Here is a 72,089-nt window from a genome sequence, read left to right as displayed (position 1 = left end):
CCCTTCTGTCACTGGGTGAGGTAACCGCACGGTATGAACCCAAAACCAAGCACTTCTCCCATTACAAGAATCATAGATCTAGTTCGCCAAACAAAACCCACAACTCGAAGAGAATTACAAGGATATGAAATCATGCATAAGAGAGATCAGAAGAAACTCAAATAAGATTCATAGATAATCTGATCATAAATCCACAATTCATCGGATCTCGACAAACACACCGCAAAAGAAGATTACATCAGATAGATCTCCACGAAGATCATGGAGAACTTTGTATTGAAGATCCAAGAGAGAGAAGAAGCCATCTAGTTACTAGCTATGGACCCGTAGGTCTATGGTGAACTACTCACGCATCATCGGAGAGGTCATGGTGTTGATTAAGAAGCCCTCTGTATCCGAATCCCCCTCCGACATGGCACCAGAACGTGCCCTAGATGGGATCTTGCGGAGACAGAAGCTTGCGGCGGCGGAAAAGTACTTTCGGTGATCTCCTGATTTCTTTGGGAATTTATAGGCGCAACCCCTAGGTCATGGGACGCTCAGGGGGCCCACAAGCCTGGATGGTGCGGCCTCCCCCCTGGCCGCGGGGTGGGGGCTTGTGGGGCCCCTGGGGCTCCCCTGCCTTGGCTCCCAAGCTCTACGATCTTCTTCCGTTCCAGAAAAAATCTTTTCGGGCATTTTCTTCCGTTTGGACTCTGTTTCAAAATCTCCTCCGAGGGGTCAAAAACATGGAAAAAACAGGAACTGGCACTTGGCAGTGAGTTAATAAGTTAGTCTCAAAAAATATATAAAAGGCATACAAAACATCCAAAGTTTGACAAGATAATAGCACGAAACCATCAAAAAATATAGATACGTTGGAGACGTATGAGTGCCCATGCCATCAGCCTACACCAATAGGCATTCTGACTGGGAAGCGTCCTAGTTCATAGGGCCGTCTCCGATGACGTATTCTTCTCCAAACTCTGGTCCTTCCATGTCTGGTCAATAATATAACTAGTGGCAAGCGAGTGAGTAATTTGACTGTACTCGCAAACAACCCATGATATGGATAGTGCAATTGATATGATAACAAGTAATATGCAGTACTGGAGGATAGCAGCTTAATTGTAAATAAACATGATCATGGATGTGCAACATAAGCTAGATGGTATCTATATCAACAGGTCAGAGATATCAATATATCTATTAAGGCCTGAACACTTCGGGTTCACCCGATATGCCAAGTCACCAAAGTTGGTCATATCAACTCTTTCTCAGATAACACCATTAAACACACACGCACTTGGTTTATGAGGAAATGACTGGACGTAGTTTAAGCAGGATTACCGTATTGTCCTTGACCATGGACACAGCTATTCGAATAGTGTTACACTCTTCAGAGGTTGTACGCTGTACCCACGAGATCCGGGAAACTTTCGTGTCATCCACGACTCGCGGTATATAACATACCTGAGGTAAGTACCCGATCAATGCCTTTCCCCTAACGATACTAGACAAAGAGATCCACTCGATCGGTACTCAGCCAACATGATGTATGTCTTACGGGCACTGACTCTGGACAGTATCATCCATGCGGGGACCAACGGTGTGCCCGGAACACGTAAAACGGCATAGTCGTCCTACCTGGCACGACCGCGTCACGAGAGTGACCACACATCACTCCCGCCACTAGTAGTGTGGCTCTTGGCTAGCACCGACTAGAGTAATCAACAAAGCCCCATCCCCTAAAGGGGTAACATGGTCGCACATTTTAGGTTGGGATGGTCGAAACATCATAAATCTAATACCATTTCCGAAACCACTCACACCAAAATACACCCGGTGCACCACTTCTCCACAAGTGGTCACCTAACTCATCATCACCATCGAGTATTAGTGCCACCCGATGGGGTTTTCATAAAAACCTTTACCATCATCATGCTCATGCTTCTACTATGCTTAGCTCTACTTGTCAACATGATATTAGCGTGACCCTCATAGGTGGTAGGACCATGCTCAAATGCAAGTGCTCCGGAGGAGCCATCGGTAACATCATATTGATGATTTACCGAATGTTCATGATCATATGCAACAGGAATAATTGCTCTACTAGCATGCAATATAATATTTTCTCAAACATGGTCAAAGGGCTGTTTGCCTTGATCAGCTAAGTATCCAAGGTCTTCGGGGTCTTCAAGTCCAACTCCTTCGTCAAACGTGGTTTCTATCGTCGTAATAAATAAAGAAGCAATAAGTAGTTCACTCCAAAACATATCACAAACTCACTTTAAAAATGTTGCTTTATTCTCATAAATCCATATTGTTATTTTAAAAATATTGGTCTCTGGTTTTAGTGAAAGGATTATTTTTAAATCACTTTAACAGAAGCAAAACTATTCCAAATAGCCTTTTTAATTATTATAAAATAGAAAGGTTGTCTCAAAAATTTGTACAAAGGCTCGGTTAAATACTACTCATTTTTAGAAGAATTATGGTGGAAGAATAATAATAAAAGATTGGATAACCATTTTTATAAAAATCCTTTAAAACTAGAATAAACAGAAAAAGAAAAAGAGGCTCGGGCTCAGGCCTGGCTTGGCCCGTGGCTTGGGCCGGCCCAGCTAGCCAGCCAGCCAGCCCAAGCATGCGCGTGGCCAGGTTCAAACCTGACGAGCAGGCCCCTGCAGTCAGCGGCAGAGAGGAGAGGGGGAGAGAGAAGAGCCACCGACAAGGGAGCCCCGCCTATCGCGGTCGCCTTCCACCTCGGGACAGAGAGGAGGTGAGGCACGCGGCGACGCTACCGATGTCCTCGAGCCCAACGAAGGCAGAAATGGAACGAGGTCAAGGGTCGCCTACCTGCTGGTGGTCAAGGGTCGACGGGGAGGCCCTGGTTCATCGGCGACGAGGTGGCTGCAGCGGAGCTATTTCAGAAAGCTAATGAACTATGTGCTACGGGTGTGGATTAGCTCGGTGAGGTGATGGGGAAGCTCCCTGAGACTGCTAGGATCATGGAGAAGGTGACAGGAGCGTCGGAGCTGGCCCGTAGCCCGAGATCGACGGAGCTCCGAAGCGGCGGGGCCTCGGTCGATCTCGAGCACAAGAGCTCGCTGTGCTCAAATGGAGTGGCTAGGGGAGGAATTAAGCACTAGAGAGGTGGGATGGGGCTTCAGGAGCGAGGGGGAGGCCTATTTATAGGCCCGTGACGGTGCACTGAGCCGGTGGCGCCGGTCGTTTCACCGTAGCTCGTAGGAGGGGAAGTGAGTGCTCGGGGATGAAACCACAGTATGCGGACGTGGTTTGTGACCTGCGTGACCCATTGAGAGGGAGAGAGAGCAAGGAGGAGCATGCACGCGTGGTCGTAGTCTTCTGCTTGGATCTGGCGCTCGTGGGCACGTGTCGCTCTGGTCAACAAAGCAAGGGAGGAGGGGCCCCGGGGCTTCCCTGATACAGAGGGGTGGTCGGGTACTCGAATGGGCATCAGGGGGAGGCTCGAACCGGCCGTGGCTGGCCACCATTGCTTCGTGTGCACCCAACAACGTGCCCAGAGCGCAGTTTTGGCATGCCACGGCATGTTGGCGCGCTCTAGGGCACTTTGTCCATGTCTAGGGTGTCCAGGGGCTTGGCCTGAAGATGCCTAGCCGTTTGGGAGCCGAGGGACTCTTTGTTGGCCATGGGGTGAGAGGAAAGAAGAGATGCCAGCTTTTAACCAGAACTTAGAATGGGGTTTTGGGGGTCTTCTGCTTGGATTGAAGGAGGGGCCACTCTCCTACAGTTGGGGAGTGGTGCTGGCTTCTTCGTCAAAGGGTTTGGAGGGAAGAGCTTAGGTGGAGTGGTGTAGGAGCTGATTTGCTAATATGACAAAAGGTGTTCCACAGGTGTTTGGGATAGTAACACGTCACCACTGGTGGTGAGAGTTAACAGGATTAAGTTTGATGCAAAAATAATATAGTCCACCAAATTTGAGCTGCATTGGACAAGTTTGGCAATGCAAACTTGAAATCACCCTCAAATGGGCACATATGTCCCTTCCAAAGGGAATGTGCGTAGATTACCTCCTAAAAACCCCACCTTTGGCAGAGACTCCTCATTTGGGGTGTTGAACACTCCTGTAAAGTTTCAAAGCATTTGGATAAACTTTGCAATGCAGAGAAGTTTCAACTTGGTTCTGGACAAAGAGGGTTTTGGGATTATTTAGTGAACCAAATCACCTTGGAATAAGGTGAAACTTGGTGTAGCCACCAAATTTAGCTTGGGAAGGTTGCTGGAATTTTCTAGGATTTTATTGGAAAGATTTCCTATCGAAATATTCCAAAAGATCAAAACAAACAGAATAGGTTTTCAAGGATTTGCTCAAATATTTTGAATATAAATAGGGGTTGAAAATCTTGTGTATGGAAAATATATGTCCTATGAGTATCTCCAAATTTCCTCAGATATTTCTAAGGCAGAAAAGTAATTTTCCATATAGGATTATCATTTGTGACCTCAAAAATTGACATGCATATAAAATAGGAAAATATTTTATAAAATAATTATTTTATGGTTTTGGAGAGTTAAAATAGTTTTAGAACCAGATCACCAGCTTTGGGTAAGGGCACTCGCTTGATATCAAGGACTTGTAGTGCAACCCAACGTAGGGTTTTGAAATAGTCAAAAATAAGAAAAAATAATTATGGGAATAATTATGTTATGAAAAATATGGTTTTGGTTACTACTCAATCAAACATACAAGCATACAATGACAACCATGTCACTCACATCATTGGTTTTTTTGAAAAAAAAAATAAGCTCAGATTTTGAAACTACAGTGAAAGTGAGGTGAAAACAGGGTGTGACAGACCTATCCCCCTTACAAGAATCTCGTCCCCGAGATTCCTAAGCTAGGTGCTAAAAAGGTACGGAAATTCGGATCGGAGATAGTCTTCACACTCCCATGTTGCTTTTGCTTCGGTGTGATTGCTCCACTGAACCTTGAAGTACTTGATGGTGCGGCTCCTGGTGCAGCGCTCTGCTTAATGCAAGATGCGGATCGGCGTCTCTCGATAAGTGAGATCTGGCTGGAGGTCGATGGCTTGATGGTCAATGTCCTTATAAAGATCTGGACGGTTTGGCGCTTGCAGACACTTCCGAAGTTGCGACACGTGGAAGACGTTGTGCACACCCGAAAGTTCCGGAGGTAGCTCCAATTGGTAGGCAACTTCTCCACACCTTGTCATGATCTCAAAAAGTCCAATGAACCTTGGAGCAAGTTTCCCCTTGACGTGGAAATGCTTGGTTCCCTTGACAGGTGTGACGCGGAGGTACACCTGGTCTCCGAGAATGAACTCCACTTCTCTGTGGTGAGAGTCTGCATAGCTCTTTTGTCGAGACTTGGCTGCTTTCAGGTTTTCCCGAACAAGTTGCACCTTGTCTTCTGCCTCTTGTAGAACTTTCGGCCCAAAAATTAATCCTTCGCCGGTTTCAGACCAGTTGAGTGGGGTGTGGCACTTCCATCCGTATAGCACTTCAAATGGGGTCATCTGGATACTGGACTAATAGTTTTTGTTGTATGAGAACTCAACAAACGGCAGACAGTCTTCCCATTTTGTCCCATGTGCCAAGACACATGCGCGGAGCATATCTTCGAGTATCTAATTCACTCTCTCCGTCTGTCCACCCATCTGTGGGTGGAAGGCGGTGCTGAAAGAGAGCTTGGTTCCGAGGGCTTCTTGGAACTTCTTCTAGAATCTTGAGGTGAACTGCGTGCCTCTGTCAGATATGATCTCCCTTGGAACTCCACGAAGGCTTACACTACGCTCAATATAGAGGCTAGCTAGCTTGTCGCCCCCATAGGTGGTACCGACCGGAATGAAGTGAGACACCTTGGTCAGATGGTCGACGATGACCCATATAGAGTCATGGCCTCTGTTGGACCTGGGTAATCCAATGATGAAGTCCATACCGACTCAGTCCCACTTCATTTGGGTACTTGGAGAGGTTGTAGCAATCCAGCAGGTCGTTGGTGTTCAGCCTTGACCCTTTGGCATACGTCGCACTTGGCGATGTAAGATGCTATTTCCCTCTTCATGCCGTGCCACGAGAATCTTTCTCGGAGGTCCTGATACATCTTGGTGTCATCGGGGTGAATAGAGTAGGGTGTGTCATGGGCTTCCTCCAGGATCAAGTCCTTGAGTTCTGCCTTGTTGCGTACGCATAAACTTTTCCCAAACCACACTACTCCTTGCTCATCAACCGAGAATTCTGGGGCCTTGCCTTCCTGGATCTTCTTCTTGATGCCTTCGATGCTCTTGTGCCCCTTCTGGGCCTCCTTGATGTCACCTGCCAGCGTGGGTTTGACTTCGAGGTTAGCTAGGAATTCTGGTTCAACCAGCTCCAACCCGAAGCTTTCCATCTCTTCATACAAGGCGGGTAGCCTTTCCTTGAGCATGCCATTCAAGGTGCTGGCCTTCCGGCTTAAGGCATCGGCCACCACATTGGCCTTACCGGGTTGATATTGAATGCTGAGGTCGTAGTCTTTGATTAACTTCAACCATCTTCGCTGCCTCATATTCAATTCCCTTTGAGTAAAGATATACTTCAGACTCTTGTGGTCGGTGTATATTTCACATCGCTTCCCCGGAAGGTAATGTCGCCATGTCTTCAGGGCATGCACTACTGCTGCCAACTCGAGATCATGGGTGGCGTAGTTTTCCTCATGCGGGCGCAGTTGCCGTGACATGTATGCCACGACCCTGCCGTCTTGCATTAGGACTCCACCGAGCCCGATTCTGGAGGTGTCACAATATATCACAAACTCCTTGTTGATATGTGGAGTAGCCAATACCGGGGCGGTAGTCAATCTCTTCTTCAACTCCTGGAAGTTTGCTTCACACTCCAGCGAACATTTGAACTTCTTACCTTTCTTCAAGAGCTGAGTCATTGGTCGAGTGATGCGATAGAATCCTTCTACGAACTTGCGGTAGTATCCCGTGAATCCGAGGAAGCTTCTAACTTCATTCACATCGATTGGCGACTCCCAGTTGGTTACCATGGTAATCTTGGAAGGATCGACCGCCAATCCGTTTGCCGTCATGGTATGACCCAAGAATCCAACTTCATGCAGCCAGAATTAGCATTTGCTAAACTTGGCATAAAGTTGGTGCTCTCGAAGCTTTTCCAACACTAACCTCAAGTGTTTCTCATGCTCTTCTTTGGATTTGGAGAAGATTAATATGTCATCGATGAATACGACGACAAACTTATCCAGGTATTCCATGAAGACCTTGTTCATGAGGTACACGAAGTGTACTGGGCCATTTGTCAACCCAAATGACATGATAGTGCACTCGTATAGACCGTACCGGTCACGAATGCAGTCTTTGGTATGTCTTCAGGTCGGATCGTCAGTTGGTAATATTCAGATCGGAGATCAATCTTGGAAAATACATTGGCTCCATTTAGCTGGTCAAATAGGTCTTCAATCTTGGGGAGTGGGTACTTGTTCTTGATCGTGACTTCATTGAGGGACCAGTAATCAACATAGAGTTTAATAGTCCCATCCTTCTTAGACACGAACAGAATAGGTGATCCCCAAGGTGATGCACTTGGATGAATGAATCCTTTCGTGACTTGCTCATCCAACTGCTTCTTCAACTCTGCTATCTGTTCAGATCCCATCCTATAAGGCTTCTTATACATAGGCCTTGACCCGGGCATGAGCTCAATGATGAAGTCGATGTCTCGGTCAGGAGGCATCCCTGGCAGCTCATCAGGAAGACGTCGGGGTATTCATAGCCTATCGGCACTCGATCCAGCTCTTCTACCGATAGGAAATTTACCTGTGGGACAGGAGTGGATGTTAGCTCAGGGACATACTGACTTTGACCCCTTGGTCGCTTGTCATGGTAATAGTCCTGTTGGCATAGTCCAAGATGCTCTGGTGCTTGGCCAACCAATCCATCCCAAGGATCACTTCTAAGCCTTGCGACTTAATGATGATAAGATCCGCTGAGAAGCTTATCCCATTTATATTGATCTCGACTCCTCTACCTCCTAGGTTGGTCCTTAGCACTACTCCCGGGGTATGTACTGCCATTTTCCCGTTAAGTAGGGTAGGCTTCAAACCACATTTTTCGCAAACTTCTGAGTAACAAAATAATGCGAAGCACCACAATCAAACAATAATGTTGCTGGGGTGGAGTTGACGAGGAACGTACCCAGAATGCAGTCCGGGTCTTCCTGTGCCTCTTTTGCGGAAATGTGATTAATATGTCCCCTCTGTGGTACTGCTAATTGCGGGGAGCTTGGTTCCTACCTGGCGCTCCTTGACCTTGCCCCTGATTTGGCGCATTGGGGCATGGTGCATCGGGCTTCTTGCTGGGGCACTGCATGGAATAGTGCCCAGCTTGTCCACATCCAAATTACGTAACATGTCCCTGGATGTTGGCCTTGACTCCACTGTTATTCAGAGGGTTGATTGCTGGCTTGGTGTTGACTTGTTGTTGGGGCTGGTAGTTCTGGTGGAAGTTGGTGCCTTGTACTGTTGTTGCTGATAACTGGGTCTTGCTGGGGCTGACTGCCATGGACGTGGTTTTGGGTTACTGGGTCCTCCACTACCCATCAGCTTGCGCTTACGGGTGTCGTCCATTGCACGACGCTTATCCTCCAACATGAGGGACTTGTTAACCAGATCGCAGAAGGTCCAGCATTCACAAACAACCAGTTCATACTGGAGTGACTGCTGGAGTCCTTCCATAAAGCGTTCCACCTTTGCAGCCTGAGTGTTGATGTCCTGTGGTGCATATCTTGACAGGAGGTTAAACTTTTGCAGATACTCCTTGACGATTCCACTACCTTTCCTTAAAGCTCTGAATTCCCGCTTCTTAATGGTCATCATTCCAGGAGGAATGTGAGCAGCACGGAATCCTTCCTTGAATACTGCCCAAGTGATAGCTTTCCCTTCTCGCATGATCTGGAACTCGTCCCACCAACCTCTGGCCATGCCTCCGAGACAGTGAGAAGCATAAAGGACTTTCTCGCGATCATTCGTGCACTTGACCAGCGCGAGGAGGTCTCCGATAGTGCGGATCCAGTCATCTACATCCAATGGTTCAGTTGTCTCCGTGAATATAGGAGGCGTAGTCCGCATAAAATCAGACAGAGTAGAGCGACTATTGCCATTTCCATTTTGCGGCGGATTGTTCACCAAGATTTGAGCCAGCTATTGGATGGCAGAATTGTTGGCTTGATGTTCATCTCGGAGAGCTTGGAGGAACTGATCTACAGTCAGGCTCTCGGGAGGAGGCAGTGGTGGGGGATCTCCAGCTTGAGCGTTTCCATCGGTTCCCCGCTGCTGGCCAGAGGTGGCAGAGCCAGGGTTGCCGAAGGTGCTGGTGCGGGTTGAAATCACCATCCTATCAGGGGAGTAGACAGGTCAACATGCCGAATTGGCCGGGAATCATAAGGGATGATGCTCTAAATAAGGGGGTTTGGTACTGTGCTAGTGTGAGAGTTTTAAACAAAGGTGTTTGGGAAATCTAATGCATTGAATTAAAACAAGTGATGTAGTCGCTTACAAGCTTCCTAAGGCAGAAATGTGGCTTGCATCATACATGTTCACACAACACTCATGGTTCACATGAACCGATACACGGACTCAACTACGCTTGGGAAAGACTCCTAATTGCCTAAGTCATACTTCTAAGCAGCGGACTACTCGATCTCGTAGGCAAGCTCTGCAGGGTCTTCGTCTTCGTCCTCATCGGTACCTTCCTCCTTTAGAGGTGTGGGAGAGGGAGGTGGTCCATCACGGTGTTTCTTAGTCGCTGAAGCGGTGAGGAGCTCAGTGTATTCTTCCACGGTCAGACGGCGACTCTGAATAGGAGTGGGCCTAGAGCGGGGGTATTCCTCCTCGGAAGGCAATGGCTGACTGCCCTCCAGGTGCTCCTTCCTTCTTGACCTTGCGGGTCTTCATCTTTTCCAGGCGAAGTAGGTCCTTGACTTGGTGTAGCTCTTGGAAAGCGTCACTGACTCCTTGATCAGAAGGTGAGTCAAGGTGTGAGCGGAGAGGCTGAAGTAGGTCTGAAACCTTAGTGGCGTTCCGTCCTCCGAAGATGGGTTAAGCGTCCAACTCCCGTCAAATCCATCCTTAATAAAAGGCAGGTGACGAGTAGCCGGCTCATTAGCCATATCGGGAAGGAGGTCATGGAGATGCACGAGCGCCTCTCGTGCGGCTGTCTCCACTCCCAACATCAGATTCTCCATATGTGGTCCTTCAAAGAACCAACTAGTTGGGGAGTCGTTAGCCTTCACTACCACGTCCACGTGATATTCCTTTGTATCGGCGTTGACCCAGTTCTCGTGTTAGAGAAAACTAAGTGTGCGGCGTACTTGACACTTCTCGAGGCTATCTCCCAAAAGTAGGGGAAAGCCCGTCTCCAAAAGCATCTCAGGTACGGCGGCCATCTACAAGGTTGTAGGAGAGGGATAGAAATTTTTGGTGGGTGCAGAAAATCTCGAGTGTAAGGGCTGAGTGCACTACTCGTCTCGGCTATCGTCCATGCTACCTAAGGCTTCCTACAGTCAGGATGGCTCTGATACCAGCTCTGTGGGGATCCTGACTTACGAGTCGAGATCGCCGAATGTACGTGCTCAGTTATCCCAGAGATCAATGCTCACCGAACGCAGAGATGTTGAATAATAAGTGTCTTACATCTAACATGCCGAAATAATACAACACATGACCAATAAGGTCAAGTTCACATAGGTAGGTCCTATAAGGACAAAACACACTCATACAACTAGTAGTGGAAATATTGGGGCTAAGCGGGTGCCCATGCCATGAGCCTACAGCAACACGCATTCTGACTAGGAAGCGTCCTAGTTCGTAGGACCGTCTCCGATGACGTATTCTTCTCCAAACTCCGGTCCTTCCATGTCTGGTCAACATTATGAGTACATTGACTGTACTTGAAAACAGCCCATGATATGGATAGTGCAATTGATATGATAACAAATAATATGCAGTACTGCAGGATAGCAGCTTAGCTGTAAAGAAACATGATCATGGATGTGCAACATAAGCTAGATGGTGTCTAGATGAATAGGTCACATATATCAATATATCTGTTAAGGGCTGACACTTCGGGTTCACCTGATATGCCAAGTCACCAAACTTGATCATATCAACTCTTTCTCAGATAACACCATTAGACACACACACACACACACACACACGGTTTATGCGGAAACGACTAGACGTAGTTTAAGCAGGATTACCCAACTGTCCTTGACCGCGGACACGGCTATTCGAATAGTTTTACACTCTATAGAGGATGTACGTTGTACCCACGAGATCCGGGAAACTTTCGTGTCATCCATGACTCGTGGTATATAACATACCCGAGGTAAGTACCCAATCAATGCCTTTCCCCTAACGATACTAGACAAAGAGATCCACTCGATCGGTACCCAGCCCACATGATGTGCGTCTTACGAGCACGGACTCTGGACAGTATCATCCATGCAGGGACCAACAGTGTGTGCGGAACACGTAAAAACAGCATAGTCGTCCTATCTGGCATGACCCCGTCACGAGAGAGACCACACATCACTCCCCCCACTAGTAATGCGGCTCTTTCCTAGCACCGACCACAGTAATCAACAAAGCCCCGTCCCATAAAGGGGTAACATGGTCGCACATGTAAGGTTGGGATGGTCGACACATCACAAATCTAATCCCATTTCCGAAACCACTCACACCAAAATACACCCGGTGCACCACTTCTCCGCAAGTGGTCACCTAAATCATCATCACCCTCGGGCATTAGTGGCACCCGACGGGGTTTTCATAAAAACCTTTACCATCATCATACTCATGCTTCTACTATGCTTAGCTCTACTTGTCAACATGATATTAGCATGACCCTCATAGGTGGTAGGATCATGCTCAAATGCAAGTGCTCCGGAGGAGCCATCGGTAACATCATATCGATGATTTACCGAATGTTCATGATCATATGCAATGGGAATAATTGCTCTACTAGCATGCAATATAATATTTTCTCAAACATGGTCAAAGGGTTGCTTGCCTTGATCAGCTAAGTATCCGAGGTCTTCGGGGTCTTCAAGTCCAACTCCTTCGTCAAACTTGGTTTCTATTGTCGTAATAAATAAAGAACAATAAGTAGTTCACTCAAAAACAGATCACAAACTCACTTTAAAAATGTTGCTTTATTCTGATAAATCCATATTGTTATTTTAAAAATATTTGTCTCTGGTTTTAGTGAAAGGATTATTTTTTTAAATCACTTTAACACAAGCAAAACTATTCCAAATAGCCTTTTTAATTATTATAAAACAGAAAGCTTGTCTCAAAATTTTGTACAAAGGCTTAAAAAACTACTCATTTTTTAGAAGAATTATGGTGGAAGAATAATAAAAATATATTGGCTAACCATTTTTATAAAAATCCTTTAAAACTAGAATAAACAGGAAAAGAAAACGAGGCTCGGGCTCAGGCTTGGCTTGGCCCGTGGCTTGGGCCGGCCCACATAGCCAGCCAGGCCAGGGGCGCACGCGGCCACGTTCAAACCTAACGCACGGGTCCATGCGGTCAGCGGCAGAGAGGAGAGAGGGGGAGAGAGAAGAGCCATCGACAGTTGAGCCCCACCTGTCGGGGTCGTCTTCCACCTCGGGACGGAGAGGAGGGGAGGCATGCCGGCGACGCTACCGACATCCTCGAGCCCAACCGAAGGGAGAAATAGAACCAGCTCACCGTCACCTACGTGCTGGTAGTCAAGGGGTCGACGGGGAGCCCTGGTTGACCAGCGACGAGCTAGCTGCGGCGGAGCTGTTTCGGGAGGCTGATGAACTAGGTGCTACGGGGTGGATTGGCTTGGGGAGGTGATGGGGAAGCTCCCTAAGGTTGCTAGGATCACGGAGAAGGTGAGAGGAGCATCAGAGCTGGCCTGTAGCCCGAGATCGACGGAGGTCCGAAGCGGCGGGGCCTCGGGTGATCTCGAGCACAGGAGCTCGTTGTGCTCAAATGGAGTGGCTAGGGGTGGAATTTAGGCACTGGAGAGGTGGCATGGGGGTGCTGGAGCGAGGGGGAAGGCCTATTTATAGGCCCCCGACGGTGCACCGAGCCGGTGGCACCGGTGGTTTCACCGCATCTCGCATCAGGGGCAGTGAGTGCTCGGGGTCGAAACCACGGTATGCGGACATGGTTTAGGACCTGCGTGACCCACTGAGAGGGAGAGAGAGTGATGAGGAGTGTGCACGCGTGGCCGTGGTCTTCTGGTTGGATCTGGCACGCGTGGGCACGCATCGCTCCGGTCAACAGAGCGAGGGAGGAGGGGCCCTGGGGCTACCCTGATACAGAGGGATGGTCGGGGACTCGAATGGGCATCAGGGGGAGGCTCAAACCGGCGGGGGCTGGCCACCTTTGCTTCGGGTGCGCCCAGCAGCATGCCAAGCACGCAGTTTTGGCATGCCACGGCATGCTAGCGCGCTCTGGGGAGCTTTGGCCATGTTTGGGATGTCCTGGGGCTTGGCCTGTAGATGCCTAGCCGTTTGGGAGCCGAGGGAATCTTTGTTGGGCATGGGGTGATAGGAAAGAAGAGATGCCAGCTTTGAACCAGAACTTAGAATGGGGTTTTTGGGGTCTTCTGCTTGGATTCAAGGAGAGGCTACTCTCCTGCAGTTGGGGAGTGGTGCTGGTTGCTTGGTCAAAGGGTTTGGAGGGAAGAGCTTAGGTGTGGAGTGGGGTAGGAGCTGATTTGCTAATATGACAGAAGGTGTTCAACAGTTGTTTGGATAGCAACACCTCACCACCGGTGGTGAGAGGTAACAGGATTAAGTTTGATGCAAAATAAGATACTCCACCAAATTTGAGCTCCATTGGACAAGTTTGGCAATGCAAACTTGAAATCTCCCACAAATGGGCAGATCTGTCCCTTCCAAAGGGAATGTGGGTATATTACCTCCTGCAAATCCCATCTTTGGCAGAGACTCCTCATTTGGGGTGCTGAACACTCCTGCAAAGTTTCAACCCATTTGGATAAACTTTGCAATGTAGAGGTGTTTCAACTTGGTTCTGGACATAGAGGGTTTTGGGATTATTTAGTGAACCAAATCACCTTGGAATGAGGTAAAACTTGGTGTAGCCACCAAATATAGCTTGGGAAGGTTGCTGGAATTTTCTAGAATTTTATTGCAAATATTCCAAAAAATAAAAACAGACATAATAGGTTTTCAAGGATTTGCTCAAATATTTTGAATATAAATAGGGGTTGAAAATCTTATGTATGGAAAATATATGTCCTGTGAGTATCTCATAATTTTCTCAGACTTCTCTAAGGCAAAAAAGTAATTTTCCATATAGGATTATCATTTCTGGCCTCAGAAATTGACATGCATATAAATAGGAAAACAATTTATAGAATAATTATTTTATGGTTTTGGAGAGTTAAAATAGTTTTAGAACCAAAGCACCATCTTTGGGTAAGAGCACCTCCTTGCTATCAAGGACTTGTAGTGCAACCCAAAACAGGGTTTTGAAATTGTCAAAAATAAGAAAAAGAATTTTGGGAATAATTATGTTATGAAAAATATGGTTTTTGATACTACTCAATCAAGCATACAAGCATACAATCACAACCATGGCACTCACATCATTGGTTTTTGATTTTATTTTAATAAGCTCCAATTTTGAAACTACAGTGAAACTGAGGTGAAAACAGGGTGTGACTAAGGTACGGTTTAGATAATGAAAATAGTTGTGATGTGAAGCCCTTTTCTGTGGTTTTGATAGTTGACACTATCTTATGTCCACATTAATACGTCATAGAACTTGATAGGATCACAAGTGATGCTTAACCGTGTAAGAAGATCTCACTACCCAAGAGTAATAAGCATAGGAAAGTCACTCGAGGAGGACTCCTTGAGGCTTTTTTGGCAGGAGAGGTTTTCAAGCCCCCAACACTAAAACAGTTCTGTGATGATACACCTCTGTCATAGTAGGTCACATTTTCTGTCACGCATGTACATCCATGATGATTTTATGACATAATCAACATAGTCATACATGTGTCGTCGAGGAAGTGTTCCATGACAATAATCCATTTATCATCATGGAAGTGTTCACTTCCGTGCTGATAAATGGTGCATCATGGAATTGTTTTCATCAAGGATAACCCACACGTGGCATCCTGTGTAACGGTTATCGTTAAGCTATGGGGTGCTGGTTTTGGTAATAGGCCCGACCAATGATGATTTTCTGCGTGTCAAATTCTAATTCGCCAATGGAAAGCGTTAGCTCTATGTTGCAATAGGTGTCATCCGTATAATGAATGAAACGTGCCTATGAAATATCGACAAATGGCACAACCCAACAGTGGCCTATTTAGGTTAAAAAGGCCGCCCCACTTGACATGGTCAAAAGTTAGTGGGCATGTCCATTGAAAGCTTGTCAATGGCCTATTTGCATATAGCCCATTTCCGACCCGGGTACACATGACCCGTCATGGCCTAAACGAATTCTGCCGAATAGGTTCACATGGGTCGTCCAATATAGTTCCAACACCTTGATGCTTTGGGCCCAAGTGTGGTCCATGACGTTTTTTGACCCATATTAGGTATTTATTATCTCTTGGCCCTTTAATGGCCCGTGGTGATTGTGGCCCATAAAAAGTTAACGACCCATGATCTGGTTGGACCTTTTCCAACCCATGTAATCTTTCGGCCTGTTAAGGGCCCATAACTACTTGGGCTCATTTCCTGGTGATAGGACGTATGTCGCCTAGAGGGGGGGTGAATAGGCGCTTTAAAAATATTATGGTTTAGGCTTGAACAAATGTGGAATAAAACTAATGTTTAATTAGTCAAGCACAAAACCTAAAACAAATAGGCTCACCTATATGCACCAATAACTTATGCTAAGCAAGATAAACAACTAAGTGATAGCAAGATATATAACAAGAAACAATATGGCTATCACAAAGTAGTGCATAAGTAAAGGGCTCGGGTAAGAGATAACCAAGGCACACGTAGACGACGATGTATCCCGGAGTTCACACCCTTGCGGATGCTAATCTCCGTTCGGAGCGGTGTGGAGGCACAATGGTCCCCAAGAAGCCACTAGGGCCACCATAATCTTCTGACGCCCTCGCATAATGCAAGATGCCGTGATTCCACTAAGGGACCCTTGTGGGTGGCCACCGAACCCAAATGGCAACCCTTGGGGGCGGTCATCGATACCCGTACAAATTTCTTGGTGCGATCTCCACAACCTAATTGGAGACCCCCACACTTTCCCGGAGCTTTACACCATAGTGATTGAGCTCCAAGGCACCACCAAGCTTCTAGGACGCCAAATCACCCAAGAAGAACAAGCTCTAAGGTACCAAGCACCCAAGAGTAATAAGCTTCTCAACCTTCACTTCCACGTATCACCATGGAGAACTCAAATCTATGCACCAAATGCAATGGCAAGGGCACACGGAGTGCCCAAATACTTCTCTCTCAAATACCACCACAAAAACTAATGCCATGGAAGAAAATGAGAGGATGAACAAAGAAGAACACGAAGAACTCCAAGATCTAGATCCAAGTGGTTCCCCTCACATAGAGGAGAAAGTGATTGGTGGAAATGTGGATCTAGATCTCCTCTCTCTTTTCCCTCAAGAACTAGCAAGAATCATTGGATGGATTGAGAGTTAGCAAGTTCGAAGAAGGTCAACAATGGGGGGCAAACACAAGCTCAAAGGATGGGGTTCAGTGGGGAAGAAGAACCCCTTTTATAGGAAGGGAAAAATCCAACCGTTACCCCCTCAGCCCACACATGAGCGGTACACGCTCAAGGGAGTGGTACTACCGCCCATTAGAGGTAGTACCGCTCCTAGGAGAGGTACTACCGCTGCGCCTGTGAGTAGCAGACCAAGAGGGAAGACGGTAGGGGGTAATACCACCGGAGTGGTACTACCACCCATAAGAGGTAGTACCGCCACCTACATCCCCTCTAGATCCATTCACATACAAACCAAAAAAACTGGGCGAAACTGGCCCGTTAGAAATAAGCGGTATACCGCCCAGAAGTACAGCTCCAGAAACCGCTTAGTCCGACATGAAAAGTATCAAGACCCCATGCGGCGACACTGCTAAGGGTACTACCGCCCAAGAGAGGCACTACTGTTGACCTGGGAGGTACTACCTAGGATAAAAGGTAGTACCGCTCGTGGGAGCGGTACTACCGCTTGGATCTTTTCACGCACAACACACGCAACACATGAAAATCATGAATACCAGAACTACCATATCTTTCGCATACGAGCTCCGAATTGAGAAAAGTCAAGCTTGTTGGATTCACGACGACAAGAGCTATCTGATACGTCTCAAATGTATCTATTATTTTTGATGGTTTCACGCTGTTATCTTGTCTTCTTTGTATGTTTTATGTACCTTTTTATATCTTTTTGGGGACTAACTTATTGATTCAGTGCCAAGTTTCAGTTCCTGTTTTTCCGTGTTCTTGACTCTTTTCAGATCTGACTTTGGAACGGAGTCCAAACGGAATAAAATCCCCGAAATGATTTTTTCACGAACGAAAGAAGACCAAGGAGCCTTTGGGCCAAGCCAGGTGGGCCCCAGGGAGCCCACAACCTTGCACCACGCCACCAGGGGGGAGGCAGCGGTGGGCAAGCTTGTTGCTTCCCTGGCCGCCTCCTGACCTAGGATTTGCGCCTATATATTCCCAAATATTCCGCAAAAAATCAGGGGATCCTCGAAAATACTTTTCCGCGGCCGCAAGCTTCCGTTTCCGTGAGATCTCATATGGAGACCCTTCCCGGCGCCCTGCCGGAGGGGACTTTGGAGGTGGAGGGCTTCTTCATCATCATCATCGCCCCTCCAATGACTCGTGAGTAGTTCACTTCAGACCTACGGATCCGTAGTTAGTAGCTAGATGGCTTCTTCTCTCTCTTGGATCTTCAATACAAAGTTCTCCATGATCTTCATGGAGATCTATCCGATGTAATCTTCTTTGGCGGTGTGTTTGTTGAGATCCGATGAATTGTGGACTTTTGATCAGATTATCTATGATATATATTTGAGTCTTTGCTGATTTGTTATATGCATGATTTGATATCCTTGTAAGTCTCTCCGAGTCTTGTGTTTTGTTTGGCCAACTAGATCTATGATTCTTGCAATGGGAGAAGTGCTTGGTTTTGGGTTCTGCCATGTGGTGACCTTTCCCAGTGACAGTAGGGGCAGCAAGGCACACATAAAGAAGTTTCCATCAAGGGTAAAAAGATGGGGTTTTTATCATTGGTTTGAGATTATCCCTCTACATCATGTCATCTTGCTTAAGGCGTTACTCTGTTCTTATGGACTTAATACACTAGATGCATGCTGGATAGCGGTCGACGTGTGGAGGAATAGTAGTAGATGCAGACAGTATCGGTCTACTTGTTTCGGACGTGATGCCTATAGAAATAATCATTGCATACATATCGTCACGACTCGGCACAGTTCTATCTATTGCTCGACAGTAATTTGTTCACCCTCCATCTACTTGATTTCATGAGAGAAGCCACTAGTAAACACTACGGCCCCCAGGTCTATTCACATCCATCGTTTACACCTCCGCTTTTAGTTTGCTTTGTTACTTTGTTGCTTTCAGTTCTCACTTGGCAAACAATCTATAAGGGATTGACAACCCCTTCATAGCGTTGGGTGCAAGCTTTTGTGTTTGTGCAGGATCTTGAGATACTCTTCCGTCGGATTGATACCTTGGTTCTCAAACTGAGGGAAATACTTACCACCGCTACGCTACATCACCCTTTCCGCTTCGAGGGAACACCAACGCAAGGCTCCAAGGCCACGGGGGAAATCCTTTGCATACTTTCCTAGGAAGTCCCTTAAGGCGTAGCCGCAGCTGAAGGATTCCTGGTGCCGTTGCTGAGGAGTATCAAGCAACACTCCTATTTCTGGCGCCGTTGGAAGGTCTTTTGTTGCAGTAGCACTATCCAACAATGATATAGAGATATGAAACCTCTATGAGTGAAGAGCCAGCAAAAACTCAAACATTGAAAACATCATAGAAGATGTGTATGGACTCCGTTTTCGATGAACTCGATCTTGTCATAAATAGGACCATAAGCTCTAAAACTCACAAAGATAAACACCAAACAAAAACCAAGAAAGATGATGCAAGGATGGAAATGGTTTGAGATCTCAACAAACGATATGATCAATCTACTCACTTGAGAGCCCCCTTGACAGTACGTCAATCTATCCTATAACCCAGTCTCCCAACAATCACCGGGAGACCGATAAAATAGAAACCTATTAAGGGAAAACCTATACATTGCACATTGTCCACTTGAGCTAGATGATGCTGATCTTGACTTCCTCAAGATGGACGACATTTCTAGATTGTGTTCGCTCGATGAAGACTAGTTGATTGCTCCCCCATACTCACTATGGGGAGCCACTCTTCAACACATCTTCACAAGTCCATTGCCACCACAATGGACGGCAAGCTTCAAGCGTGATATATTCGTGATGATCCACTTGAAGTTACACACCGTAATATTGATGACGGTCACCACTTGATGTCATCCTCCTTAGGTTGTATGAGATCTTCCTCTTGATGCAATCCCATGGAAACATACCTAACTCCACATAGAATTCTCACGAAGACCATGGGTTAGTACACAAAGCGTAATGGACAATGCTTACCATACCATGGTATCACTTGATCCCTCTCGGTACATTTTGCGTGCTTTGTGTGTTGATCAACTTGTTTCACTCTTGGACTTAGTCTTGATCAACCTTGTGTCTTTATGCCCAATCTTTCGATAAAACCTTGAATACCACCTTGGTCATCATAAAAGCTCCTTGAAACCAACATATGGACTTCAATAAGTGCATATGGACAAATCCTTCAAATATAACTCAAGGCAACCATAAGTCCATAGGGATTGTCATCAATTACCAAAACCACATATGGAGAAATATGCTCTAACACCTGGCCTAACTTACTTTCGGTCAGTTACCGACCTGTTATTCTAATGAGCCAAACACAATCGTGGTTACATTCGGCCCATTAGTGCTCCGTTAATAAATTGGACTATTTCTTGCTCGTCCAATATTTCATCCCTTTTACAACTTGTTATGCCTAGTGATAATAATGTGACTGTGATGTATTTCGGCCTTTTAATGTCCCGTTATGTTCTGGGTCATGAACAACATGTTCTGTTTCACCCCAATTATGGCCCAGACCTCATCGTGGACCGCACCACGTTGATCTCATAGAGTCCGCGGGACCTGGTGCTCCCGCACCCAGGCCCAGCCCTGAGGGGGGCGGAGGGGCGGCCACCCCGGGCCCCCGGAACCTGAGGGGCCCTCAACTAAGGTACGTGTGAGCACCCAAGCCCCAATCTATCAAAGATGCCATTAGAGTAGTTAGAGAGTACTAGCTGCGGTATTGCTCATGGAAGCACAAAGCTGAAACGGTATTTCCTTTAGCTACTTGGGCTTTGGGCCTTTGTTTCCTTTTGCTAAATCGTGGGGTTAAGTGGTGGTGGGCTTTCCCTGAAAGAAGTAATGGTGGGTTATGTGTAAGAAAAAGTGATGGCAGGCCACACCAAGCTAGAGGAGGGAGACGAGCACATCAGTACAGAACTTATAAATTAAAAGAAAGAAGAAGATTGGTGATCAATTGACATGCTTGCGTGTTTACTGGCATTACATCCCTGATAAACTAATATGTCTTTCTTTTTTATTGTAAAATAAATCTATTTTTTATTTTGCAAGCGTAGCAAACAAATACTGTATCTCGATAAGAAAAATAAACATATCAAATTTAGTATATGTGCGGTGTCCATAAATAAAAGTATCATAGCAGAGAGCCAAAAGGAGCACGCACGATGACGACAGACTGACGACATGGATGTGCACTATGGTCATTCCGTATTATGATTTGAGAGTTGACTGTTCTACTTTGGTGTTAATATTCATATGTGTGATTCTAATTGTCATTTTTCTTCTATAAGTTTCGTATATATGAAAAAAGTTTTTCACCCATTCAGTTTCTTCATACATAAAATTTAGTGTGTGCTCCATTACCACGTTTCCGTGTAATTTGCATGCAAATGGATAAATGTAATTTAGATGATCTTCTGTACTCTAGTGCCTCGGTGTGGCAACAAACTCTTGATATCATGTGTGTCCTCGTCAAAACTGACCCATCACCGCCCTCAACGAGCCTTACCAAGATGCATCTACATCATGCACATTAGCCCCCGCATTGACGTGATCTCATAGAAGATATGCGTCTAATTCTATTTTCATAGATATCATCGGTAAAGACCTTGTGTGCAATATTACTAGAATCTTCTTGGGGAGCTTCTTTTCTATCTCGCCCCGGGCCACCGAAATCACAGGACCAGCCCTGCCCGCACCCGTCCATTATGTGCTTCCTCATGCACTACAACTGGAACTCGATGGTTGCGTGCGCTTGTTGGTCGTCTTGGTATCCCTCGCATGATGTCGTTTGACGCTAACATTGTTCGATGTGATGGCGTAGAGGGGGGATAGTAGAGTTAAAGAAGAGCGGGTGGTCGAGCACTGCCTGCATGATGAGTGGGTCAATGGCTTAGGACTTGAGCACGTCGGCACGGTGTTCGATGAAATGCCGAAAGTGGACATCATCACTAATGGGGGTAGCCGTTGGATGCACGTGTCCACCCGTCCTTTTGGTGACAAACAAAGACATACTAGTGGTTGGGGCTTGCCATTGCGGGCCTCCTAAGAGGAAGTTGGGGCGAGTGCTATCTAGGTAGCATCCATTTGGCTAGCCTTTTTTGGTTACGGTGTGAGCTTTTCATAATTAAGTAGATGAGATCCGTTACATGTGGCAGTGTTAGAGTAGCACTCAGCTTAAGAGTCGGCTAGATGATAAATAACATTATGTCAGCTACTTCAGTACACAGAGAAGGCAATTTTAATCACACCATACATGACAGAAGAGCATCTTGATGGAGAAACTTTGCTAGGTGGGCTTATATATATGCTATTTGTGCTAGTCCTCTCAATCGTTAATGGGTTCACACTGTCCTGGCTCCTCAACTGCACGTACTTCTTATAATATATCCAAACATGCTCCATTTCCCGCAGTTTCTATCTTTGGATGCAAACGTGTTCCACTTTACTTTATCTCATCCACTTATCTTTTTTCGGACAATGGCATTACTTTTATTAGCATCAACAAAAATAGAACTGAATCGTCCTAGTAGCACTACTGGAATTCAACAATTTGCCGTCAGCCAGCTCTTTGCCGTCGGCTAGCAGACGGCAAAGAAAGTCGATGCCGTCAGTTGTGCAAGATCGGATGACAAAGGGAAGGCTAACGACAAAGACTTTGTTTGCCATCTATGAGGGTTTTTCCGTCAGCCAGCTGACGGCAAAGAGTCCTAAGGAAGAAGACAAAGAACCCACCTCGGGCCCATAGGGATTTGCCGTCAGCCAACGGATGGCAAAGAGCCCGAAGGCAGAAGGCAAAGACCCCACCTGGTCCCCACAGGTCATGTGGGGGGTGGCAGGCCATATATAGGCTCTTTGTCGTCTTCCTGGGGCTCTTTGACGTCCGCCAGCACACGACAAAGCTACTGATATGTCCAAAATGCATCACTATTTTGTCATAATTTCTCTCTATTCATTGATATATTTCACAATATGATGTTGTTCTTATAGTGCTTTGGCTTATTTTACATAATTTACAACTTTCCGGTGCCGAAACAGCAAACGCAGGATTCAGCGGACAAAAGAGCATGAAGAGTTGCCATATCAGAACATCTCCAACTGTGAAAAATAAGACAAAACACTATGATGTTGTTCTTATAGTGTTTTGGCTTATTTTACAAAGTTTACAACTTTCAGCTGCCGAAACAGGAGACGCAAGATTCAGCGGAGAAAAGAGCATGAAGAGTTGCCATATCAGAACATCTCCAACTGAGCTGAAATTTACAGGGAAGAAGTTTCCGAACAAATCACGAAGAAGGGACGAACGGACGAAGGGGGGCCACCAGACACCCAGGCGCCCTGGTGGCGCGGGTCCCCCTAGGCCGCGCCATGTGGCCGCCTGGGCGGTGAGTCCCACCTCCGGTGCCCCCCTTTGGCCTATATGATCATCGTGACCTACAAATCCCGACGAGAGAAGAGTTTGCACAGTTCCGCCGCCGCTCCGCGGCGAAAACCTACAGAGAACAAAAGACCTTTTCGCCGGACAGATTCTGCCGGGGAGAACTCCTCTCGGAAGGGGAGATCATCTTCATCGTCATCACCATTGTCACGGGCATCATCGAGATCATCATCACCATCATCATCATCACCATCACCATCTCTATCTTCACCGCATCTCACTTTACCATTGCAATCAGAGTTGCACCTTGCACTATTCATCCCCTTTACTCTACCGGTGTTGATTACTCTTTTGTGTTTAATGCTATTGAGTTTTCTTGGAGAATTATTGTTATGACCAGATTGTTCATCATATTTTCATCCCCTCTGATCATGATATCTTTTATGTCTTGGAGTATTTCCTTTAGTTCTTGAGGACATGGGAGAAGTCTATTTGGTAGTAGTCATATGATGTTGAAGTAATATGTGTTGATTAATATTTAAGTTGTGGTGTTATTCTTCTAGTTGTGTTATGTGAATGTCAAGTACATAACACTTCGCCTTTTTAAGGACCTAGGGGAATGCATCGTGTATAAAGAATGCTTATGGTGGGTTGCCGGAGTGGCCAAAACCTGAACCCCAGTTCGCATGCTTTTGCACGAGGTAGTGTTGGATCATAAAGTTTATTGCTATGGTTAGGCTTTGCCTTAATTTCTCTCTTGTATTTGCGGATTCTTGCAAGGGTTTCAACCATAAGAGTGTACTTGTCTTAGCCTAGATGGTGCACTAGCAAAGATCCATCCACATAACACTTATCAATACAAAACATAGTACTAGACGGAATATGGCGAAAGCACATGACTATCTTTCTCGTATGTCCTCGGGAATGCCTTAGTCTTTATAAGTTTAGTCCCACGGATTATCCTTTGTGTTCAAGAGGATTGGGCCACTTTCTGCACCACGGCACCATTTACTTTCCCTGCATTTAATTCCTTGTTGCTTATACCAGAAAACCCATAAAAAGTTACCTTTCAATGCTTGCAGTTATTCCTTGCTCAAGATCGCTTGTCAGTACCTTCTGCTCCTAGTTGGGTTCGACACTCTTACTTAACAAAAAGGCTACGATAGATCCCCTACACGTGTGGGTCATCAAGACCGTTTTATGGCGCCGTTGCCGGGGAGTGTAGCTCTATTGGTAAGTGAAATTGGTAAGGAAACCTTTACGCTATACGTGCTGTTTTTATTTTGCTGTTTTCTCTTTTTGTCCCTATGGACAACTCTACTCTTGGTTTGTTGCTTGTGGGGAACCGTCCCACTTCTATTGTGGTGGAGAAGCCTGCCCCACCTATAGAAATTGTGCCCATTAAAATACCAACTGGTATTATTGATCGTGTCTTGGCTAGTCGATATGCAGGAGATAGACATCTAGGCGAACACTTGCTTTATATTTCACAACTATGCTCCTTATTTAAACTTGCAGGTATATTGATAGATTTTGTTATGAGAAAGCTATTCTCTCTATCAATAAAAGATAAGGCTTTGGATTGGTATGGGCTTCTTGATAACTCTCATTTGCTAAATTGGCAAGATCTTATGCCTCTCTTTTATGCAAAGTTTCATCTTCTTCATGAAATACATCGAGACAGGAACTATATTTATAAATTTTGGTCTCGTGACGAAGAAAGCATCACTCAAGCTTGGGGAGACTGAAGTCCCTAATGCTCAAATGTCCCAATCATGAGCTCCCCAAGGAAACCATTCTTACAAATTTTTATGCAAGGCTTTCTTGTCAAGATAAAGAGATGCTTGACGCCTCCTCTAGTGGGGCATTCTCCAACAAAAGCATTGAAGCTAGGTGGGATCTTATTGAAAGGATCAAGAAGAAACTTGAAGATTGGGAGATTGATAAAGGTATTGAACCCGTTATAAATTATGAGCATGATTACATTGAGAGCTATGTGAAAACTGATTACTTGAATACCTTTTGTGCTAAGATTGGTCTTTATTCCCAGCTTCTAATTGATTTTTGCAAAGACTTTGCCTCTCATATTGATTCCTCTAAGAAGAAGGAGGATCAGGACCATAAACCTTTTAAGGAATTACCTATTGATATCAATATTGCTGACCCTAACTTTTATATGAAAAGTCCCCTTTTCCCACAAGGATGAGGGAGCATTCTTTTGTCACGGGCATACTGAATAAAAGTGAAAGAACCATTGATGAGCATGAGGACCTGATTAAGGTCAATCCTCAAGTTGCATTAGTCAAGGATCTTGTTACTAGTAATATTGAGGATTCCAATATAATTTTTTGTGTTGTTTCTACTAACCTTGTTACAGCCAAGAATAAAGGCCCAATTTCAGGTACTCCAGTTGTATCCGTTAAAATAGGAGATCATAATTATTACGGGCTATGTGATTTGGGATCGAGTGCTAGTGTTATTCCTTTTTCACTTTATCAAAGAGATCATGAATGAGATTCTATCATGTGAAATTGAAGACATTGATGTTACTATTCATCTTGCAAACAAAGAAACTATCTCTCCTATTGGAATTGTGCGAGATGTTGAAGTCCTATGTGGAAAGGTAAAGTATCCTACCGACTTTCTAGTACTCGGTTCAGTGCAAGATAGGTTTTGCCCTATTATCTTTGGAAGGCCTTTTTCTCAAAACTTGTGGAGCTATTATATATTGCAGGAAAGGAAAAGCATATATTGAATTTAATGGTGAGCCATATGAATTTAACTTTTCTAAATTCTCGAAGCAAACTCGTGGTACTGATTTGCCTTGTAATGATAAAATTATTGAAGAAATTGCTTCTATTGCTATTCCTCCTAACAATCCTTTGCACCAATTTTGGAAGACCACGAGAATGATATGCATATGCAGGAAAGGAATGAGCTAGATGACATATTCCTGAGACAACCTGCTATCCTGAAGCACAACCTTCCGGTTGAGCCTCTAGGAATTCTATCGAAACCAAAAGAAGACCCGGTGTTTGATCTTAAACCTCTTCCCGATGTGCTCAAGTATGCTTATTTAGATGAAAAGAAAGTATATCCTGTTATTATCAATGCTAGCCTTTCAGGATATGAAGAAGAGCGATTATTGGAAGTCCTTCTTAAACACCGAGGCGCTATTGGCTATACCCTTGATGATCTTAAGGGGATTAATCCATCTATTTGTCAGCATACTATCAATCTTGAGCCCGATGCTAAACCGGTTGTTGATCATCAACGACGGTTGAACCCGAAGATGAAGGATGTTGTGAGGACCGAAATCCTCAAGCTTCTAGCCACAGGTATTATGTACCCTATAGCTGATAGTAAGTGGGTAAGTCTGGTACATTGTGTTCCCAAGAAAGGAGGTACGATTGTTGTTCCTAATGATAAGAATGAACTAATACCTCAAAGAATTATTATTGGATATAGAATGTGTATTGATTACAGGTAGCTGAACAAAGCAACTAGGAAGGACCACTACCCACTATCGTTCATCGACCAAATGCTTGAAAGGTTATCCAAAAACACTCACTTTTGTTATCTTGATGGGTATTCTGGCATCTCTCAAATTCATGTTAACACTGCCGGTCAAGAGAAGACCACTTTTACTTGTCCCTTTGGTACTTATGCTTATAGACGTATGCCTTTTGGTTTATGCAATGCTCCTGCTACTTTTCAAAGGTGTATATCTGCTATCTTTCATGTTTTTTGTGAGGAAATTGTGGAGGTTTTCATGGACGATTTCTCCGTCTATGGAATCTCTTTTGACCATTATCCCCACAACCTTAATAAAGTTTTGCAGAGATGTGAGGAGATGAACTTGGTACTCAACTGGGAGAAGTGCCACTTCATGGTCAATGAGGGAAAATCTCTTGGCCACAAGATTTCTAAAAAGGGAATCGAGGTGGACATGGCAAAGGTCGAAGCAATCGAGAGGATGCCTTATCCAAAGGACATCAGAGGTATTTGTAGTTTCCTCGGTCATGTTGGTTTCTATAGAAGATTTATTAAAGACTTCTATAAGACTTCAAAACCCCTCACTAATATTCTCCAGAAGGATATTCCTTTTGTGTTTGATGAAGATTGTAAGGAAGCCTTCGAAGTTCTTAAGAAAGCTTTGACAACCGCCCCTATAGTCCAACCACCTGATTGGAATTTGCCTTTTGAAATCATGTGTGATGCTAGTGATTTTGATGTTGGAGTTGTATTAGGACAAAGGGTTGATAAGAAATTGAATGTTATACATTATGCTAGCAAAACCCTTGATAGTACTCAAAAGAATTAGGCTACTACTGAGAAAGAGTTTTTAGCGGTAGTGTTTGCTTGTGATAAGTTTAGGCCTTCATTGTTGATTATCAGATGGGTCCTTCTTCTTCAAGAGTTACTACTGAGAAAGAAGGATGCCAAACCAAGGCTTATCAGATGGGTCCTTCTTCTTCAAGAGTTAGATTTGCAGATTGTTGATAGGAAAGGAGCAGACAACCCTGTAGCAGACAACCTTTCTAGGATGGAGGACATACCACATGATCCTATTTCGGTCAATGATAGTTTTCCTGATGAACAGTTAGCTGTTTTGAGGGTACAATCTAACTTTATTGTTGCAAAGTTTTTGCCTCCAGGTTTAACATTCCAGCAAAGGAAGAAATTCTTCCACGACTTGAGGTATTACTTTTGGGATGACCCACATCTTTTTAGAGAAGGTGCAGATGGGATCGTGAGGAGATGCATACCAGAGCATGAGCAGAAGGATATCTTGAGACAATGTCATAACAGTCCTTATGGAGGACATCATGCCGGTGAGAGGACCGCACACACCGTTCTCCAGTTAGGTTTTTATTGGCCTACTCTCTTTAAAGACGCTAGAAATTATTCTTTATCTTGTGATAAGTGTCAGAGAGTTGGTAATATTAGTAGGATAAATGAGATGCCTATGAATTATTCTCTAATCATTGAGCCTTTTGATTGCTGGGGTTTGATACGTCTCCAACGTATCTATAATTTTTGATGGTTCCATGCAATTATCTTGTCATCTTTGGATGTTTTCTATGCATGAATATGCTATTTTATATCTTTTTTGGGACTAACCTATTAACTCAGTGCCAAGTGCCAGTTCCTGTTTTTCCGTGTTTTTGACCTTTTTCAGATGAGAATATTAAACGGAGTCCAAACGGAATAAAACCTGCGGAATGATTTTTTCCATAACAGAAGACACGCAGGAGACTTGAGAACCAAGGCAGGGGACCTTGGAGGAGGTCACAAGCCACCCACGCCCGGCCTAGGGGGCGGGCCTAGCAGTCTTGTGGGCCCCTGTGGCTCCCCTGCCCTAGTTCTTCCACCTATAAATTCCCTAAAAATCTGAAACCACGGAAAGGAGCCACGAAAATACTTTTCCGCCGCCGCAAGCGTCTGTCTCCGCAAGATCCCATATGGGGCACGTTCTGGTGCCCTGCCGAAGGGGGGATTCGGACATGGAGGGCTTCTTCATCAACACCATTGCCTCTCCGATGATGCGTGAGTAGTTCATCATAGACCTTCGGGTCCATAGCTAGTAGCTAGATGGCTTCTTCTCTCTCTTGGATCTTCAATACAAAGTTCTCCATGATCTTCACGGAGATCTATCCGATGTAATCTTCTTTTGCGGTGTGTTTGTCGAGATCCGATGAATTGTGGATTTATGATCAGATTATCTATGAATGTTATTTGAGTCTCCACTGATGTCTTATATACATGATTTCGTACCCTTGTAATTCTCTTCGAGTTGTGGGTTTCGTTTGGCCTACTTGATCTATAATTCTTGCAATGGGAGAAGTGCTTGGTTTTGGGTTCATACCATGTGGTGACCTCACCCAGTGACAGAAGGGGTAGTGAGGCACGTATCGTGTTGTTGCCATCATGGGTAAAAATATGGGGTTGATATCTATTGCATGAATTTATCCCTCTACATCATGTCATCTTGCTTAAGGCGTTACTCCGTCTGCCATGAACTTAATACACTAGTTGCATGCTGGATAGCGGTCAATGTGTGGAGTAATCGTAGTAGATGCAGAAAGTATCGGTCTACTTGTCTTGGTCGTGATGCCTATATGTATGATCATTGCCTTAGAGTATCATCATGACTTTGTGCGGTTCTATCAATTGCTCGACAGTAATTCGTTCACCCACCATAATATTTGATATCATGAGAGAAGCCTCTAGTGAACACTATGGCCCCCGGGTCTACTTCACATCATATTTTCAGCCTTACACTTTTACTTTGTTGCACTTTCTACCTTCAGATCTCACCTTGCAGTTAACCGTGAAGGGATTGACAACCCCTTTGTAGCGTTGGGTGCAAGTTTGTTGTTTTTGCGCATGTACTTTGGAGACTTGTCTTGATACTCCTACTGGATTGATACCTTGGTTCTTAAACTGAGGGAAATACTTACTGCTACTGTGATGCATCACCCTTTCCTCTTCAAGGTAAAAACCAACGCAAGCTCAAGAGGTAGCAAGAAGGATTTCTGGCGCCGTTGCCGGGGAGCATCAAGTCAAGAATAGTCTTCCTCCAACGTGTCAATTTCTAGCACCGGGGACTGTTCTAAGTGAAGCTTATCCAAGTAACTATCGCAAACTCATCTCTTGCATTTAATTTTTTGCCTCTCGTTTTCCTCTCCCCCACTTCTGAAAAACAAAAATTACAATTTTTTTGCCTTTTTCGTTTTCCCTTTTCTTTTGCTTGCTTTCTCTTGCTTGTGTGGGATAGTCTACCTGTCCTCATGGCTAGACCTATCGCTTCGAACGATACTCCCGAGAGCGAAGTTCTCAATTTCAGACAAAATGAGGGAGAAAACTAAAAGGATGCTTGGTATAGGATTTGCAATGCTCAGAGTAGATCTACTCGTAAGCAATCTACTATCGTCCTACTTCACAGCTTTTATGTGGGTATTTCCCCTTGGAATAGGTATGTTCTTGACACCATCATAGGCAGAAATTTCTTGGGTAGCCATACCGTTGATTCTTATGGTGCTTTAATAAATTTGGTAGGCTCACCCCCACTCATGGTTAATGGAACTACCTTAACTTTGGAACATGTGATGCGTAGGCTGGATATCATTGAAAATAAAGTTGCTACGATTGAACTCATTGAAAATTTGGATAAAAAGATCCACAATCAAATCACTCAGTACGGATCCAAGGTGGGAATGACGTTGAAAATTTTAAAGGAGAGGGTACCCACCGTCAATGAAAAACTACGTCATGATTCCGCTAGGATTGGCAAACTAGAGGATGTAATAACCAACTTGGGTTCCGCTTTTGCCGCTGTGCAGAATACTCCAAATTTTCCCACATTAATGCCACCAAGTCTGTTTTAGTTCCTAAAAATACTGGTGAATCATCTAGTAAGAGAGATGAAGATCTTAAGATGATGAGTGTTCACCCTACTTATGGTTTGAGCACCAAAGACAACGATACGTGATTCTATGGCCTTATGCCTAGCTAAGGGCGTTAAACAATAGCGCTTGTTGGGAGGCAACCCAATGAATTTATCTTTGCTTTTTGCTTTTTGTTTTGCTGCGTCCACACCATCACAATTCTGTTATGATTGTGTTTTTTGTGTTTCTTTTTGTGTTTGTGCCAAGCAAAACCTTTATGATCAGTTTTGGTGTTGGTTGTTTGATCTTGCTAAAAAGGACAGAAACTTTGCGCTCACGAAATTATTTCTCATTTTTATCCAGAAAGAGCTTTTGAGTTGATTATTTTTGCTTCTGGTTTATATGCCAATTGCCCAAATTGTCGTAATGTGTCAGAATTTTTGAGATAACAGAGGTATACGAAGTATACAGATTGCTACAGGCTGGTCTGTTTTTGACAGATTGTGTTTTTGTTGTGTTGATGGCTTATTTTGACAAAACTGTGGATAGTATCGGGGGGTACTAGCCATGGAAAAGTGAGAATACAGTAATCTAACACCAATATAAATATAAATCAATATTGCTACAGTACCTAAAGAGTTGGTAGTTTGTTTTCTTATGCTAATGATATCACGAGTATCTGTTTAAGTTTTGTGTTGTGAAGTTTTCAAGTTTTGGGTGATGTTCTCATGGACAATGGAATAAAGAGTGGAAAGAGCTCAATCTTGGGGATGCCCAAGGCATCCCAAGCCAAATTCAAGGGCACCAAAAAGCCTAAGCTTGGGGATGCCCCGGGAAGGTATCCCCTCTTTCGTCCTCAATCCATCGGTAACGTTACTTTGAGCTATATTTTTATTCACCACATGATATGTGTTTTGCTTGGAGCGTCGTGTATTGTAGGAGTATTTTCTTTTTGTTGTGTCACAATCATCCTTGATGCACACCTTTTTGAGAGAGACATGCACTCATTGTGATTTTGCTAGAATACTCTTTGAGCTTCGAGTATATCTTTTGAGTTAGGCAATTTAGCTCGCATGTGCTTCACCTATATCTTTTGAGCTAGATAACTTTGCTCTAGTGCTTCACTTAGATCTTTTTAGAGCACGGCGGTTTCATATTTTGGAGAAATAAGAACTCTCGATCTTCACTTATATCTTTTTGGGAGTGCTCTCTCTGAGTAACTTGGTAATTCTTTGTGCTATGAAGGTAGTCCAAAAGATGATAGGCATCCAAAGAGGATATACTAAAAACTTCCATATTCGTGTGCATTAATTATAAAGAAAAGTTTGATTCCTCTCTATTAGTTTTGAGACATGGATTTGGTAATATTACAGTTATGTTAGTAAGGTGTCGTGAATCTAGAAATACTTGTGTTGAAGTTAGTGATTCCCGTAGCATGCACGTATGGTGAACCGCTATGTTAGGAAGTCGGAGCATAATTGAGTTATTGATTGTCATCCTTTGTGTGGCGGTCGAGATCGCGCGATGGTTAACACCTACCAACCCTTCCCCTAGGAGTATGCGTTTAGCACTTAGTTTCAATTACTAAAAAAAACTTCCGCAATAAGTATATGAGTTCTTCATTACTAACGTGAGTTTATGGTATAGATGCACTTTCACCTTCCACCATTGCTAGCCTCTCTAGTGCCGTGCAATTTTCGTTGGTGCACAAACCCGCCATGTACCTTCCTCAAAACATCCACCATACCTACCTATTATGGCATTCTCATAGCCATTCCGAGATATATTGCCATGCAACTCCCACCATTCCGTCTCATGACATGTGCCGTCACTTTCATTTTGCCATTGCATGGTCGTAAGATAGCTAGCGAGATGTTTCAGCGTCATACGCTAAGCTAGATTGTTGCACATCCCGGTACACTGCCGGAGGCATTTCCTATAAAGCCATCATTGTTCTAAGTATTGAGTTGTGAGTAAATAAAAGTGTGATGATCATCATTATTAGAGCATTGTCCCATGTGAGGAAATAAAAAAAAGAGGCCAAAGATGCCCACCAAAAAAATGAGAAGTAAAAAAGAGGCCAAAGAGCCCAAACAAAAAATGAGAGAAAAAGAGAGAAGGGACAATGCTACTATCTTTTTTCCACACTTGTGCTTCAAAAATAGCACCTTGTTCTTCATGATAGAGAGTCTCTTGGTTTGACACTACCATATACTAGTGGGAATTTTTGATATATAACTTGGCTTGTATGTTCCAATGATAGGCTTCCTCAAAATTTCCCTAGGTCTTCATGAGCAAGCAAGTTGGATGCACACCCACTAGTTCTTCTTTTGAGCTTTCAGACACTTATAGATCCCGTGCATCCGTTGCATGGTAATCCCTACTTATTCACATTGATATCTACTGATAGGCATCTCCATAGCTCATTAATACGTCGATTCAATGTCACCATCTCCTCCTTTTTGCCTCACAACCTCCACCACACTCTATTCCACCTATAGTGCTATATCCATGGCTCACGCTCATGTATTGCGTGAGAGTTGAAAAAGTTTGAGAAAGTAAGAGTGCAAAAACAATTACTTGGCCAATACGGGGGTTGTGCATGATTTAAATTCATTGTGTGGGGATTATGGAGGATAGCCAGACTATATGATTTTGTAGGGACAACTTTCTTTGGCCTTGTTATTTCGAAAGTTCATGATTACCTTGCTAGTTTGCTCGAAGTATTACTATTTTCATGTCAATAGCAAACTATTGTTTTGAATCTTACGGATCTGAACATTCATGCCACAAGAAAGAAGTTACAAAGGACAAATATGTTAGGTAGCATTCAACATCAAAAACTCAGTCTTTATCACTTCCCTACTCGAGGACGAACAGGAGTTAAGCTTGGGGATGCTTGATACGTCTCCAACGTATCTATAATTTTTGATGGTTCCATGCTATTATCTTGTCATCTTTGGATGTTTTGTATGCATGAATATGCTATTTTATATCTTTTTTGGGACTAACCTATTAACTCAGTGCCAAGTGACAGTTCCTGTTTTTTCCGTGTTTTTGACCTTTTTCAGAGGAGATTATTAAACGGAGTCCAAATGGAATAAAACCTGCGGAATGATTTTTTCCATAACAGAAGACACGCAGGAGACATGAGAACCAAGGCAGGGGACCTCAGAGGAGGTCACAAGCCACCCAGACCCGGCCTAGGGGGCGGGCCTAGCAGGCTTGTGGGACCCCTGTGGCTCCCCTGCCCTAGTTCTTGTGCCTATAAATTCCCTAAAAATCTGAAACCACAGAAAGGAGCCACGAAAATACTTTCCGCCGCCGCAAACTTCTGTCTCCACACGATCCCATCGGGGGCACGTTCTGGTGCCCTGCCGAAGGGGGGATTCGGACACGGAGGGATTCTTCATCAACACCATTGCCTCTCCGATGATGCGTGAGTAGTTCATCATAGACCTTCGGGTCCATACCTAGTAGCTAGATGGCTTCTTCTCTCTCTTGGATCTTCAATACAAAGTTCTCCATGATCTTCATGGAGATCTATCCGATGTAATCTTCTTTTGTGGTGTGTTTGTCGAGATCCGATGAATTGTGGATTTATGATCAGATTATCTATGAATGTTATTTGAGTCTCCTCTGATCTCTTATATGCATGATTTCATATGCCTGTAATTCTCTTCGAGTTGTGGGTTTTGCTTGGCCAACTTGATCTATAATTCTTGCAATAGGAGAAGTGCTTGGTTTTGGGTTCATGTCGTGCGGTGACCTCACCAAGTGACAGAAGGGGTAGCGAGGCACGTATCGTGTTGTTGCCATCAAGGGTAAAAAGATGGGGTTTATATCTATTGCATGAATTTATCCCTCTACATCATGTCATCTTGCTTAAGGCATTACTCCATTTGTCATGAACTTAATACACTAGATGCATGCTGGATAGCGGTCGATGTGTGGAGTAATGGTAGTAGATGCAGAAAGTATCGGTCTACTTGTCCCGGACGTGATGCCGATATGTATGATCATTGCCTTAGATATCATCATGACTTTGCGCGGTTATATCAATTGCTCGACAGTAATTCGTTCACCCACCGTAATATTTGCTATCATGAGAGAAGCCTCTAGTGAACACTATGGCCCCCGGGTCTACTTCACATCATATTTTCAGCCTTACACTTTTACTTTGTTGCACTTTCTGCCTTCAGATCTCACCTTGTAGTTAACCGTGAAGGGATTGACAACCCCTTTGTAGCGTTGGGTGCAAGTTTGCTGTTTTTGCGCAGGTACTTTGGAGACTTCGCTTGATACTTGCTACTGCAACAAAAGACCTTCCAACGGCGCCAGAAATAGGAGTGTTGATTGATACTCCTTAGCAACGGCACCAGGAATCATGCAGCTACGGCTATGCCTTAAGGGACTTCCTAGGCAAGTATGCAAAGGATTTCCCCATGGCCTTGGTGCCTTGCGTTGGTGTTCCCTCGAAGCAGAAAGGGTGATGTAGCATAGCGGTGGTAAGTATTTCCCTCAGTTTCAGAACCAAGGTATCAATCCGGTGGAAGAGTATCTCAAGATCCTGCACAAACACAAAAGCTTGCACCAACGCTATGAAGGGGTTGTCAATCCCTTATAGATTGTTTGCCAAGTGAGAACTGAAAGCAAAAAGGTAACAAAGCAAAGTAAAAGCGGAGGTGTAAACGATGGATGTGAATAGACCCGGGGCCGTAGTGTTTACTAGTGGCTTCTCTCATGAAAGAAAGTAGACGGTGGCTGAACAAATTACTGTCGAGAAATTGATAGAACTGTGCAGAGTCGTGACGATATCTATGCAATGATTATTTCTATAGGCATCACGTCCAAAACAAGTAGACCGATACTGTTTGCATCTACTACTATTACTCCACACGTCGACCCCTATCCAGCATGCATCTAGTGTATTAAGTCCATAAGAACAGAGTAACGCCTTAAGCAAGATGACATGATGTAGAGGGATAATCTCAAACCAATGATAAAAACCCCATCTTTTTACCCTTGATGGCAACTGCTTGATGTGTGCCTTGCTGCCCCTACTGTCACTGGGAAAGGTCACCACATGGCAGAACCCAAAACCAAGCACTTCTCCTATTGCAAGAATCATAGATCTAGTTGGCCAAACAAAACCCAAGACTCGGAGAGACTTACAAGAATATCAAATCATGCATATAAGAAATCAGCAAAGACTCAAATATATATCATAGATAATCTGATCACAAGTCCACAATTCATCGGATAGATCTCCGTGAAGATCATGGAGAACTTTGTATTGAATATCCAAGAGAGAGAAGAAGCCATCTAGCTACTAACTACGGACCCGTATGTGTGAAGTGAACTACACACGAGTCATTGGAGGGGCGATGATGATGATGAAGAAGCCCTCCACCTCCAAAGTCCCCTCCCGCAGGGTGCCGGGAAGGGTCTCCAGATGAGATCTCGCGGAAACGGAAGCTTGCGGCAGCGGAAAAGTATTTTTGAGGCTCCCCTGATTTTTTCCAAAATATTTGGGAATATATAGGCGCAAGACCTAGGTCAGGAGGCGTCCAGGGAAGCCACAAGCTTGCCCACCGCCGCTTCCCCCTGGTGGCGTGGTGCAAGCTTGTGGGCTCCCTGGGGCCCACCTAGCTTGGCCCAAAGGCTCCCTTGTCTTCTTTCGTTCGGGAAAAAATCATTTCGAGGATTTTATTCCGTTTGGACTCCGTTCCAAAATCAGATATGAAAGATTCAAAAACACGGAAAAACAGGAACTGTCACTTGGCACTGTATCAATAAGTTAGTCCCCAAAAAGATATAAAAAAGGTACATAAAACATACAAAGAAGACAAGATAACAGCGTGAAACCATCAAAAATTATAGATACGTTTGAGACGTATCAATACTCCTACTGGATTAATACCTTGGTTCTCAAACTGAGGGAAATACTTACTGCTACTGTGCCGCATCACCCTTTCCTCTTCAAGGGAAAAACCAACGCAAGCTCAAGAGGTAGCAGGGTTTTGATTTTATGGGTCCTTTTCCTCCTTCACACAAGTACACTCGCATCTTAGTGGCTAATGATTATGTGACCAAGTGGGTTGAAGCAATCCCCACTGAAGGTGCTAATCACAAGACATCTTTGAAAATGCTCAAGGATGTAATCTTCCCTAGGTTTGATGTACTTAGGACCTCATGATCGACGGAGGATCACATTTTACACATGGTGCTTTTAGAAAATCTATAGCCAAATATGATGTTAATCATAGAATTTCTTCACCTTACCACCCTCAAACAAGTGGGCATGTTGAGCTCACAAATAGAGAGATCAAGTTGATGTTGCAAAAGACAGTGAACAGTTCTAGAAAGGACTGGTCCAAAAAGTTAGGAGATGCCTTGTGGACGTATAGAACTGCTTACAAAAATCCCATGGGAATGTCTCCGTATAATATGGTCTATGGTAAGGCATGCCATCTACCTTTAGAGTTAGAGCACAAAGCTTTCTGGGCTATTAGAGAACTTAATGATGACCCAAAGCTTGCTGGTGAAAAGCCTCTCATGAGCTTGACTTCTCTAGATGAGTGGAGAAGTGAAGCTTATGAGGGCGCAAAAATGTTCAAAGAAAAGGTAAAGAAGTGGCATGACAAGAGAATTTTGAAACGTGAATTTAATGTTGGTGATAAAGTTTTGTTGTATAGATCTCGTTTCATGTTTTCTCCAGGTAAATTACTTTCCAAGTGGGAAGGACCGTACCATATCGAAGAAGTCTACCGCTCTGATGCAATCAAGATTAACAATTTTGAAGGCACCAAACCACAAGTTGTGAATGGGCAAAGACTCAAGCATTACATGGCAGGAGACCCCATCAATGTAAAGGTGGATGTGATACGGATAGCTACTCATGAAGAACATATTATAGTACTGTGTCAGACACCAGCAGAAGCAGAAGAAGAATAGGTATGTAATATGGTAAGGAAACTTCGCGAACATCAATAAAAGTTCTGTATTATGTGTTTTTGCAAAATTAGCACAATTCTGAGCCAAAGTGGAGCCGGAAAGGAGCTCCCGGGGGTCCAGGCGACCTGGTGGCGCGGCCTGCCTCCTGGTCGCGTAGGGAGGCCGCCTGGGCCACCAGGAGTTCGTCTCTGACCCCACTTTGGCTTGTTACCTTCCTTTTGGTGCAGAATTTTTTGCTATATATTTTACCGGATCGTCCCGGTTTTGTATCTTGCGATTCCGTGCATTTTCTCTTTTGATATTTTTATACCAAGCTAAGAAGCTATTGTTCGAGATGTCTTCTTGCGACTCAAGCGGGGAAGACTACACGGGTCATCGTCTCCACCGTGTCCAGCAAGATATCAACCAAGGGAAGGTCACCGGATGGGCTACTAATGAAGAAATTGCCGCAATACAAGCAGAGATGGAGGGCTCTATGAGAGAGGAAGTCAAGATGGTCAACATTCAGCAATAAGGAGAACCTTCATCACGAGGATCCAGCTCCAACAACCCCATCCTCGTGGGGTTTATTAACCCTCAACATGATCTTTCTCTGAACCTTTCAGGAATTGTCCCTTCACTGGAAGCTCCACATGTGTCATCTGCTATATCCAAAGCACATAGAATCACTAACCAAATATGTGAAGACTTCTGTGTGCTTAAAGTACAGGTGGCCATATTGGAAGCTGAAAACCAAACCCTTTGGCGCATAATAGCAGACTTGAAGAACAACAAGTAGGATGAAGAGTCAAATATTCATGGGTAATGGCATCCCCTTAGCTTGTTCCAAGCTTGGGGAGTGCCCCGTATCTTTATATTTATCCTTTATCTTTTATGGTCAAGTATAGTGTCGTATCACGTCTAGGGAAGTTGTCTTATGAAATAGGTGTTTGCATTGAGGTCTATCACCCCTTTGTGGAGAGTCTTGTATCCGTGAGTGTGCAGTTGTCTATGATGGAATATTAATGAGAAGTCTATTGGTTTCTTTGCTACACCTGGTATTCTCTTCATGCAATCAACCTTATATGATGATTCTTATGGGAGTATTGATCTTATATATCAGGTATGGCTTTAAAACTTTATTTAATCTTGGCAAACATAGCATTGGTCATAACAACAAGCATGAGTTTTTCTAGTAGCGACATAGCCAAAACCTTTATGTTCTTATGCTTGAAGTGTTATGCTGACAAGGAAGACAACTTGATGTTTCATGCCAATTCTTTATGTTAAACATTATATTGTTTTGCATCCAAGTCGACATCATTTGTGTGCTTTCAAAAGCTTTGCTAGCCAACCCTTGTACTAAGCAGGAATACTGCTTGTGCACCCATACCTTGAAACCTCAACCTTCCCAAGAGTCCACCATACCTTCCCTATATGTGGTATTTCACCGCCACTCCTAAAGTATATTACTCATGTGCTATCTTTAAATCTTCAAAATAGTATTCCCTGATTTGTGTCTCTGTTTTAGCTCATGAGGAAGTAGTAGATAATTCATGATCTTCTCATACTGGACAAGCTTTATCCTTGGTTTGCATGTCTAATCTGCGAACCCCTAATACAAGGAGGGACTGGCATGAGTGCGCCCAGCTCGTAAAAGATAATAGCAACAAACAAAACCTCCTTCACGCTTTGTATATGAGAAATCAGAAAACTTTGGTAGTGATAAACAAAGGAGACTAACGGGATGTGATTGTCCCCACTTTGGGAGCCGTTCCTCAAAACTTGTCCAGCATGAGAAGTATTGGGCTATTTGCTAGCATTCGTTGACGAATTATGCACCTCCCAAAAGCTTGGTTTACAATCTTATTGATTTCAAAATATCTAAAATCTCTAGCACATGAGTTTTCCCTACTTCCCTCTACGAAGGGATAATCCTTTACTTTTATGTTGAGTCAGTAATCCTACTTCTTTCTATCCTATAAAAGAGCAAACACCTTATGTTGACAATGATGCATGCATTTATATTGTTTCATTGAGAATTGCCATATCACAACTTTGTTGACATTATCATTAAGATAAGTAAGTTGTTTGTTAAGCCTAGCTAAAGCAAACATCTTCCTTTGTGTTAGCATTTTCACTTCTTGACTAATAACATGTTCTTTCAAAAAGCTTCAGTTGATCTCATCAAAATATAAGAGGAAGAGCAAAAGTTAAAAAGTTATTAGTTGTTCTTTGACCAAGGACATATTTGCCATGGTTTGATGAGTTTCCTTAGCCCTACTTTTTATTATAATTGATATTACTCTTTCATATGGGCCTCATGAGTTGAGATTGTTGTTGAGGACTGTTGAGTTTAGTAGAGAAATTATGATGCTTCTTGTTCGTATTCTTATTTATCGACACTCCACTCTCTAAACTTGTGGATAGGTTTACCGAGCTCAGTATTCGCTTGGGGACAAGTGAGGTCTAAGCTTGGGGGAGTTGATACGTCCAAAATGCATCACTATTTTGTATCATAATTTGTCTCTATTCATTGATATATTTCACAATATGATGTTGTTCTTATAGTGTTTTGGCTTATTTTACACAGTTTACAACTTTTTGGTGCTGAAACAGCAGACACAGGATTCAGCGGAGAAAAGAGCATGAAGAGTTGCCATATCAGAACATCTCCAACTGATCTGAAATTTACAGGGAAGAAGTTTCCGAACAAATCACGAAGACAGGCCGAAGAAGGGTCGGAGGGGGACTACCAGGCACCCAGGCGCCCTGGTGACGCGGGTCCCCCCTAGGACACTCTAGGTGGCCGCCTGGACGGTGGGTCCCACCTCCGGTGCCCCCCTTTGTCCTATATGACCCTCATGACCTAAAAATCCCAAGGAGAGAAGAGTTTCCGGAGTTCCGCCACCGCTCCGCGGCGGAAACCTACAGACAAGAAAAGACATTTTCGATGGGCAGATTCCGCTGGGGAGAACTCCAACCGGAAGGGGAGATCATCCTCATCGTCATCACCATCTTCACGGGCATCATCGAGATCATCATCACCATCATCATCATCACCAGCACCATCTCCATCTTCACCCCATCTTCACCGGAGTTGTACCTTGGACTATTCATCCCCTTTACTCTACCGGTGTTGATTACTCTTTTGTGGTGAATGATATTGAGTTTTGTTGTATAATTATTTTTATGACCAGATTGTTCATCATATTTTCATCGCCTCTGATCATGATCTCTTTTATGTCTTGTGAGTAGTTCCTTTAGTTCTTGAGGACATGGGACAAGTCTAGTTGGTAGTAGTCATATGATGTTGAAGTAATATGTGTTGATTGGTATTTAAGTTGTGGGGTTATTCTTCTAGTGGTGTTATGTGAATGTCGACTACATAACACTTCGCCTTTTAAGGACCTAGGGGAATGCATCGTGTATAAAGAATGCTTATGGTGGGTTGCCAGAGTGACAGAAACCTGAACCCCAGTTCGCATGCTTTTGCACGAGGGAGTGTGGGATCCTAAATTTTATTTCTATGGTTAGGCTTTGCCTTAATTTCTCTCTTGTATTTGCGGATGATTGCAAGGGGTTTAACCATAAGAGTGTACTTGTCTTAGCCTAGACGGTTCACTAGCAAAGATCCACCCACATAACACTAATCAAGACAAAACATAGTACTAGACGGAATATGGCGAAAGCACTTGACTATCTTTCCCGTGTGTCCTCAAGAACGCCTTAGTCTTTATAACTTTAGTCCCACGGCTTATCCTTTGTGTTCAAAAGGATTGGGCCACTTGCTGCACCTCGGCACCATTTACTTTCGCTGCATTTATTTCCTTGTTGCTTATACTAGAAAACCCATAAAAAGTTAACTTTCAGTGCTTGCAGTTATTCCTTGCTCAAGATCGCTTGTCAGTTTTTCTGCTCCTCGTTGGGTTCGACACTCTTACTTATCGAAAAGGCTACGATAGATCCCCTACACTTGTGGGTCATCAGCTGCCTTATACCTAACACCGTCAACGACCACCCTCTATCTTTCTTTCTCTCTTTCATTCTCTGTCTCGCTCTCACCCCCAACTGCGTCGCCCCGCTCCAGCGCTGCCCTGCCGCCCGACCGCACCAGCCGCTTCTGCCCCTCTCCGCCCCAACGACCCTGCGCCCCTGCCCACCACCATCACCGCCGCCCCTGCGTCCCATCGCCTGGCAGGCACCGCCGCCCCTGCTTCCCACCGCCCGGCAGGCACAGCCGCCCCCGGTGTCGCCGTGTCGCCCCCGTCCACTGCCGCCCCCCGCCGGTGAGTACCACCGCCGGCCACCCCCTTTTTTCCATTTTTTATGTTTTTTATTTCGGTTAATTTAGTTAGTTTATAATTAGGTTAGTTTTATTAGTTTATTAGGCTAATTAGGTTAGTATTATTAGTTTATTAAGTTAGTTTATTAGGTCTATTAGGTTAGTTAGTTAGGTTAGAAGAAAAAAAGAAGAAAAGAAGAAGGAAAAGGGAAAAATAAAAAAGGAAAAGAAGAAAAGAATTAGAAGAAGAAGAAGAAAAAGAAGAAGGAAAAGAAGAAGGAGAAGAAGAAGAAGAAGAAGAAAAAGAAAAAGAAGAAGAAGAAGAAGAAGAAGAAGAAGAAGAGGAAGAAGAAGAAGAAGAAGAAGAAGAAGAAGAAGAGGGAGGGGAAGAAGAAAGAAGAGGAAAAGGGAAAAGAAGGAAGAAGAAGAAGAATAATAAGAAGAGGAAAAGGAAATGAAGGAAGAAGAAGAAGAAGAAGCTGACACCCTGACAGCCCGACACGACACCCCGACACCCCGGCACAGCGCCCCGACATCCCGGTATGATGCCCCGATGCCCCGACACCTCAGCACGACGCTCGACACCCCGACACGACATCCCAACGACACCCCGGCACAAAACTCCGTGCAACTATTATACGCCTCCCCTGACGCCACTTACCACCAACCCCCGACCCCCGACACCTCTTCGGCCTCTTGTTGACCGAAAATGTGATATTCGGCCTTCCAAAGGCTGCCGGCCGTGGACCTCACCAGGAGAATGCTCGGAGACGATAGGAGAGGCAGAGAAGAGAGGTCTCCGAAACCGGAAGAGTTGGCGTGCTGACCCTTCGACCGTGCATCGCCATACCTAAGGGAGTCGGGGACAAGACAGTTAGGGGGTTCCTCGACGTCGATGGAACCCTAGATGACATCTATATAGGTCATATATTTGTGTTAGGTCATATATTTTTCGATTTTATTAATGAACACAAAATATTTGTGTTGATCGAATGGATTTACATGTGTAGTTGTCTCATCTGCTATTCGAAGACCTCCATGTGTGTTCGACGAGCTCCGCGCCTGCGTTCGTGGGTGAGTACAAATGACATCTCCTCCTCGCCCCTTAATTTGCTCTGGGTCGGTCTGTACATGAAACTTCCTAGATATAGGTACATTAAATTATTGGTATGCGTGACCAGTATGCGTCTCCCGTTCGAAAGGGTTACAGTTATAAATATGCATGCATTTGCATATATTTATAACCGTGATTCTTCTGAATTGTCCAACGTTATCCATGGACAGCCCGAGCATGTGTAGATTGGGTTCGTTTTCTCATATGCTTTGTTCCGGATCGGATGCAGAATTTCGTCAGTGCCTCCCTGTTGTTCTCCGGATACATATCCTCTCCGTTTATTGCCGAGACGTGTATCAGGAGAACAGTGGGGAGGTGCTGCGGAAAGTTTGTGTTGGATCCAGAGCAGAGCATGGGAAGAACCCAATCTACACATACTCGGGTGGGATTAGGACCTATCTTTACCTATTAGCGTGTAGGTTGCATGGACGTAATAAAACTGGCGAACTTGATTAATTGATGAACATATATGATGAATTATATATATATATTTCTTATGTGTTTAGTAGCTAGGTAAGATGAGTACTCGTGCGTGGATGTACACCTGTCACCCTAGTCAGAAAGAGATGACGAAAGAATGGTTTCTAAAAACCAAGGACTTTGTGAATGCTGCATTTAAAAATGGCCAGGAAACAAACTAGTGCCCCTGTCCATAGTACGACAACTACAAAAAAGAGGACAAAGGTTGTAATGATTAAACACCTACAGAGGAGGGGTTTTAATACTAATTATACGATGTGGACATTTCATGGTGCATCTATACAATGCACCAGAGCTGAGGTGGTTCATCATTGCACCGACGAGCATGGTACCGGGATCAATGACATGCTGCAAGACTTTGATGATGCTTGGGATTCGGACGAAGAGATGGAGGAATCTGCAAAGGCCTTCTACGAAATGTTGGAGTCTTCAAAACGTCCTCTCCACGGGCACACTGAGCTTTGTCAGATGGATGCCATTGCACAAGTAATGGCTCTGAAGGCTCAATTCAACTTGGGAAGAGAATGCTACGATGCGATGATGACACTATTTGGACGCTTTCTACCCAAAGGCCATGTCATGCCTGCAAACATGTACGAGTCGGACAAAATACTTAGTGTACTTAAGAAACCCTATGAGAAGATAGATGCCTGTGAGAAAGGATGTGTCTTATTTAGGAAGAAGTATGCACACTTGGACTATTGTCCCAATTGCAAGTCTTGCAGGTATCTTGTGGTAGACAACGGTATGAGTGACAAGAGGCAGACCCAAATCGCAGTTAGTGTTCTTCGGTATATGCCAATCATACCAAGGCTTCAACGCCTTTTCATGGTCGAAGAGACAGCCAGACATATGACATGGCACAAATTGGGCAAAAGAAACAAACTAGAAGCGGATGGGAATAAGATGGCGGTACACACATCGGATGGGGAAGCATGGAAACATTTCGATGAATTACATCCGGATAAAGCGGTAGATCCAAGGAATCCTCGAGTGTGTGTCACCACGTATGGGTTCAATCCCTTCGCCATGACGGAAACCCAATACAGTAGTTGGCATGTATTTGTCATTCCACTCAATCCCCCCCCCGGGTCAGATTATGCAAAGAAAGAACATATTCCTAACGTTGACAATTCCCTTGAAGAGGAAAGGGTGATGTAGCAAAGTAGAGATAAGTATTTCCCTTAGTTTGAGAACCAAGGTATCAATCCAGTATGAGTATCAAGATGATGCACCAAGGCACCTGCGCAAAAACAAACAAACTTGCACCCAACGCGATAAAGGGGTTGTCAATCCCTTTACGATTACTTGCAAGGTGAGATCTGATAGTGATAATAGGTAAATATAAATAAATAAATAAAAGTGCAGCAAGGTATTTTTGGTATTTTTGTATGTAGGTTTGAATATATAATGTGTAAAATAGACCCGGGGGCCATAGTGTTCACTAGAGGCTTCTTTCATGATAGCAAGTATTATGGTGGGTGAACGAATTACTGTCAAGCAATTGATAGAATCGCGCAAAGTCATGACGATATCTAAGGCAATGATCATACATATAGGCATCACGTCCGAGACAAGTAGACCGATACTTTCTGCATCTACTACTATTACTCCACACATCGACCGCTATCCAGCATGCATCTAGTGTATTAAGTTCATAACAAACAGAGTAACGCCCTAAGCAAGATGACATGATGTAGAGGGATAAATTCATGCAATATGATATAAACCCCATCTTTTTACCCTTGATGGAAACAACACGATGCGTGCCTCGCTACCCCTTATGTCACTAGGTGAGGACACCGCACGGTATGAACCCAAAACCAAGCACTTCTCCCATTGCAAGAATTATAGATCAAGTTGGCCAAATGAAACCCATAACTCAAAGAGAATTACAAGGATACAAAATCATGCATATAAGAAATCAAAGGAGACTCAAATAATACTCATAGATAATCTGATCATAAATCCACAATTCATCGGATCTCGACAAACACATCGGAAAAGAAAGTTACATCGGATAGGTCTCCATGAAGATCATGGAGAACTTTGTATTGAAGATCCAAGAGAGAGAAGAAGCCATCTAGCTACTAGCTATGGACCCGAACGTCTATGCTGAACTACTCACGCATCATCGGAGAGGCAATGGTGTTGATGAACAAGCCCTCCGTGTTCGAATCCCCCTCCGGCAGGGCACCAGAATGGTCCCCAGATGGGATCTCGCGGAAACAGAAGCTTACGGCGGCGGAAAAGTATTTTCGTGGCTCTCTGTGTTGGTTCGGGGATTTTAGGGAATTTATAGGCGAAAAAGGTAGGGCAAAGGAGGCACGGGGGGCCCACAAGCCTGCTAGGCGCCCCCCCCCCCTGGGGCGCGCCTATGGGGCTCGTGGCCTCCTCCGTGGACCTCTGCCTTGGTTCTCAAGTCTTCTGGATCCTTTCTGTTATGGAAAAAATCATCCCGAAGGTTTCATTCTGTTTGGACTCCGTTTAATTTTCTTATCTAAAAAAGGTCAAAAACACGGAAAAAACAGAAACTCGCACTAGGCACTGAGTTAATAGGTTAGTCCCAAACATGATATAAAGTGGCATATAAATGCATATAAAACATCCCAAGTTGATAATATAATAGCATGGAACAATCAAAAAATATAGATACGTTGGAGACGTATCAAGCATCCCCAAGCTTAACTCCTGCTCGTCCTCGAGTAGGGAAGTGATAAAACCGAATTTTTGATGTGGAATGGTACCTAACATATTTGTTCTTTGTAACTTATTTATTGTGGCATGAATATTCACATCCATAAGATTCAAAACAATAGTTTAATATTGACATGAAAACAATAATACTTCAAGCATACTAGCAAAGTAATCATGAACTTTTGAAATAACAAGGCCAAAGAAAGTTGTCCCTACAAAATCATATAGTCTGGCTATGCTCCATCATCCCCACACAACGAATTTAAATCATGCACAACCCCGGTATTGGCCAAGTAATTGTTTTCTCACTCTTACTTTCTCACACTTTTTCGACTCTCACGCAATACATGAGCGTGAGCCATGGATATAGCACTATTGGTGGAATAGAGTGTGGTGGAGTTTGTGAGGCAAAAACGAGGAGATGGTCACATCGACTCGGATTATCAATGGGTTATGGATTTGCCCGTCAGTAGATATCAATGTGAATGAGTAGGGATTGCCATGCAACGGATGCACTAGAGCTATAAGTGTATGAAAGCTCAAAAAGAAAAACTAGTGGGTGTGCACCCAACTTGCTTGCTCACGAAGACCTAGGGCAATTTTAGGAAGCCCATCATTGGAATATACAAGCCAAGTTATATAATGAAAATTCCCACTAGTATATGAAAGTGAAAAAACAAGAGACTCTCTATCATGAAGAACATGGTCTATTTTGAAGCACAAGTGTGGAAAAAGATAGTACCATTGTCACTTCTCTCATTTTCTCTCATTTTTTTTGTTTGGGCTCTTTGGCCTCTCTTTTTTCATTTCATTTTTTTCCTTTTTTTGGTGGGAATCTTTGGCCTATTTTTTTATTTGGGCTTTGCTAGACTCTTTTATTATTTCCTCCCATGGGACAATGCTCTAATAATGATGATCATCACACTTTATTTACTTACAACTCGATACTTAGAACAATAACGACTCTATATGAAGTGCCTCCGGCAGTGTACCGGGATGTGCAACGATCTAGCTTAGCGTATGACGTTGAAACATCTCGCTAGATATATTACGATCATGCAATGGCAATATGAAAGTGATGTCACATGTCATGAGACGGGACGGTGGAAGTTGCATGGCAATATATCTCGGAATGTCTATGAAAATGCCATAATAGGTAGGTATGGTGGCTGTTTTGAGGAAGGTATATGGTGGTTTTGTGCACCGGCGAAAGTTGCACGACACTAGAGAGGCTAGCAATGGTGGAAGGGTGAGAGTGTATATATACCATGGACTCACATTAGTCATGAATAACTCATATACTTATTGCGAAAGTTTTATTAGTAATCGAAACAAAGTGCTAAACGCTTACTCCTAGGGGAAGGGTTGGTAGGAGTTAACCATCGCGCGATCCCAACCGCCACATAAAGGATGACAATCAATAAATCAATTATGCGCCGACTTCCTAACATAGCGGTTCACCATACGTGCATGCTACGGGAATCACTAACCTTAACACAAGTATTTCTAGATTCACAACACCCTGCTATCATAACTCTAATATTACCATATCCATATCTCAAAACTAATTGTGAGGAATCAAACTTCTCTTACTAATCAATGCACTTGAATATGAAATTTTTTATTATATCCTCTTTGGATGCCTATCATATTTAGGACTAATTTCATAACACACGCCAATTACCAAGTTACTTAGAGAGAGCGCTCTCAAAATGATATAAGTGAAGATCGAGAGTTTTTATTTCTACAAAATATGACACCGCCGTGCTCTACAAAGATTAAAGTGAAGCACTAGAGAAAAATTATCTGGCTCAAAATATATAAGTGAAGCTCATGGGAGAAAAATCATCTAGCTCAAAAGATATAAGTGAAGCACATGCGAGCTAAATTGCCTAACTCAAAAGATATAAGTGAAGTTCATTGAGTATTCTAACAAATTCACGATGAGTGCATGTCCCTCTCAAAAGGTGCGCAGCAAGGACGATTGTGATAAAAGAAAAGGCAAAGACTCCTATAATACACGACGCTCCAAGCAAAACACATATCATGTGGTAAATAAAAATATAGCTCCAAGTAACGTTACCGATGGATTGAAGACGAAAGAGGGGATGCCTTCCCGGGGCGTCCCCAAGCTTAGGCTTTTTGGTGTCCTTGAATTTGGCTTGGATGACTTGGGCATCCCCAAGCTTAGGCTCTTTCCACTCTTTATTCCATTGTCCATAAGAACATCACCCAAAACTTGAAAACTTCACAACACAAAACTTAAAAAGAAACTCATGATATCATTAGCATAAGAAAACAAACCACCAACTTTTTAGGTACTGTAGTAAACTTAATTTCCATTTAGATTGATGTTATATTACTGTATTCTTACTTCTCCATGGCTCGTACCCCCCGATACTAACCATAGTTTCATCAAAATAAGCAATCAACACAACAAAAACAGAATCTGTCAAAAACAGAACAGTCTGTAGAAATCTGTATATTTCGTATACCTCTGCTATGCCAAAAATTCTGAAACAATTATGGATATTAGGGTAATTTTCATATCAATCAGCAGCAAAAAGAATCAACTCAAAATCTCTTTCTGGGTAGGAATTAAAAATGATTTGGTGAGCACAAAGTTTCTGTATTTTTTCAGCATGATTAAACAACTATCACCAAAACTAATCATAAAGGTTCTACTTGGCACAAAAGATAATTAAAACATAAAAAACACAATCATAACAGATTCATGATGGTGTGTACTAAACAAAACAGAAAGTAAAAAATAAAAAATAAATTTATTCATTGGGTTGCCTCCCAATAAGCGCTATTGTTTAACGCCCTTAGCTAGGCGTAAGGCAATAGATTTAAGTGTTGTCATCTTTAGTGCTCAAATCATAAGTAGCTTTCATAATGGATTCATAAGGCAATTTTATTTTATTTCTAGGAAAGTGTTCCATGCCCTTCTTTAATGGTAATTGAAATTTAATATTCCCTTCCTTCATATCAATAACAGCACCAATAGCCCTAAGGAAAGGTCTACCAAGAATAATGGGTCATGTCGGATTGCAATCAATATCAAGCACAATGAAATCTACGGGCACATAGTTCCTATTTGCAATAATAAGAACATCATTGATCCTTCCCATAGGTTTCTTAATAGTAGAATCCGCAAGATGCAAATTAAGAGAGCACTCATCAATCTCATTGAAACCTAGAACATCACATAAAGATTTTGTAATTGTGGAAACACTAGCACCCAAATCACACAAAGCATGGCATTCATAATTTTTAATCTTAATTTTTATAGTAGGTTCCCACTCATCATGAAGTTTTCTAGCAATAGATATTTCCAACTCAAGTTTCTCTTCAAGAGATTTCATCATAGCATCAACGATATGTTTGGTAAAAGCCTTATTTTGGCTATAAGCATGTGGAGAGTTTAGCATGGATTGCATCAAGGAAATACATTCAATCAAAGAGCAACCATCATAATTAAATTCCTTGAAATCCAAACTAGTAATTTCCTCACTATTCAAAGTTTTGATATCCTCTACTCCACTTGTAGTATTTTTAGCATCAAGATAAATAGACTCCGAATCATTGGGGCGTTTCTCAACCAAAGTGCATTCACATCCAGCCCCATCATCATTAAGATTTTCATTATAAAACAAGGATTCAATAGGAGTCACACCAAGCACTTTAAGATCTTCGTGATTCTCATCACGAGAACACGCCTTTTTAAGCCATTCATGTCTAGCATGAATTTGGGTGGTTCTTTCTTTACTTTCATTCATAGAAACACGCATAGCTTTCAAAGTTTCATCCATATTAATCTTGGGAGGAATACATCTCAATTTCAAAGCATCAATATATAGAAACATTCTATCAACCGTCCTAGCCAAGTCATCAATTTTAAGCAGTTTTTCTTCTATGGAAGCATTGAAAATCTTTTGCGCATTAATAAACTCTTTAATATTACTCTCAAGATCAGAGGATATTTTATCATAATTTCCATGAGCATTGTTGTAGGAATTGCCAAAATTATTAGAGGGATTACTAGGAAAAGGCCTAGGATTAAAGTTACCTCTATAAGCATTGTTGTTACCAAAAGTATTCCTACCAACAAAATTAACATCCAAATTTTCATTGCTATTCTCAATCAAGGAAGGTAAAGGCATATCATTTGGATCTAGAGGAGCACTTTTACTAGCAAACAACTTCATTAACTCGTCCATCTAAGCACTCAAAGAGTTAATTTCTTCTATAGCATGCAGTTTTTACTAGTAAGTGACCTTTCAGTGTGCCATTGAGAATAATTTGTCATGATATTATCTAGGAGTTTTGTAGCTTCTCCTAGTGTGATTTCCATAAAAGTTCACCAAAGGCAGAATCCAAGATATTTCTAGAAGCAAAATTCAAACCAGCATAGAAAATTTGTATAATCATCCAAAGACTTAGGCCATGAGCGGGACAATTTCTAATCATCAATTTCATTCTCTCCCAATATTGTGCAACATGTTCATGATCTATTTGCTTAAAATTCATGATATAATTACGGAGAGAGATAATCTTAGCAGGTGGAAAATACTTGGAAATAAAGGCATCTTTACACTTGTTACATGAATCAATACTATTTTTGGGTAAAGATGAAAACCAATTTCTTGCTCGATCTCGTAATGAGAATGGAAATAGCTTCAATTTAATCATATCATTATCTAGATCTTTCTTATTTTGCATATCGCATAACTCAATAAAGGTATTAAGATGGGATGCGGCATCTTCACTAGGAAGGCTGGAAAATTGCTCTTTCATAACAAGATTCAACAAGCCAGCATTAATTTCATATGAATCCGCACTAGTGGCGGGAGCAATTGGAGTACTAAAAGTCATTGTTATTAGTATTAGAGAAGTCACACAATTTAGTGTTTTCAGACATGGTGACTTAGCAAGCAGACAAGCACACAAGCAAACAGAAAGCAAGCGCAAGAAAGGGCGAATGAAAAGGCAAATATTTTTGTAAATTTTGTTTTAGAAGTGGGGGAGAGGAAAACGAGAGGCAAATGGCAAATAATGTAAATTCAATAGATGAGTTTGCGATAGGTACTTGGTAGATATGCTTCACTTGAATACTCCCCGACAACGGCGCCAGAAATTATTCCTCCTACTTCTTGAGCTTGCGTTGGTTTTTCCCTTGAAGAGGAAAGGGTGATGCAGCAAAGTATAGATAAGTTTTTCCCTCAGTTTGAGAACCAAGGTATCAATCCAGTAGGAGTATCAAGATGAGGCACCAAGGCACCTGCGCAAAAAACAAACAAACTTGCACCCAACGCGATAAAGGGGTTGTCAATCCCTTTACGATTACTTGCAAGGTGAGATCTAATAGTGATAATAGGTAAATATAAATAAATAAATAAAAGTGCAGCAAGGTATTTTTGGTATTTTTGTATGTAGATCTCAATATATAATGTGTAAAATAGACCCGGGGGTCATAGTGTTGACTAGAGGCTTCTCTCATGATAGCAAGTATTACGGTGGGTGAACGAATTACAGTCGAGCAACTGATAGAATTGCGCAAAGTCATGACGATATCTAAGGCAATGATCATACATATAGCCATCACGTCCGAGACAAGTAGACCGATACTTTCTGCATCTGCTACTATTACTCCACACATCGACCGCTATCCAGCATGCATCTAGTGTATTAAGTTCATAACAAACAGAGTAATGCCTTAAGCAAGATGACATGATGTAGAGGGATAAATTCATGCAATATGATATAAACCCCATCTTTTTACCCTTGATGGCAACAATACGATGCGTGCCTCGCTACCCCTTCTGTCACTAGGTGAGGACACCGCACGGTATGAACCCAAAACCAAGCACTTCTCCCATTGCAAGAATTATAGATCAAGTTGGCCAAACGAAACCCATAACTCGAAGATAATTACAAAGATACAAAATCATGCATATAAGAAATCAGAGGAGACTCAAATAATATTCATAGGTAATCTGATCAGAAATCCACAATTCATCGGATCTCGACAAACACACTGATAACCCACAAATATAGGGGACCAATTGTAGCCTTTCTCGATAAGTAAGAGTGTTGAACCCAACGAGGAGCTAAAGGTAGGACAAATATTCCCTCAAGTTCTATCGACCACTGATACAACTCTACGCACACTTTACGTTCACTTTACCTAGAACAAGTATGAAACTAGAATTACTTTGTAGGTGTGATAGGATAGGTTTGCAAGATAATAAAGAACACGTAAATAAAAACTAGGGGTTGTTTACATAAACAAACAATTACGTTAGTTTAACGAGTGTGGAAAAGTGGTGGTAGGAGTTGCGGAATTGTCCCTAAGCAATTGACTACGTTACTAGACCAATAGCAAGTTTTATGTGGGAGAGGCCACTACTAGCATGTCATCCCTTACTTGGAATTCTATGCACTTATGATTGGAACTATTAGCAAGCATCCGCAACTACTAACATTCATTAAGGTAAAACCCAACCATAGCAATAAGATATATTGGTCCCCCTTCAATCACGTATGCATCAATTTCTATGCTAGGTTGAAGCTTCTGTCACCCTTGCCCTCCAATACATAGTCCTATCAACATACTACTAACCCTACGGTGTGATCCATGCGCGCGCTCATATGATGGGCACCAAAGGACAGCAACATAACCACAAGCAAATTAAACAAATCATAGCAATTCATCAATCACCGATAGGACAACGAAAATCTACTCAAACATCATAGGATGGCAACACATCATTGCATAATAATATGAAGCATAAAGCACCATGTTCAAGTAGAGGGTACAGCGGGTTGCGGGAGAGTGGACCGTTGAAAATAGATGGGGGAAGGTGATGGACGTGTTGGTGAAGATGATGGAGATGTTGGTGTAGATCGCCGTCACACGATGATGTCCCGGGTGGCATTCCGGCGCCGTCGAGAGAGAGGGGGGAGAGCCCCCCTTATTCTTCTTGTTCCTTGACCTCCTCCCTAGATAGGAGAAGGGTTTCTCCTCTGGTCCATGGTCTCCATGGCGGCACAGGGGCGAGAGCCCCTCCGAGGTTGTATCTCTCTCTCTATGTCCTTCTGTTTCTGCGCTCCCAGATTCTGGCCTTCCACCGTTCCTTAAATTTCCGGAGATTCGTAACTCCGATTGAGGTTTCCTTTTAAACGATTTTCTTCTGGATATTAGCTTTCTTGCGGCGAAAGAAGGGCCCCAACCGCCTTAGGGGTTGGTCACGAGCCTGCCAAGCGCGCCTGGGGGGGGTAGGGCGCGCCTCCTAGGCTCGTGACCCCCTCGGGCATCGCTTCGCGTTGATTCTTCTTCCCAAAAATCATAAATATTCCAAAAAAATCCCCATAGGTTTTTATTGCGTTTGGACTTCGTTTGGTATGGATATTATGCGAAACAAAAAACATGCAACAAACAAGAACTGGCACTCAGCACTGGATCAATATGTTAGTCCCAAAAATAGTATAAAAAGTTGCCAAAAGTATATGAAAGTTGTAGCATATTTGCATGAAACAATCGAAAATTATAGATATGACGGAGACATATCAGCATCCCCAAGCTTAATTCCTGCTCGTCCTCGAGTAGGTAAATGATAAAAAAGATAATTTTTGATGTGGAATGCTACCTAGCATAATCTTGATCATATAATCTAATCATGGCATGAATACTAAAACACGAGTGATTCGAAGCAATAGTCTATCATTTGACATAATGACAATAATATTTCAAGCATACTAACAAAGAAATCATGTCTTCTCAAAATATCATGGCCAAAGAAAGTTATCCCTACAAAATCATATAGTCTCGCTATGCTCCATTTTCCCAACACAACGTATTTAAATCATGCACAACCCCGGTTTTAGCCAAGAAATTGTTTCATACTTTAGTGTTCTCAAACTTTTTCAACTTTCACGCAATACATGAGCGTGAGCCATGGACATAGCACTATAGGTGGAATAGAATATGGTGGTTGTGGAGAAGACAAAAAGGAGGAGATAGTCTCACATCAACTAGGTGTATCAACGGGTTATGGAGATGCCCATCAATAGATATCAATGTGAGTGAGTAGGTATTGCCATGCAACAGATGCACAAGAGCTATAAGTGTATGAAAGTTCAAAAATAAACTAGTGGGTGTGCATCCAACTTGCTTGCTCACGAAGACCTACGGCAATTTGAGGAAGCCCATCATTGGAATATACAAGCCAATTTCTATAATGAAAATTTCCCACTAGTATATGAAAGTGACAACATAGGATACTCTCTATCATGAAGATCATGGTGCTACTTTGAAGCACAAGTGTGGTAAAGGATAGTAGCATTGTCCCTTCTCTCTTTTCCCTCATTTTTTTCACTTTATTATTATTTTTTCTCCCCTTTTTTTGGTGGGCTTCTTTGGCCTGTTTATTTTTGGGGCTTCATTGGCCTCTTTTATTACTTCCTCACATGGGACAATGCTCTAATAATGATGATCATCACACTTTTATTTACTTACAACTCGATATTTAGAACAAAATATGACTCTATATGAATGCTTCCGGCGGTGAAGTGTTATGTAGTCGGCGTTCACATAACACCATGCTACGGCAACAAAAGTCCTTCCCTGGCGCTTAGGAATTCTTCTTGTTACTTCTCAGGTTTGCGTCGGTTTTTCCCTTGAAGAGGAAAAGGGTGATGCAGCACAGGAGCAGTAAGTATTTCCCTCAGTTTGAGATCCAAGGTATCGATCCAGAAGGAGGGCCTCGTCAAGTCCAAAGTACCTGCGCAAACACAAACAAGCTTGCACCCAACGCTTCAAAGGGGTTGTCAATCCCTTCAAGATTGTTTGCAAAGTGAGATCTGAAGGCGGAAAGTGCAACGAAGTAAAAGGTGTAAGGCTAAAAATATGGTGTGGAGTAGACCCTGGGGGCCATAGTGTTCACTAGAGGCTTCTCTTATAATAGAAAATATCACGGTGGGTGAACAAATTACTGTCGAGCAATTGATAGAACCGCGCAAAGTCATGACAATATCTAAGACAATGATCATACATATAGGCAACACGTCCGAGACAAGTAGACCGATACTTTCTGCATCTACTACTATTACTACACACATCGACCGCTATCCAGCATGCATCTAGTGTATTGAGTTCATGATGAACAGAGTAACGCTTTAAGTAAGATGACATGATGTAGAGGGCTAATCTCAAACCAATGATGAAAACCCCATCTTTTTACCCTTGATGGCAACAACACGATGCGTGCCTCGCTACCCCTTCTGTCATTGGGTGAGGTCACCGCATGGTATGAACCCAAAACCAAGCACTTCTCCCATTGCAAGAATCATAGATCTAGTTGGCCAGACAAAACCCACAACTCGAAGAGAATTACAAGGATATGAAATCATGCATAAGAGAGATCAGAAGAAATTCAAATAAGATTCATAGATAATCTGATCATAAATCCATAATTCATCGGATCTCGACAAACACACCGCAAAATAAGATTACATCGGATAGATCTCCATGAAGATCATGGAGAACTTTATATTGAAGATCCAAGAGAGAGAAGAAGCCATCTAGTTACTAGCTATAGACCCGTAGGTCTATGGTGAACTACTCATGCATCATCGGAGAGGTCATGGTGTTGATGAAGAAGCCCTCCGTATCCGAATCCCCCCTCCGGCAGGCCACCAGGACGTGCCCCAGATGGGACCTTGCGGAGACAGAATCTTGCGGCGGCGGAAAAGCGATTGCGATGATCTTCTAATTTTTTCTGGAATTTATGGAGTTATATAGGCAAAAGATCTAGGTCAGGGGACCTCCAGGGGGCCCACAAGCCTGGATGGCGCCCCCCTGGCCGCGGGGTAGGGGCATTTGGGGCCCCTGGAGCTCCTCTGGCTTGGCTCCCAAGTTCTCCGATCTTCTTCCGTGCCAAAAAAATCTTTTCGGGGATTTTCTTCCGTTTGGACTCCGTTTCAAAATCTCCTCTGAAAGGGATCAAAAACATGGAAAAACAGGAACTGGCACTTGGCACTGAGTTAATAAGTTAGTCTCAGAAAATAAATAAAAAGCATGCAAAACATCCAAAGTTTGACAAGATAATAGCATGAAACCATAAAAAATTATAGATACGTTGGAGACGTATCAAGCATCCCCAAGCTTAACTCCTGCTCGTCCTTGAGTAGGGAAGTGATAAAGAATGAATTTTTGATGTGGAATGCTACCTAGCATAGTTGTCCTTTGCAACTTCTTTCACGTGGCATGAATGTTCAGATCCGTAAGATTCAAAACAATAGTTTGCTATTGACATGAAAACAGTAATACTTCAAGCAAACTAGCAAAGTAATCATGAACTTTCAAAAAAAACAAGGCCAAAGAAAGTTATACCTACAAAATCATATAGTCTGGCTATGCTCCGTCATCCTCACACAACAAATGTAAATCATGCACAACCCCGGAATTGGCCAAGTAATTGTTTTCGCACTCTTACTTTCTCAACCCTTTTATAACTATCATGCAATACATGAGCGCGAGCCATGGATGTAGCACTATAGGTGGAATAGAGTGTGGTGGTGGTTGTGAGACAAAAAGGAGGAGATGATCACACTGACTCGGTGTATCAATAAGCTATGAAGATGCCCAGATATCAATGTGAATGAGTAGGGATGGCCATACAAGAGATGCACTAGAGCTATAAGTATGTGAAAGCTCAAGAGGAAAACTAGTGGGTGTGCATACAACTTGCTTGCTCACGAAGACCTAGGGCAATTGAGGAAGCTCATCATTGGAATATACAAGCCAAGTTATAAAACGAAGATTCCCACTAGCATATGGTAGTGACAAAGTAAGAAGCTCTCAGTCATGAAGAACATGGTGCTATCATGAAGCACAAGTGTGGAAAAAGATAGTAGCATTGTCCCTTCTCTCTTTTTCTCTCATTTCTTTTTTTATTTGGGCTCTTAGGCCTCTTTTTTCTTTTATTTTCTCTTTTTTTTGTTTTTGGGCTCTTTGGCCTCTTTTTTTCTTTTTTTATTTCCTCACATTGGACAATGCTCTAATAATGATGATCATCACACTTTTATTTACTCACAGCTCAAAGATCACAATGATGATGACTCCATAGGAAATGCCTCCGGCAATGTACCGGGATGTGCAATGATCTAGCATGGCATATGACGTTGAAAATCTCGCTAGCTATCTTATGATCATGCAATGGAAATATGAGAGTGACGGCACAACTCATGAGACGGAACGGTGGGAGTTGCATGGCAATATATCTCGGAATGGCTATGAAAATGCCATAGTAGGTAGGTATGGTGGCTGTTTTGAGGAAGGAATTTGGTGGGTTTGTGCACCGGCGAGAATTGCGCGGCACTAGAGAGGCTAGCAATGGTGGAAGGTGAAAGTGCATCTATGCCATGGATTCACATTAGACATGAAGAACTCACATACTTATTGCGAAAGTTTTTATTAGTAATTGAAACAAAGTGCTATATGCATACTCCAAGGGGAAGGGTTGGTAGGTGTAAACCATCGCGCGATCTCGACCTCAACACAAAGGATGACAATCAATAGATCAATTATGCTCCGACTTCCTAACATAGCGGTTCACCATAAGTGCATGCTACGGTAATCACTAACTTCAACACAAGTATTTCTAGATTCACAACACCCTACTAACATAACTCTTAATATTACCGAATCCACGTCTCAAAACTAATTGAGAGGAATCAAAACTTCTCTTTCTACTCAATGAACATGAAGATGGAGGTTTTTGCATCCTCTTTGGGTACCTAGCACATTTGGGACTACTTTCATAGCATGATCCAACTACCAAATCATGCACCGCCGTGCTCTAAAGATATAAGTGAAGCACAAGAGCAAAAGTATCTAGCTCAAAAGATATAAGTGAAGCACTATGAGCAAAATTATCTAGCTCAAAAGATGTAAGTGAAGCACTATGAGCATTCTAGCAAAATCACGATGAGTGCATGTATCTCTCTCTCAAAAAGGTTTGCAGCAAGGATGATTGTGACACAACAAAAATAAAAGACTCCTAAGATACAAGACGCTCCAAGCAAAACACATATCATGTGGTGAATAAAAATATAGCTCCAAGTAATGTTACCGATTGATTGAAGACGAAAGAGGGGATGCCTTCCCGGGACATCCCAAGCTTAGGCTTTTTGGTGTCCTTGAATTTGGCTTGGAATGCCTTGGGAATCCCCAAGCTTGAGCTCTTTCCACCCCTTATCTCTTTGTCCATGAGAACATCACCCAAAACTTGAAACTTCACAACACAAAACTTAAACAGAAACTTGTGATAAAATTAGTACAGGAAAACAAACTACCACTTCTTTTGGTACTGTAGCAAACTTGAAATCCATCTATATTGATGATGAGCTACTGTATTCTCACTTTTCCATGGCTAGTACCCCCCTATACTAACCATAGTTTCATCAGAACAAGCAACCAACTCAACAAAAATAGAATCTGTCAAAAATAGATCAATCTGTAGCAATCTGTATACTTCGTATACTTCTGGTACCTCAAAAAATCTGAAAAATTACGACGGTCTGGGGAAAAAGCATATCAATTAGCAGAAAAATGAATCAACTCAAAATCTATTTCTGAATAAAAATGAAAAATCATATCGTGAGCGAAAAGTTTCTGTCTTTTTCCAGCAGGATCAAACAACCATCACCAAGACTACTCATAAAGGTTTTTGCTTGGCTCAAACACAAAAAGAAACACAAAAAACACAATCATAACAGAATTATGAAAGTGTGGACACAACAAAACAGAAAGAAAAAGATAAAATCATTGGGTTGCCTCCCAACAAGCGCTATTGTTTAACGCCCTTAGCTAGGCATTGGAGCGATAGAATCATGTATCGTCGTCTTTGGTGCTCAAACCATATGTGGCGTGATCACTTATCATCTTGAGGTTTTCATATTTCTTGCTAGATGATTCACCACTACTTTTAGGAACAAAGACATATTGGTGATTTTATTGTGGGCAAGATTTGGAGTATTCTGCACAGCGGCAAAAGCGGAACCCAAGTTGGTTATAACATCCTCTAGTTTGCCAATCCTAGCGGAATCATGACCTAGCTTTTCATTAACTGTGGGTTCCTTCTCCTTTAAATTTTTCAAAACCATTCCCACCTTGGATCCGTACTGAGTGATTTTATTGTGGATCTTTTTATCCAAATTCTCAATGAGTTCAATTGTAGCAACTTTATTTTCAATAGCGTCCATCCTACGCATCACATGTTCCAGAGTTAAGGTAGTTCCATTAACCATGAGTTGGGGTGAGCCTACCAAATTTATCACAGCTTCGTAGGAATCAACGGTATGGCTACCCAAGAAATTTCCACCTATGATTGTGTCAAGAATATACCTATTCCAAGGAGAAATACCCACATAAAAACTGCGAAGCAAGATGGTTGTGGATTGCTCATGAGTAGATCTACTCTGAGCATTGCAAATCCTATACCAAGCGTCCTTTAAGTTTTCTCCCTCAATTTGTTTGAAATTGAGAACTTTGCTCTCGTGAGTATCATTCGAAGTGGTGACTCTAGCCATCAGGATAGACTATCCCACACAGACGAGCAGAAAGCAAGCGAGAGAAAAGGCGAACGAAAAGGGCGAACGAAAGAGGCAAATTGGTGAAGTGGGGGAGAGGAAAACGAGAGGCAACTGGCAAACAAAGTAAATGCAAGAGATGAGTTTGCGACACCTAGTTGGATGAGTCCTTGACTTGATCTTCCTCCCCGGCAATGGCGCCAGAAATTCTTCTGCTACGGCAACAAAAGTCCTTCCCTGGCGCTTAGGAATTCTTCTTGTTACTTCTCTGGTTTGCGTCGCTTTTTCCCTTGAAGAGGAAAGGGTGATGCAGCACAGGAGCAGTAAGTATTTCCATCAGTTTGAGAACCAAGGTATCGATCCAGAAGGAGGGCCTCGTCAAGTCCAATGTACCTGCGCGAACACAAACAAGCTTGCACCCAACGTTTCAAAGGGGTTGTCAATCCCTTCAAGACTGTTTGCAAAGTGAGATCTGAAGGCGGAAAGTGCAATGAAGTAAAAAGTGTAAGGCTGAAAATATGGTGTGGAATAGACCCTGGGGGCCATAGTGTTCACTAGAGGCTTCTCTCATAATAGCAAATATCATGGTGGGTGAACAAATTACTGTCGAGCAATTGATAGAACCACACAAAGTCATGACGATATCTAAGGCAATGATCATGCATATAGGCATCACGTCCGAGACAAGTAGACCGATACTTTCTGCATCTACTACTATTACTCCACACATCGACCGCTATCCAGCATGCATCTAGTGTATTGAGTTCATGATGAACGGAGTAACGCTTTAAGCAAGATGACATGATCTAGAGGGATAATCTCAAACCAATGATGAAAACTCCATCTTTTTACCCTTGATGGCAACAACACGATGCGTACCTCGCTACCCCTTCTGTCACTGGGTGAGGTCACCGCACGGTATGAACCTAAAACCAAGCACTTCTCCCATTGCAAGAATGATAGATCTAGTTGGCCAGACAAAACCCACAACTCGAAGAGAATTACAAGGATATGAAATCATGCATAAGAGAGATCAGAAGAAACTCAAATAAGATTCATAGATAATATGATTATAAATCCACAATTCATGGGATCTCGACAAACACACTGCAAAAGAAGATTACATCGGATAGATCTCGATGAAGATCATGGAGAACTTTATATTGAAGATCCAAGAGAGAGAAGAAGCCATCTAGTTACTAGCTATGGACCCGTAGGTCTATGGTGAACTACTCACGCATCATCGGAAAGGTCATGGTGTTGATGAAGAAGCCCTCCGTATCCGAATCCCCCCTCCGGCAGGGCACCAGGACGTGGCCCAGATGGGATCTTGCGTAGACAGAAGCTTGCGGCGGCGGAAAAGCAATTGCGATGATCTCCAGATTTTTTCTGGAATTTATGGGATTATATAGGCAAAAGATCTACGTCAGGGGACCTTTAGGGGGCCCACAAGCCTGGATGGCGCCCCCCCCCCCCCCCCCCCGCTAGTCGCGGGGTGGGGGCTTGTGGGGCCCCTGGAGCTCCTCTGGCTTGGCTCCCAAGTTCTCCGTTCTTCTTCCGTTCCAAAAAAAATCTTTTCGGGGATTTTCTTCCGTTTGGACTCCGTTTCAAAATCTCCTCTGAAAGGGGTCAAAAACATGGAAAAACAGGAACTGGCACTTGGCACTGAGTTCATAAGTTCGTCCCAGAAAATAAATAAAATGCATGCAAAACATCCAAAGTTTGACAAGAAAATAGCATGAAACCATCAAAAATTATAGATACGTTGGAGATGTATCACACCACTAGAGGAAAAACAACATACAACACATCAAAATATCGATACGAATACCCAATTCACATGACTACTAGTAGCATGACTTATCCCATGTCCTCAGGAACAAAAGTAAGTACTCACAAAGCATAGTCATGTTCATGACCAGAGATATATTGAATAGCATCAAGGATCTGAACATATAATCTTCCACCGAGTAATCCAACTACCATCAACTAAAAAGATAATTAACACTACTAGCAACCTTACAAGTACCAATCGGAGTCGTGATACGGAGATTGGTTACAAGAGATGAACTAGGGTTTGGAAATGAGATGGTGCTGATGAAGATGTTGATGGTGATTAGTCCCCTCCGATGAGAGGAGTGTTGGTGATGACGATGGCGACGATTTCCCCCTTCGGGAGGGAAGTTTCCCCGGCAGGACGACCCTGCCGGAGCTCTAGATTGGTTCTGCTCAAGTTCTGCCTCGTGGCGGCGGCGATTCCTCTCGAAAGCCTCCTCTTGAATTTTTCTGGAACGAAACCCTCCTTATAGCAGAAGAGGGGGGCCAGTGGGCCAACAGGGAGCCCACAAGCCCCCTAGGCGCGGCCAGGGGGGCCGCGCCTAGCAGGCTTGTGGCCTCCTGCTAGCTCCCCTCTGGTACTTCTTCGGCCAAGTATTTTTTATAAATTCCAAAATAAATCCTCGTTGATTTTCACGGCTTTTCGAGTTGCGCAGAATAGGTATCTCAAACTTGCTCCTTTTTCAGGCCAGAATTCCAGCTGCCGGCATTCTCCCTCTTCATGTAAACCTTGCAAAATAAGAGAGAAAAAACATATGTATTGTACCGTGAAGTGTAATAACAGCCCATAACGCGATAAATATCAATATAAAAGCATGATGCAAAATGGACGTATCAACTCCCCCAAGCTTAGACCTCGCTTGTCCTCAAGCGAAAGCCGAGATCAATAAATATGCCCACATGTTTAGAGAGAGAGGTGTCGACAAAACAAGATACGGACATGCAGGCATCATGATCATAGTTAGGACAGCAATACCATCATATAATCCCTCATGCTAATGTGACAATCCCTTCACAAAGTAAAGTAAGGATCAAGAACCTTACTAAGAATTAACAACCAATAGCCTATAGTCATTGAAACAATTGCAATTTATCATAACATCAGAAAGAGTCAAATAAGAGCTTGTAAAGCAAATTCACATACTCAATCATCCTTTCGTCTCCTACAATTTCTAAAACTCACGTGGTACTCATGAGATCAAAGTTTCAGTTGGACACAGAGAAAGATAGGGGCTCATAGTTTCGCCTCCCAACTACTTACCTCAAGGGTAATGTCAACAATAATAATTCATGAATACTTACTTCCAAGTTGACATATGAATATAGATATTTCCCTAGCATATGACGTTAGCCAAGAAAAAGGCGAAATAAGGAATTGGTGTAGATCACCATGACTCTTTCAAGGACAAAAAGTAAAGGTACAAGATAGGCCCTTCGCAGAGGGAAGCAGAGGTTGTCATGCGCTTTTGAGGTTTGGATGTGTGTCCTCTTAGTGTGAAGCAACGTCACTTTATATTGCCTCCTGTGATAAAGAACTTTATTATGCAGTCCGTCGCTTTTATGTCTTCCTCATCACAGGTTCGTACAAAGCTTATTTGCCACACACTAATAGATCATACATATTAGGGAGCAATTTTTATTGCTGCACCGATGACAACTTACTTGAGGGATCTTATTCAATCCATAGGTAGGTATGGTGGACTCTCATGGCAAAACAGGGGTTGAAGGTTTGTGGATGCACAAGTAGTATCTCTACTTAGTGCAGAAGTTTTGGCTGATATGAGGTGGAAGCAATCGTCACATGCTAAGGGATCTCCAGTCATATAACATTGTTCGGAACCAAGTAAACATAATTCATTATGTTGTCTTCCTTGTCCAACATCTACTTCTAAGCATGTAATAGTTTAATGAGTGTTCACAATCATAGATGGTGTCAAAGATGATATATTTATATGTGAACCTCTCCTTCATTATCACTTCCTATTAATTGCAACAATGACCAAGGTCTACGTTTGTCTACCCTCAACAAGTTTCAATCAACATTATTTTTATATGTGAAGCCATCACTTTCCATAAGATCATTACATTATCTTTCATGCTTTTGTTCTATTATCATTCTTTTGATCATGTCATGAGGAAAGGCCCTTGACTAAGACTCTCTTTATAATATGGCTCACGAGCTCGAATACATCGGGGGTGACACAAAGCAAAACTCAAGCCTAAAACACTAAGAACTTTATTCTACTAGAGAAGGATAAAACCAAAAAGGATCGAACTAAGAAAAGGTAAAGGCAAAAGATGTAGGCAAAAGATGTGATGGTGATTAGATAGTGGGGCAACTCCCCCAAGATTGGCACAAGCCAAGGGGATTGCCCATACCCGTGCTTAGTTGTCTTCCTTTGGAGGTGATGGTGGTGGAGTTGTCTTGTCTTTTGATTCCAAGAGAGCCATCAATCTTTGATTTATACCTTGGATCTTTGAGATATGTTTCTCCAGCAAAACAACTTCACGAGTGAGATAAGGATTACGAACACGGGTTATTTCACATAACCTCAAGAGCTCGATCAAGGATGGAGGTAAAAGGTGGAGGTAGGGTAGAAGAAAATCCTCTTCCTCAGTTTCTTCCTTGTTGAGCACAGATTGTCATTCGTCCAAGGCCGGATTCTTCTCCGTACGTTTGCCCTTAGTTTCGTTAGGCAGCCTTTCCTTGGCCTCCATGACCTCCATTCTTTTCAGATCAGCATTTACTTCTTCATAGACTTGAGGGAGATCGTTCTCCCCCACAGACTCCTGAGACGACATCTTGCTCTAAATCTGCGGCAGAAAACAGGCTCGAAACGAAAACACAGGAAAATTGCATGATACGAGGGTCAGACCTTTCGGGAGAATATATAATGATTTTTTTCTGACCAGAAGGAGTACTCCGCAAGAAAACAGAGTCCAGAGGCACACGAGGTGGTCACAAGCCCCCCAGGCGCGGCCAGGGGGTGGCTCGCGCCTCGCAGGCTTGTCACCTCCTCGTGCGCTTTCCGGACTACTTTAAATTTTTCTATTTTTTCAAAAATTCCAAAACGGAGAAAACTTCCTCTTTGTTTTCGAAGTCTGAAACAGGCTGATAAATATCCCTTATATACTCCTCCGGAGTTATGGTATTGATAATATTGCTTTCAACATTTATGGGAGTACCTGAGATATAATGCTTGATTCTTTGCCCATTTACCACTCTCGGAAAATTACCTTCCGTGTTGTTGATCTTGATGGCACCGGAACGATATACTTCGTCAACAATGTAAGAACCTTCCCATTTAGAGAGAAGCTTGCCTGCAAAAAATCTTAAACGAGAATTATATAGCAAGACATAATCACCTACATTGAACTCACGTTTCTGTATCCTTTTATCATGTCACCTCTTCACCTTGTCTTTGAACAACTTGGCATTTTCATATGCCTGAGCTCTCCATTCATCAAGCGAGCTAATATCAAATAACCTCTTCTCACCAGCAAGTTTGAAATCAAAGTTGAACTCTTTGATTGCCCAATAAGCCTTATGCTCTAGCTCAAGAGGTAAATGACATGCTTTACCGTAAACCATTTTGTACGGAGACATGCCCATGGGATTCTTATAAGCAGTTCTATAAGCCAACAGTGCATCATCGAGCTTCTTAGACCAATTCTTTCTAGACCTATTGACAATCTTTTGCAGAATTAGTTTAATCTCTATATTACTTAGCTCTACTTGAGCACTGGACTGAGGGTGATAGGGAGATGCAATTCTATGATTGACATCGTACTTAGCAAGCGTTTTACGGAAAGCACAATGAATGAAATGTGAACCACCGTCGGTCATTAGATATCTAGGGACTCCAAATCTAGGGAAAATAACTTCTTTAAGCATCCTCATAGAGGTGTTGTGATCAGCACTACTAGTCGGGATAGCTTCTACCCACTTAGTAACGTAATCAACAACAACAAGGATATGAGTATATCCGTTGGATTTCGGAAAAGGTCCCATATAATCAAAACCCCAAACATCAAATGGTTCAATGACAACTGAATAATTCATAGGCATTTCCTGACGTTTACCGATATTACCTATTCTTTGACATTCGTCACAAGACAAGACAAACTTATGGGCATCCTGGAAGAGAGTGGGCCAATAGAAACCTTATTGCAATACCTTGTTTGCAGTTCTATCTCCCGCATGGTGTCCTCCGTAAGCCTCGGAGTGAAACTTTTGTAGGATCTGTCCATGTTCATGTTCAGGTACACAACGTCTAATAAGCAGTTTCTTGCAATTTTATAACATAGAGAGGTGGAGATGTAGTTCCTCTCTCATAATAATTGCAAGTAGGAGCATAAAGCACATGCATATTATATTCATCAAAATCATCATGTGTAATAGTAGAAGGCAACCCATCTATGCAATCCCTAATAAGAGCAAACTTCTCCGATATAGTGTAGTTGGGAGAGTTCAAAAAGATAGTAGAACTATCATAAGTGGGTGTGATAGCAACAGTTTCATGTTTAACATAAGGAACTATAGCAAGTTCATCTTCATAAGCATAATTCATATTGTCATCATGGCCACGAGCATAGCAAGCATCAAGTTCATCAAAAAGGGATATTTCAAACGAATCCAAGGGATCATAGCAATCAACATAGCATTCATCCTTCGGTAAGAACGAAGGGAAATTAAACAATGTATGAGTTGAAGAGTTACTCTCATTAGAAGGTGGGCACGAGTAGCTAGTCCGCTCCTCCTCCTTTTGTTCTTCGCTCTCCTCGTCATCTTTTTCTTATAATGAGCTCACAGTTTCAGCATTTTCTTCTTCCATAGTTTCCTGCAAAATATTAATCTCTTCTTGGGCAGCGGAGAATTTCTCCATAAATTGATAAATGTGGGAATTATATTCATAATTAGTATAAAAATAACGAAGCATAACCAAATTTTCAGATCGTAAACAACATCATCATTATCATCACACTTTTTAATCGGAGCTTCAATTTCATAAGCACCCATAAAAGCAACAAACTCTTCTATTTGTTCCACATCATAGTAATCATATATACCATTAGCATAAGAAGCCAAGGTTTCATTAGCATTAAATTTACAAGAAAAGGGAACGTGTTTAGCCTTCATCCTGGAGAAACAAGTAATATCATATCTCAAGCATAGATCCCAAGCATACCATTTCAACATAAGAATTTGATCCCATAATAGTTTCCCTTTTTGAATCAAGCGATAATCCCTAAAGTATTCACGTTGATCCAATGTGTCTCCCATTATATAATTGAATGGGGTTTCTCAGGATTATTAAAGAAGTGCATAATATTTTCCACATAACGATTATCGAGGGTTTTAGGAGGTTCCCCATCTCCATGAGTAGCAAGTACACCTATTTTTTTGGTATTTCGTGTTCCATATCCATAACTAAGGTTAGAGAACAACTTAGACCAGCAAATAAATCTACTTAGTGATAAAGCAAACAAGCACACACGAGAATATTCACCCCACGCTATTGCTCCCCGGCAACGGCGCCAGAAAAAGGTCTTGATAACCCACAAGTATAGGGGATCAATTGTAGCCTTTCTCGATAAGTAAGAGTGCCGAACCCAACGAGGAGCTAAAGGTAGAACAAATATTCCCTCAAGTTCTATCGGCCACTGATACAACTCTACGCACACTTTACGTTCGCTTTACCTAGAACAAGTATGAAACTAGAATTACTTTGTAGGTGTGATAGGATAGGTTTGCAAGATAATAAAGAACACGTAAATAAAAACTAGCGGTTGTTTAGATAAAGAAACAATTACGTTAGTTTAACGAGTGTGCAAAAGTGGTGGTAGGAGTTGCGGAATTGTCCCTAAGCAATTGACTACGTTACTAGATCGATAGCAAGTTTTATGTGCGAGAGGCCACTGCTAGCATGTCATCCCGTACTTGGAATTCTATACACTTATGATTGGAACTATTAGCAAGCATCTGCAACTACTAACGTTCATTAAGGTAAAACCCAACCATAGCAATAATATATGTTGGTCCCCCTTCAATCCCGTATGCATCAATTTCTATGCTAGGCTGAAGCTTCTGTCACCCTGCCCTCCAATACATAGTCCTATCAACATACTACTAACCCTATGGTGTGATCCACGCGCGCGCTCATATGATGGGCACCAAAGGACAGCAACATAACCACAAACAAATTAAACCAATCATAGCAATTCATCAATCACCGATAGGACAACAAAAATCTACTCAAACATCATAGGATGGCAACACATCATTGGATAATAATATGAAGCATAAAGCACCATGTTCAAGTAGAGGGTACAGCGGGTTGCGGGAGAGTGGACCGCTGAATATAGATGGAGGATGGTGATGGAGGTGTTGGTGTTGGTGAAGATGACGGAGGTGTTGGTGTAGATCGTCGTCACACGATAATGTCCCGGGCGGCGTTCCGGCGCCACCGGGAGAGGGGGGAGAGAGCCCCCCTTCTCCTTCTTCTTCCTTGAGCTCCTCCCTAGATGGGAGAAGGGTTTCCCCTCTGGTCCATGGTCTCCATGGCGGCGGAGGGGCGAGAGCCCCTCTGAGATTGGATCTCTCTCTGTGTGTCCTTCTATTTCTACGCTCCCAGATTCTGGCCTTTCACCGTTCCTTAAATTCCCGGAGATCCGTAACTCTAATTGAGGTGTCCATTTAACACGATTTTTTTCCGGATATTAGCTTTCTTGCGGCGAAAGAAGGGCCCCAACCGCCTTAGGGGGTGGTCACGAGCCTGCTAGGTGCGCCTGGGGGGGGGGGGGGTAGTGACCCCCTCGGGCATCGTTTCGCGTTGATTCTTCTTCGCAAAAATCATAAATATTCCAAAAAAAATCCCCGTAGGTTTTTTATTGCGTTTGGACTTTGTTTGGTATGGATATTCTGCGACACAAAAAACATGCAACAAACAGGAACTGGCACTGGGCACTGGATCAATATGTTAGTCCCAAAAATATTATAAAAAGTTGCCAAAAGTATATGAAAGTTGTAGAATATTGTCACGAAACAATCAAAAATTATAGATACGACGGAGACGTATCACACACCACAAGAGAAAGTTACATCGGATAGATCTCCATGAAGATCATGGAGAACTTTGTATTGAAGATCCAAGAGAGAGAAGAAGCGATCTAGCTACTAGCTATGGACCCGAAGGTCTGTGGTGAACTACTCACGCATCATCGGAGAGGCAATGGTGTTGATGAAGAAGCCCTCCGTGTCTGAATTCCCCTCCGACAGGGCACCAGAACGGTTCCCAGATGGGATCTCGTAGAAACAGAAGCTTGTGGCGGCGGAAAAGTATTTTTGTGGCTCTCTCTGTTGGTTTGGGGATTTTAGGGAATTTATAGGCGAAAGAGGTAGGGCAAAGGAGGCACGGTGGGCCCACGAGCCTGCTAGGCGCCCCCCTGGGAGTGCCTAGGGGGCTCGAGGCCTCCTCCGTGACCCTCTGCCTTGGTTCTCAAGTCTTCTGGATCCCTTCTGTTATGGAAAAATCATCCCGAAGGTTTTATTACGTTTGGACTCCGTTTAAGTTTCTTATTTGAAAAAGGTCAAAAACACGAAAAAAGCAGAAACTGGCACTGGGCACTGAGTTAATAGGTTAGTCCCAAAAATGATATAAAATAGCATATAAATGCATATAAAATATCCCAAGTTGATAATATAATAGCATGGAACAATCAAAAATTATAGATACGTTGGAGACGTATCACGTGGCGAGATCCATTTTGGCGCCCTCAACTTCGTCGCCGACGACTCGGCATGGCTTCGAGAAGCGCCAGTCGACATCGAGGCACTCCCAGTCCATGGAGGGATGCACTTCCGTGCAAACTCCTTCGACGTTCTCCTTTTGCAGCCGTCGACTCCGCTATCGGCTCTTCACTCTGTTGTTCGTCATCGCAAGCGATCCAGTCGCTCCCGACTCCAGCGATGGGTGAAGCACGTAGTTGCTCGCCAGGTGTCATCTCTGTCGACCCCTCAGGTCACAGCCATCGAGCCTGTTGTGCCCCTTCAGGACCCGATCCACTCGGCATCAGATCAGTCCGACGTTACCTCCGAGTGCGAGAGATGCAACCCAGCGGTAGAGGTCTTCATGGCGGGCTCTGCAGAAAGCCCACCTGGGTTCGGTCGCGGCGAGCACGAGGCCCGTGAACCGTCGTCTGGATGCGGTCGTCGTCGTCCTCCAACTTCCAGTCGGTGTCATCGACAAATCTTCTCATGCGATCATCGCGCCAATACAGAGGTATATCGTACTCCGGTACTCAATGTCGTAGCAGCAACCAAAATAGAAGATTCAATTCAGCCGTCAGATTCAGAGACATGTAGAGGCTTAGAGCAGATTCGCACTCTGCTTAAAGCAGCACAACAGCAGAACTCGGCTATATCGCAGTCGATCAATAGATTACACAACAATTCACCAAGGGCGGATACAGTTCGTTCAGTTTACAGTCTAGGTTCGCCCAACGTCACAGAGACGGGGGCCACCAAGAGTACCAGCACCGAGACCAGGGTCGGAAGCAGTTTCCCCCTCGTTATCACCGTGATGACCACCATCGAGTGCATTCTCCTCCGCAGAGCGGCTCGTATGTGCTCTGGCAATACGATGATCGGCACCCATTCGGTGACGACCGGAACCCCGGATTTGATGCAAGAGACGTACTTGCAGAGAGAAGGATCGACATAGGCAGAGCCTACACAGATGGTCTCTATAGAGATCAACCAAGTGGAAGTGGTCCTGCAGTTTCCGGTCCCGAGTGTTTCAGCACGGAAATTCGCTCTGCTGATATTCCCCCAACTCTAGGTTGGCAGCTGGAGTCAGTAAGTTCATAGGAGAGTTCAAGCCCGAAACTTGGCTGGATGATTATTGAGTTGCAGTATAGATTGGCGGTGGCAACGACAATGTTGCGGTTAAGCACTGGCCCCTAATGATGGATGGTTCTGCCCGTGCATGGCTGAATCAGCTGGCGCCTTCAAGCATATACTGTTAGGAAGATCTGGCCCGAGTGTTCATCAAGACTTTCGAGGGCACTTGCAACTGCCCTTCTGACCTTTCTGAGTTACAACACTACGTGTAGAAATCGAGTGAGTCCTTGCGCGATTACATCTAGTTCTGGACCACTCTCCACCACATAGTGGAGAATGTTACCAAGCACCAAGCAGTCTGCACCTTCAAGGCAGGTGTCAGGTATCGAGAGTTGTATCTGAAGTTTGGTCGCTGAGGCGACATGTCAATGAGCAAAATGATGGAAATAGCCACTTGTTATGCAAATGGGGAAGAAGAAGACCGCCTCTGTAGCGGCAAGGGTAAAGCAGTCGACAACACTGATGCTAATTCCAATCGTAAGCAGAAGTGGAAGGTTGAAAACGCTACACCAGCAGAAGAGGCCGCTCTGACGGCAGGAAAATTCAAGGGAAAGTCCAAGGCACCGTTTCCCCTAAGAAGTCCAAGATGCAGTCGGATGTTTTGGATTAGCTGTGTGTATTTCACACGAAGAAAGATGATGAGGGCAACCTGATATTGCCAAAGCATACCACCTGGCAGTGCCGACTGTTAATCCAAGAGTTCAAGGAAGATCAGTCGAGTGGAAAAGACCCTGAAGAAGAGGATAGTGAAGAGAAAGATGACTTCCCCAAGGTCAACGCAACTCTGATGATTTTTGTTGACATAGAGAGAAAAAGTCGAATGAAAGTCATCAACAGGGAAGTCAACATGGCAGTACCTACCACCCCAACATACCTGAAGTGGTCGCAGACTCCCATCAGTTTGCTTAGTCGGACCATCCAGCTGTTGTACCAACTCCAGGTCGCCAGGCTCTGGTGGTCGACCCAGTTGTCGAGGGTGTTCGGCTTCGCAAAGTCTTGATGGATGAAGGAAGTGGGCTCAATATACTGTATGCAAAAACTCTCAAGGGGATGGGCATTTTGATGTCCCGACTCAGTGAGAGCTCCATGTCCTTTCATGGAGTTATCCTAGGGAATAAGGCCAAGTCACTCGGCCAGATCGGGCTAGATGTTGTTTTTGGCTCTGACGGGAATTTCCAAAAAGAGAAGTTGACATTTGAGGTGGTAGACTTCCAGAGTGCATACCATGCTATTCTGGGTCATCCTGCTTATGCACGTTTCATGGCCCAACCATGTTACGTGTACCTAAAGACGAAGATGTCGGGTCCTAAAGGGGTCATCACTATTTCCGGCAATCGGCACAGAGCTGAAGAGTGTTTGCAACAGGGTTCAAAGATTGCAGATCAACAGATGGCCGTACTAGAATTGGAAGAGTACTGAAGACTGCTGACCCAGCTGACCTAATGTGTTCTAAGAAGCCTGCTTCTGAGTCTGCTTTCCACTCGGCAGGTGAGGTCAAGCCAGTGAACGTCCATCCGACTGATCCCAATGCTGCTCTGACCAACATATCCACGACACTCGACAGCAAATAGGAAGCCAAGCTCACCCAGTTCCTCCATGAGAACTGGGATATCTTTGCATGGAAGCTTGCTGACATGCAGGGTGTACCCAGGGAGCTGGCTGAGCACAGTTTGCGAGTGGATCCAAAGGCGAAGCCAGTCAGAGAGTGCATGCAACGATCTGCATCAAGGAAGAGGAAAGCAATCAGCGAG

Source organism: Hordeum vulgare, chromosome 3H (assembly GCF_904849725.1).
Source record: "Hordeum vulgare subsp. vulgare chromosome 3H, MorexV3_pseudomolecules_assembly, whole genome shotgun sequence".
NCBI lineage: Eukaryota > Viridiplantae > Streptophyta > Magnoliopsida > Poales > Poaceae > Hordeum > Hordeum vulgare.
The sequence above is the reverse complement of the archived record's forward strand: the minus strand, read 5'-3'. Positions refer to the sequence as shown.